The 72089-nt window shown below is 47.2% G+C and overlaps 1 protein-coding gene across 1 annotated transcript; it reads left to right on the plus strand.

Moving 5' to 3' along the window:
• The first annotated feature begins 10532 nt into the window (after positions 1 to 10532).
• On the plus strand, positions 10533 to 36532 carry LOC119375690 (protein tiptop). Its single transcript, XM_037645899.2, has 2 exons — positions 10533 to 11163; positions 30395 to 36532. Exons 1-2 carry the CDS (start codon positions 10977 to 10979, stop codon positions 33274 to 33276), a joined length of 3069 nt encoding a protein of 1022 aa, XP_037501827.1. The 5' UTR covers positions 10533 to 10976; the 3' UTR covers positions 33277 to 36532.
• The last annotated feature ends 35557 nt before the right edge of the window (positions 36533 to 72089 follow it).

Here is a 72089-nt window from a genome sequence, read left to right on the forward strand (position 1 = left end):
TATCGTCATTATGATCCATTATACGCCCATATTTATGTCCCTTGCAGGAAGAAAGCATCTTCCAGCGATCCCATTTATTGCGCCATCTGACTCAATCTGATTCCAGTAAATTTCTTAACTTTATCGCATCGTGTACTTGCTTGGAGTTCATGCGCTCCGTTTCCCTTCTCTTGACGCCCATTTTGCAGCTCGAATAAGGGATCTGTTATCGATTGGCGGCGTGCCTCATTATCAGATCTTTGTTTTGGCACGTAAAATCGTAGAATTGAAACGCTGCCGCTGCGACTGCTCATAATACCCCGTGGCAAAGAAGTAAACAGGAAAACGTCTGCTGCCCCTTATGGCTCAGATTCCAAGTCCTCTGTTCTTTAGCGCCTGCGTGATGTTATTGCGTTTTTCTTTTATTCCAATGTGTATGCTAACCCGCAACTATATACCGCACCAGTTCTTAACAGGTGGCGTGTAAAAAATTATCCAATGCTGGCGAGCGGCGGTTGTGGCGAGACACCCCTGACTGTAGTTAAGTCATCGCGGTTCTCTCTTTTCCCTTCTTTCTTTTTCCTTTGTATTCTTGTAGTTGTTCCTACTTTTTATTTTACTGTAATTGGTAGGCAGTATAGTGCGTCTTGTTGGCTAGGGCGTGGTTTCCACTCCCACCCGATTCAAAGGGTTGGCCGCATCATCATCACCATCAACTGTGCGTTCCTATGTATGTGACGCAATGAAAATTATATTTGCAAGGGGGTGATACCGTCCTCCAATAGATAACATATATGATATCGTCCCTGTATCAATGAGGAAGGGCATATAATTTTAACTTCTTTTTAAATGGAGGTGCTGTGGTTTCGTACACCAAGAAAAAGACATCATTCGGAGGAGCGTTTTTTTTTTTTTTTTCGTAGCTTATCATAAACACACGTGGCCCCATGCGTATAGGCATGCGTTTTTATCTCTAATATCAGGAGACCAAAAGCTTAAGTGAAGGCATGAAGTGATGAAAAGCCAAACACGGCCATTAAAAGTCTCGTATAAAGACTGCTCAGGCAACTTGAAAGATAGAAAAGGACGAAGAAAGAAACACTCACAATCAGAAATGGGAGGCAGAAGCTATACAGAGACAATGGAAAATTGAGGAAGGGGCATCAGCCCCCCCCCCCCCCCCCCGGTGAAAGTTCGTGGGCGGGGGGGGGGGGGCTTGAGCTCCCGAGCATATACAACCCTCTCCACACATTGGTCGGCGCCTGTGGCTGCTTGAGCTGCGCACACTCGCCTTCGAATTTCGTGACTGCCTTTTCAACCAATTCTTCTGTTTTCATGGGCATGTAATTTGAACCCTAAAAGAATTGATTGATTGGGCTAGCTGGTCGTGCGTATAATATGGTTGAGATAGATTAGCGCAAGTAATAAAACGACAAAGAATACGAGAATGGAGACGAGGACAAGCGTATAATTTGAAGGCATTGTACATATGTATATATAGTCTAAATTGGTCACTGAGTTTTGAAAGGATTATTCTCCTATATACGCGACGCGATTCCCATTCCGTCATTTCTGAAATTTTCTTAGCGCGAACTAAGACACGGACAAGTATGGGAACGACACGTGCCTTAGTTATCCGTCTCTTAGTTTGCGCTAAAAAAATTCGGTGTTGTATATCCACGAGCTATATAGCTCGTCTTTCCGTCTTACTTCCGTCATCAGCTGTGTGCCAAGAGGCCCGGTGGCAGCGGCGGCGCAGTGCGATGCGCTCGCCTATCAGGAAGATCAAAATACGTTTCGAAGTCGAGTAGAAACGTTACAAAATGCGACCGCCGCCTTTTTGGAGAAAGCGATCGCCACTGTCGCTTTCCGTCGTAAAATTACCGTTTACGTAGTACAGTTGTATAAGGTGGAATTTGTGCGTGTGCGGGTGCGCGTGCATGTGCGTGCTCTATATCACAAATCTCGAAAGAAGTAACGTATAATCACATATTTAGAAAGAAGGCGACGGTGATCTCGTTTTTGAAAGTATAGCGCATGCAGTGCAATATGACCGATCATTTCATTGGTTGAGAAAATAACAAAAAAAAAACTATATTAACTGGTCAGACTTCCAGAAGCCTGCATCCCAAAAGCAAAAAAAAAAAAGAAAGTTAATATACAAAAGCGCAATTGCTAAGTGGAACAAACAGGCTTTTCAAATTACACGCAAAATAGTGTTTTCCATTCGACTGCGAAACTTGTCCGAGAAAGCGACCCTGTATACCGGTGACATGTCGTATGTCACCGATTAAACGCCCAAGGTGCCCCGCCGGCAGCGTATACAGATAAGACGCGCTTTTCCGTGGACGTGGAGTGGGCACGCCGTCAGTTCGAGCGTCGCTTTAGGCACCCACTAATTAGCGCATTCCGAATACAAGCTCCATTTAAGGCACGCGCGACTTGATTTTTGCTGCAGCGACCGCGCGCGGACAGAAATTGTGCTCGGCGCGCCGATTCAGCCCTCGTTGGGGCGCCAACGAGCTTGTGACAAGGTATATTACCACACGCGGAGCGCCCGCGGCAGGGAAACTCCCGACAACTGCTGCGCGGGGGGAATTACGCGAGGAGTGTGTGATGCGACGCGACCCCGATTCCGAGTCAAGTGCCGCGCGGAAAACATCTCTCTGCAGTAACGCGCTTGTCCGGCTCGCATGCCAGCTGCCCGCGTCCTCTGGATGTATGCGCGAGCCGCCCCCGGCGGCTGTCCACGGCCTTGCGAAGTCGCACGGGGGCTCGCGCCTGAGGGAGACAGGTGCTCTCCTCCGTGCTCAGACACTCAGTGCATTTTGCATCGCATGTGCGGCTGCCAGTAATCGCAACAGCGGCCTTTTTACAAGCGGTATGGCGCACGCTGACATGTAAGGGAAGCCGGGGAGGAGAGATGATATCTGGGTATCGGGGGCTTCCCCTTGTTGACTAAACTGACGTTCGGGAGAGGGATAACCAAGTTAAAGAAGTGCAACGGTGGCGCTATATTATAGAGAAAAAAAATTAAACGAATTTCGTTTTTTTTTCTTTGGCTGGTGGCTCTGGAGGCGTGAACGGCTATATGTTAAGAATTAGGCGCTATTTGAAAGGGGGTATAGATAAGTGACGACGCTGTGTGTCGGAATATTACTGCAAAGTATACCTTCCCCGGGTAAATTTCAATCGTTTGAAGATAACTGGGGGAACCTGCCCCGTGTCACATTGTTGCGTGCGTGGAAACGTAATCACAAAGCTATACCTTCAAAATATAAATGTGAACGAAAGTATCTCAGTGTATTCCTTCTCTATAGATTGTGGTGTAGACTGCAGTAAATCTGTCACTCTCTGTATCACTAGCACTTTATATGTGCTGCATATCTCACTTATGTGCTGTTATATACCATACTTCGGTGCTATATCCTGGGTGTGAGTCGGCCAATGAAAGTATAGGCCGAGGTGGGTTTCAAGCAACTTCTTCAAGCACAATAGTCGTTCGCGCTAAGTGACATTTGACGTCCTGCGCACAACCGTGAATATCGATTACTCATTTTTGTAACCTTGCAAAATTTGCTTATTCCACTGCCGCTCGCATGCAGAAAGTTTTACGACGAACCTTTGTTAGTCCTAATGGGAAAACAAGGCCGATCATGTGACCCACCCACTACGCCCATGACATCATGGGCTGCGCTTGCAATGCAATATATGCGAAATGGCGCGCTGCGCTGTCGTTGACAGAGGCGACGCTCACATACTGTTTCTTCTGTTACCCATTTTTGTTAACTCAATGTATATATACGGCAGCGGAATCTCCTTTGGTTTATCTAACTAGCTTTCCTCCCCTGGCTTTCTACGCCGACGGGTCGTGGTATAAGATGCCTTTTAAGGGTGCCTTTCAGTTTAGCCAAGTTGGAGGCATGTTATTAGAGAGCCGTGTGTGTATATACCTTTCGTCTGCGCGTTTTTCCACTGTGGGTGCTCCAATCAACCATGCAATAAATGAATGCATGCAATTCACCCAACGTCGCTGTATACTATATACTGCAGCTCGTTCTGCATGCTTCATCATTTCCCGATCGTATACATATACAGGTGATTTGAAATCCTCTTTGTAGGTTGAAAGTCCGTGGCGATGCAGGCGGTGGCACTTGCTTAGCGTTCGTATCGCCGGAACGATGGAGACTTTATGGCTGCAAACGTCTAGTACATGCACGGAATAGGAGCCGCGCACGCCTGCGAAGGAGCCGCGCACGCCGAAGTGAACGTTGTGCGCGCAGAACGCTGTTGTATGCAGAACACCACTGTATGCAGAATGCAGCTACGCTTCTATAATGTCGTTGCCGAAACCGTATATAAACGCAAGCATCTCTTTATAGTACACAGTTCGTTGGTCAGTGGCATCATGGTATATCTGTCGTCTTGCGTATAGCGTATACAGGTCAGAGATGTCAAAGAAGTTCAGCCCCGAAGGCTCCCTATGGATCCCGCGCAGAAAGTTAACGCAAGCAAGACAGTATCATAATTGCTCACCGCTCACTTGAAATTGAAATGTGGGCGTTCGAATTTAACGGGTTAAGGAAAATGAAACAATGATAACGCAGTCAGTCGTTCTTCTCGGCGCATTTGTTATTCGTATATCAAGCCACGCATGGCTATATGTTGTCAGCGAGGTGGCCTAATTTTTTATCTCTATGTTAATTAATAGTTATCGAACAAAGCAACGTGATGAGGCCTGCGCTATTTCACTTACAGGCTTTGTCCGTGGCAACACCATTCGTTGACAAGCCGTGAAGCCACTTGGTCCGTCACCTTCAAACATCTGTGCGCACGATATGGTGCATCTGCGTGCACTATATTTGATAGACATTGTCTCCCACTTATATCAGCTTATATCACTTATATTACGGGTTGACACGTAATATAAGTATATATATCCATATATACAACGTGGAAACCAAGAGCGCTGTGAAGATATCTCTTGGCAGCGATATTTTGCTGACAACATCAATCGCATAACTCATGGCTCGCAGCTTGATCTGTATATAGTTCTGGAATTCGCTCACACAGATCTATGTAACTATCGGGTATTCTGTGGCGCAGTCGTTGTGCGTGCCTGTGGCGAGTCTCACATTCCTGATTATAGGCGCCTTCGTGCAAGTCTTTGCGTACCGCTTTCTCTAATTGCTGGATGGCGTAGTAGGTTAAATCGACATGTAATCGTATTTAATAACAGTAATTTCTGGGGTTTTACGTGCCAAAACCACGATATGATTACGAGGCACGCCGTAGTGGATGGCTCCTGGCAATTCCGACCAACAGCTGGGTTCTTTAACGTGTACTCACATCGCGTGCACAGTATACACGGACCTCTATATAGCATTTCGCCTCCATCGAAATGCGACAGCCGCGGCCGGGATCGAGCCCGTGTCTTTCGGGTCAGTAGCCGAGCAACGTAACCAATGCACCTGCGGCGGCTAGCTAATCGTCTTTATGTCGCGATGTAAGTGCTTCCTGTTGATTTACCAGAGGCGCACGTGGACGAAAGACCATATATATACATTCATATTCCTAAAGTAGGCTTCTCTGTAGCGCAGTGTGCCTTGACCAGGAGGACTTGTGCACTCCTGGAGAATATCGAAACGTATAACTTTTTCATGACCTTATATTGAACGGAGAAGCTTCGTCGAGACATGTTAAGAGCCGCCGCGGTGGTACACAGTGGTTTTACGCTGCTTGGCTGCTGGCCCGAAAGACCCGTGTGCTTATGTTTAGAGACCGCTGTGCTCAGATCTAGGCGCACGTTAAAAAATTCCAGGTGGTCTAAATTCTCCGGAGCCCTCCACTATCGCGTGCCCCATAATCATATTGTGGGTTTGGCACATAAAACCTCAGAGATATATTGAGATCCCATATCACGACACAGGTCTAAAGTACGAGGCATTGTATCCAGTCTTGATCTAACTTATCGCACATAATCATGCGATCAGAAAGCATTTCTTTAGAAAGTATTACTCACTTGTGTATGAACGCAGGTGAGTTCTATTGGGCAGCCAATCGCAGCTAAAGGAAAAAAAGAAAGAAAGAAAACTTTTCAATAAATATATGTCTATACACACTTGTTATCCCGGCCGCGGCGGCTGCATTTTCGATGGAGGCGAAAATGTTTGAGGCCCGTGTACTTAGATTTAGGTGCACGTTAAAGAACCCCAGGTGGTCGAAATTTCCGGAGCCCTCCACTACGGCGTCTCTCATAATCATATGGTGGTTTTGGGACGTTAAAGCCCACATATTATTATTATTATTATTATATTATTATTACACTTGTTAATGAAGCTTAGGTATACAAGCGAGAGGGTTCCGTGCGACAAAGATATGCTACAGTTGTTTGCGTGTGTGCCGACAGCATTACGCTACGCTCGAGTGATACAATTCAATAGGCGTTTCACAAGGACTCTTGCATGCACGCCAAAAGGAAATGGTGACATCTCTCCAGGCTTCCACTGTGTGGTGAACGCAAAGCGTCTCTGACGCAATCAAACATATATATATGTATATATATATATATAAGCTAAACGAATCAGGATGGAAAGTTAGTAGCCATTAAAGCATTTCGAAGCATATATATCTATACCGATCGGAGTTTGAGTATGGCGGGGCCTGTCTTGCGTTGATTTGACGTTCCGCATTTTAATCGCGCTCGGTTGCGTGACAAAGCGGGGTTACATGACCATATAAAGCCTTGCTTCAGCATACCTTTACCGTTGTGTGACTCAAAGCAGCATCACGCACATTGACACCCTTTCAAATCATGCTCCGCTATGAAGCGTATATATTTTCCCGTATACGATTCCGCTGTTCGTTAAAACTGCCGTCAAGCCACTGACAAGAAAAAAAAAAAAGTTGTGTGATTCTATTCCTGTTGACGCCTTATAGAACGTTATGTAGCTAAAAGGACGCGATAGGCACGTGCCTTCATCAACAACAAAAAAGAAAAGCGTGGCGGCATGCATTGAGTATAGAGCACGTGTATACCATCAAACATAATAATAATATCTGGGGTTTAACGTCCCAAAACCACGATATGATTATGAGAGACGCCGTAGTGGAGGGCTCCGGAAATTTCGACCACCTGGGGTTCTTTAACGTGCACCTAAATCTAAGTACACGGGCCTCAAACATTTTCGCCTCCATCGAAAATGCAGCCGCCACAGCCGGGATTCGATCCCGCGAGCTTCGGGTCAGCAGTCGAGCGCCATAACCACTAGACCACCGTGGCGGGGCTACTATCAAACAGATGTGTGAGCGAAATGATGCAGATAAATGACGGATGGTTTTCAATTTGTAATTAACTTGTGGCGGACTGCAGTCCGCCACAAGTTACATACGTATTAAGAAAAGAATGCATGTCTGGCTTCGTGAAGAAGAGCGGTAATTATCACAGCAAGGTTATCGGAAGGCACACTTGAAGTGACAATAACTCGTGTATACAGTATAATATGGCAGATGTTTCTTATAGTATACAAGAGGGATGCTTATAATACGTGGCATTGTTCTTCCGTGCGCCATTGAACGTCCATTGAAGGCTTCTCGGTAAAAGACATCCACTATATATATATATATATATATATATATATATATATATATATATATATATATATATATATATATATATAAATACCATATCTGTAAGCAACGAAGCTAATTGCCGGAAAAGACGGGTCTGTCAACTTCCTGGAAGTGGGCTCGATCTGGGCCTTGTGCGCAAAATCCCCCGCCAGGACATTACAGATATACACAATTGTTTCAATCGCGGAACATGTGCACACTGCACTGTCCCGCACACGTTGTGTGTCGCTGGGGTTCCCAGCAACACTGGCTTTTCGGGGAACGACATTGCGGACGGGAGAGAGAGAAGCGTATACACTGGAAAAAAAAAGGGGGGGGGGGACTTTCTATGGAATTATCATTGCATCATGGATGGATGAAGATGCGAAACGGTCGATTTAGATATACTCTCCCCGACGTATACCGATACTTCGCATCACTTATTTATTATTATTGTCTTTTTACTTGAGACGCTCAAAGGTATACGCATAAGTTTTAAATTAAATCTCCTTTTGCTTCCTCTTTATCATTTAGTGCTTTATTGCGTCATCCGCTATTTGTTTCTTCTTTTTTTATTTTCATGTTCATCGACACTTCAGCTTGCGTACAGTTGAAACTCGACCTAACAAAGCCCGATTTTACCCATTTCCCGATCTAACCAAGAAATTTCCAATCCCCGGCAGGTACCCTGCTGTCATCAACTCGAACTTAACGAAGCTATCATAACACTAAACCCGATTTAACGAAATTTTTCCAGAAATAAATGAGTGAAAATGCAGCGATTTCTAATGTTCAGACAGATCGGTTTTTCTTCGGGCGTGCGCTGTAACGCTATACGTCTGGCATATGCCCTCACGGCCCTATATAGTTTCATTTTGACGAGGCTACACGGAACAACGGACTTACCAGTCGGTAGCGCTTTTATACCAAATGGCGTTGTACGCGGTAGTTGTCCCTGTAAATTATTCCACAGGAACACGATGGTTGCTTTCGTTGTTGAATGGTTTATGCAACATATGACATGTATCGTCTCCTCGCAACTTTCTTCCTCTGCCTGCTCCACAATAACTGCATTACTTCTCTCCGTCTTTACATATCTTGGCGTCACGTGACTGTGTATACTTTGCCCTGTATCGCCCCGACATGGGAGGTTGTGTCCGGGCTGCCCTCACGGACTTTTCGCCATTTGCACGCAGGCGCGTGTTAGTGGCAAATAAAATGCCGCGGTGGTTTTCGGGTGTCGATACGTTAATTTCAGATTTCGAAGGACCGAAAAACCCCTTCCTCGATTTTACGAACTTCCCGATTCAACGAAATAATTCGAGCGCGATAATTACTTCGTTAAATCGAGCTTCAACTGTACATTGTTTTTAGTTTATTAAAAAAAAGTTTCATAGCTCCTGGCACCTTAAATAATTCATGGAAATGAAATCGAGTGGCATATCGTGTATATAGAAAGTGTTTCCAATCTCTGCACTTGTACGATACCGTATAGATGACCCTGAAATATCAGTGATTGAATGCGATATATACGTGTCTACCGAATGGCCGTCGTCCCCCCTTTTTTTCCGGCAATAGTTTTGCTCCGTCTGATTCACCCTTTCTTAAGCCGTATAATAAACATTAAAAAAAATCACTTTTCTGTCGGAAATCCGTACCGCATTACTGTATAGGCTGACCGTCTTTAGGATCTCGTTTAACTTTACCCACTCAACGAATCACTCTTTAGGCAATTTGTTCACTCTATGAAATATTTCGCCGCTTCTTATATTTTTCTTATGCGACAGCACACACATGCATGCACTGTGCAGCCTCTGTTTAAGTTGCATCGCACGCCTTTTCCTGGTTTGTATTATAGCCGCCATGTTTGACTTCAGGTTTCCATGCTGACGAAATTACGAGCCATAATACCTGATATTTATCGCAGAAAAAACACAAGATATATATATATATATATATATACACACACACTACAAAAGCGCTCGCGATTATAATGTTACGCAGTCATACGGCGTCCAGTCGCGAGTACTTTGGGTCAAGTCTTCCAATTAATAATATCGCATGAAAATACGGTAAAATGAATTACAGAGAGGCGATGGCAACGTCGTAAAGCTAAGTCACTGCACTGAAAGTTCGCCGGAGTAAGGCGCGTGAACAAACTATTGAATAATTGCTTGGCATGCTAGTAACATAATGAGCTAGGTTAGCGTTTCTAACAGTATATAATTAGTCTTACAAGCTTCATTAACTCGGTCAACAAGCCAACGCTCTATGTCAGTATATTTGCATTTGATATGTTCTCTAACACATGTTTCAACACTATTTAAAATACAAGGGCATTGACATAAAAAAAATGAAAAGTATGCGCAATGGAATGATACATAGTGATCAACTCGCGAAATCAATGAGCGGAGATGAACATTCGCAGCTAATGACTTGTAGCAAAACAAATAAGTAAAACGATCGCGGATGGCACGCTGGGCTACGCATGCTACGAGGAGTCACTTTTATTTTTGAGGTAGCGTAGACATGGAAGTACACAATGTATACTTCCATGTCTAGAGGCGTGGTGGTCTGCAAGCAAGGGGTGTTTACCTTCCGGAGTCTGCGTGGGACTTTTTTTTTTTTCGTCCCATGGAAAAGTGCGATGAAGGGTGGGGGGGGGGGGACGTTTCGGCCAGCGCGCCCCCCCTCCTCTCCAGCAGCAGTGCACAGCAGCGGCGTGCGCGGCAGCGTCGCACCTGACGGCGGCGCGTCGACGGGAGGAGGAGCTAGCCGCAGCCATTCAGGGCGTCGCGAGCGCGGCGGCCATGCGGGCCAGACGACAGCGGCGAGGGGCGCCCGCGCTTGCCGCTGCGGCGGTGAGGCACAAAAGAGGCGCAAAACGAGATTGATTTGCGAGCGCTGGAGGCCACTCCTCCCGCGGCCTCCTCTCCAGCGCTTTTCTTTGTGGAGCTTTGGGGCGAGGAGGAGCGCGCGACTGTACATCATCATTTGATGAATGCGTGTCTGTCACGCAGAGAGGCTTTTTGGATGGACTCCAATATGGCGATTGTTGTTGGCGGAGAAGGGGAGAACCTCCTCTCTCTCACTGGCTGCCGACACGCTCCCTCGCTCTCCGCGCGCGGGTGAGGGAGAGCCGGGGGCGAGGAGGCGACTGCGTGCTGTCGGCGCTGACGATCAACTCTCCCTTCAGTGACTTCGGAGCAACGGACAGTAGCGCCTGGGCGCCGTAGTCGTGCCGAGTTGCGTGCTCCCGAAATAGCGGCCGGTCGGACTGATGCGCTCTGCGTACCTGCTCTCTTCACGTGGCGTCGTGCTGCTAGCCGAGTGAGGGACCGTCGATTCCTTGGCGCTTGGATTACCGGTCGAGAAAGCTGGATGGGATGGTCATCCGGTCGGCGTCCGCCGAAGCGGTGGCCGTGATCGCGCCCGCGGTCACGGCAGCGACGGCCTCCGTCACGACTACGCGGCGCCGGCCGCGCAAGGCGCCGCCGCGGCCCAGCTGCCGGTTGTCGCTCGTCGACGCCGTCGTGGCCGGCCTAGCCGCTGCAGCCGCCAAGAAGCACCAATGTACGTACCACTTTCGGCCACCACGCGCGCGCCCCTGTCCTGCGCGCGACACGGGCGCGCTCGCGGTTGTCACGCCGTATTCGCTGCTTGCCGGGCTCGCGCGCCCACGGCCTGTCACATATCCCCGTGCCACGTGGTTTGCACATCGGTGGCTAGTTGCTTGATCCCATTTTCGGTGCTCGTGTTTTGATCAGCGTGTCTCGCCCTCTTTCGGGAGCGCGTGCGCCTTTCGCTCGAGACGCGCCTCTCCATTGATTCGTGGCGGCATCGCGCGGCGAGTACGCGAACTAACGTTGCAGGAAAGCACGAGGTTTCTCTGCCGTGACCGTGCCTGAGTGTTGTCGTTGGTGATCTCTCCGTGTCATTGCTTTGCTTAGCGTTTGGTGCTCAGCAGTCCTAGAACCAGAGTGCCGGAGAAAAACATCAGCATGACGATTGCCTATGAAGTATCGTGGCGTCTAGCAGGTGTCGTGTTTCTTGTGGTTTGGTTACGTTAATGGTCATATTCTCAAGATTTGCTCTGTTTCCGGTGTGTACTACAACGGAGAGCAACATTGTTTAGCTATTTAGGGTTCCTTGATTGTGAATGTCATTCCGATTATACATGCACGCTTCGTGAAATATTGTGTAGCGTCGAACACAGCTCGAGTACAATTCGAAATGCATCTGTTGGCAGGTAAAGCAAAAAAAAAAAGTGGTCTGATTCATACATATTCCTTGGGGAGCAAATGGCGTGCTCAAAGTGGTATGACCTCACCACTTGCTCTCTAACGCCATTTACCTCCCACTGACGTACTGTCCGTAGGTTATCGTTTTGCTTCTGTCGCATAGTCTTTAAATAGCATCCACATGAGCGAATATCTAAGAGCAACAGAAATCCTTATCGAATTGCACAATGCACCTTTCATTTGTGGTTATTGGGTAGCTGTTATCCGCTAATGCTTCTGCTTGTCATATATGTGCAACTACATAGGTATGCCAGGCAGACCGCATTGGCTTCTAAGTTCGTAAACACGAACACCGCGTGGCGCAGGATCAACGTCCTTCTTTGTATGCATTACAACTTCGTTCGAAAATACTTTTTCACCATGTTCTGTTATTAGCCGGAACATGTCACAATGACAAAAAATCAGTCAGTAGTTGAAGTCCCGCTGTTACCTGCAGATGGATTTAAGCACAGCTCTAGCGCTTTGCTCAGCATTTCCTCCATTGGTCGTATCACTAATGCAAGACAACCTTGCCGTACAAGTCGCACTTCGATCAGCTATATACTGTCCCTCGGAAACACCGAGTATTTTGTATCATGTGTGTAAGAGATGTGCCTTTTCAACATCAATGTTGAGGTTCCCCTCAAGGCGGTCTTTATACTCATCAGCCGAAGCAGAGAAGGCTGGTTAATTTGGTTTAGAATTTTCTAAGTGGGTTTGTCGGCAATTTTTACGGCACGGAATAACGTGCCGCGGTCGTATCCGCGTATCTAATGTATTCAACGCCTACAAGAGCTATTAAATGAATGCCGTTCGTAGTCTGCTACCCTGCACGAATATTTTTCACATATGGGGACCTGGTTATCGGTTTTGGAGGTCTCAGGCCTCATGCTTGGCAGCGTGCGAAGAGTATGGGCTGCCCGTGCTCCCTGGAAGCGCGGCACTTGACAACCCTCTGACAAGGAGTAGTTCCAATCCTGATCGAAGTCGATGTGCAGTGGGCCTATTGATTGTAACAGGATGGAGGTCACATGTGTTTGACTACGCAGCGCCCAATTCACGCTCAGAAGCAAATCGGTGACAAGTGTATCAGGAGAAAACAATTCTGCTCTTTCCATCTCATGTTCGTGTGTTGTTCCTGGTTGTCTTCGGTTTCGTGGTCAAATGCCCAACGGAATTTACTCTTAATATTTTTTTCGTGGCACTAAAGCACACTGCTTTCAAGTGTTTCCGATACGCGGGGCAAATACGCATCTATATGCGCGTATATACGCGAATTGCATTAAGAGCGCACTGCGGTGGTGCACTGAGGTGTTGCAGACACGGATATTGTTCAAGCCAGTTTAGGGATCATCCATTTACGGCACATACGCCGATGCGGCGAAGGTTATTGTCCCATGATGGAACGCTCGCACTGTATGAAGTTCGCCGCCCGCTGATCGTTTTCAGGCAAACACCAGTGAACAGGGCCGTTCTAAGAGAGGCGGCTCAATGTACAGCGGGTAAGAGAGAAGGAAGAACTCTTCAGGAATGCTTGATGGAGCCTTCTGATTGTCTTTAGCGGCACTTTGTAATCCTTTATTCTCGAGAAAGGAATGCATGTGTGCAAATTATGCTTAGCCTCTAATCTTTTTTTTTTTTTAGAAATGACAGCGTGGGTGCTGGGGTGTATTTGCCAACATTTGACGTTCGCACAAGGCCGATGATACTGTCAGACTACGGTGACGAAGAGCTTTGACACTGCAAGATATGCTCCCATGTCGACACTTGAGAGGGAGCACTTATCCTTTTGTTCTGTGCACTGTGGACCATACGCTAATCTCACAGGCTCGAAACGTGCATGTGCGTGTCACCTCTGTTACATTTATGCATGACGCTGCGCCGTGCTCCCTGATGGGCTGCGGAAATAAGCGTCATTCCCTCTCCCGAACCACTCTATATGTGCTGAATGCATTCAGCAGCCCGCATAGTAGAATCGCGTGAAACGCATGTTGCACCGTGTGCCTCAAGTGTGTTGTCACCTTATAATGCATGCGTGTCTCAAAGTGTCGTAAGTTGTTTGTTGCCCGAATTACCGTAGACTTGCTGCGGGCACCCTGCATGTTGCACAAATGCCGTATGAGTCAGGTGTAGAAATTGACACTCACAATCTCACCGCCGGGGGGTTTTGTTCTCCCCTCCATATATAGTCCTGACGGGGACCGCGTTCATAAAACGTTATTAGAATATAAATAGTTGAAGAAAGAAAGGTCTCAGAACATTTGGTGCGTAAACACTTCGACCAGGACCGTCACTTTTGTGACGTTTAGAAACTGCGGTAGACAATTTACGGTGGTTCTTCAGAACTCTGCAGGCTACCATACGTCAGGTAGAGCAGTGGAGCAGGTAGACACTAAAGGAGCCTCCGTGATTCGCGCATGTCCGTTACATCACTTCGTTTGGTGTGACATCGCTTTAATTAATGCTATTCACGAGACATGCGTATGTAGTGGAAATATTGAGCTGGTGCAATGTGCTGTAGGGTGCTACGTGGTCGTGAAAGACAGCTCTGAAGTCGCATTAACCAAATAAGTGGGTCTGGTTGGCGATAATCTGGCTTCATTAACGCCACTGGTGCCCTCTTATGCTCGCAGCAACGCTCGGCAGCTGTCTTACGCGACCTTCGTAGCATTGCCGAAGCGCTTTGAAACTAACAAGCTTGAATGGGACACGCGGAGCGCGTCTCTTTAGGTATATATACTGTGTCACGTTCGCTCGGGCAATGGAGGACGCTGTCATTATTCTTTGTGGGACGCTCGGCTGTCATTCGCTGGCCCCGTGTATAAGCTCGTTGAATCCACCTATAGAAAACCTACAGCTCTACCAGGAACGACGTCAAGGGTCCGCCGTCAATCTGTCACGTCAGGTTGTACAGAGTCAGTAGTAGTGCGCATGCATTCGCGAGAAAAAGCATTAAATACTGCTCGTTGTTTCGCGACAGAGTTTATGGCAGAACTGCTGCAGTGCGTTTATATCTATCTGTTAGCGAGAAGCGAACGCGGTTATTTGTGGCCTTTATGTGCGCAGCGGGAACAGCTGTTACCTATGCAGGCTGACTGTAGTGAAACATGTGGGGAGTCGTAGCAAAAAAAAAAAAAGAAAAGAAAAAAAAAACCGGCAGAGCGAACTACCCCAGGCACTGCAAGCTTGCCTAATTTTTTCTTTTTATTCCTCTTTGCAACTGCCAGAACGACGAGACGGGGCCTCCCTTTCAATGTGTTTTACTTTTTAAAAACTCTAACAGCTTACCCTGCGGCATATGTGAACATTTAAATGAAAACTTGAAAACCTTCACCGTGTAAAAAAAATAATAATAATAATAAGCACTGGCTCGGAGTACTTGCTGGCTGCGAGCCAACCATTCTATCTGCTGGATGTGCGTATGATAACGTTATGCGCACTAGGCTGCGGTGTACCCACTACACAAACCAAACTGCAACCCTTTATGGGCTTTGCACAAGTGGGTCCATTATCAGAAGGAAGGCCTCTTTGATACCCTTTGATTTCTCCTGTTGGAACTTTTCGAATAGTTCAGCTACATTTACTGGAGAACCTGCCAGTACGTGGTACGTTTTTTATATTATCGCAAAAACTAATAATAATAATAATAATATCTGGGGTTTAACGTCCCAAAACCACGATATGATTATGAGAGACGCCGTAGTGGAGGGCTCCGGAAATTTCGACCACCTGGGGTTCTTTAACGTGCACCTAAATCTAAGTACACGGGCCTCAAACATTTCCGCCTCCATCGGAAATGCAGCCGCCGCGGCCGGGATTCGATCCCGCGACCTTCGGGTCAGCAGTCGAGCGCCATAACCACTAGACCACCGTGGCGGGGCAATCGCAAAAACAACACCATGCACCCACAAAAGGCGAACGTGGTGTTCCGTTGCTTATTGTTTCCGTGAACAAGGCCATTTCGACTATTTTCTCAAGCTCCATCGTTAGTGTATTGCATAGCTTTTTGTTTGTAAAGTAATCTTGAATTATCCGATCGTTTTGGGATGGGATTGGAAAAAAAAAAAAAAAAGCAGAGAACTCCACTTCACTTTTCCGTGCCTGCGCTAACGCAAAGGGGAGACTTGTACGTCATAAAGTAATGTGGCCACTGCGCTTGGAGTTCGATCGTGTCGAACAAAGTCAACGTGCATGGTTCATCAGCCGGCAGGCACCACGCCCTCTTCGAGGGCGCGGATATTTCTCTGGAGCTGCGTAAATCTTCACTCTGCGCGTGTCAGTATTAAGGCGGCCACCATGCGTCACTACTTGTGGCAGTGCCGTCGACTCCGAGTTCTCGCGTACATTGTTAGGATTGTCTCGGATGACGAACGTGGCTTTACCTGCACCTCAGAGACTCCGTGTGTAAATGCCGGCGTGCAGCTCGAGCAGGAAATGCGAAACAAAGTTGTCGAAAATAGAAAGAGAATCGGAATGTTAACGAACCCGTGGTCGGAACTCAGCCTCCGCCTTGTAACCCGAATGGAGCCACCTGAGGCACTTATCATTCGATGCAGTTTGGCAGCTTAAAACGCCACAAAATAAGACTAGGCTTCTCATAGTTCTGATTTTACCCGGGTCGCAAAGACCCGAAACAAAATAAGAGATGTCGCGAGGTCAGAAGAAATTTATGCTTCCGTTTTCTTTAATGTAACAATGATGTAGCACATAAAAAAAACGAAAGTCAGGTCTCCTGACACGAATACTTCGACTGGTGTTCACGTTTTCTAACTGCGAGGGAATTTGTTCGTGGGGACAAATGCGGCTTGCGGTTTCAAATGATTACTCTCTCCGTGGACATCGTTGTGAAAGAAGCCAGTGTAATTATCCTCTTAATATAACTGCTTAGCGTGGGTTTCCCGACAAAGAGGGTTTATATTACCTATAAGCCGACCTAACTTCGCCAGTTTCTATCGGCAATTCGATGTCGTTTCTTTTTAGAAATGATAGCCGCCTAACGTTATAAATTCTGTGTTTTAATTTACCGCACTGTACATTATTTTATTTGTTCCTCTCTTTGCAAACGGCATGCGAGGTTGCAAAAATGACTTATGGCGACGTCCACACTTTTATTTACAGTTCGTAGGTTTGAGCGTCACCACTAATTGAGGACTGTGAGGGACGCTATAATGGAAGGGATCCGCGTTCGTTCATGCCCCGAAGGACCTCACTAAAGTTTTTCCATTCCATTCTATTCTGACCATTTGGGTTGGTTCACCATGTGAACTTTAATCGAAGGCTGCCTTTCTTTTCCTTTTTTTTTTTTTTTTTTGATTCAGCCCCTCAGCTTAACGCCCATGTGACCAGCGAACACTGCTATGAAGATCGCTTGAGTGCCGCGATGTACTCTCCCCGTCTGCCTTCAAGGGTTGCGCACGTTCAACCCTCACGCGACGGGGTATTCTCGTCGCTTGCGCACATAGAAGGTCACTTGGCTGTTTAGCGTTCTTATCAGTTGTCCGCAGAACTTGTTAACGTTGCCACACTTGGTTTAGCAGGTGATTACACATGCGCGAATACAGGAGTTGAACAGCGGTGAAACAGTCAAGAGAGCTTCGGTTCAACTCTCTCAGCTGCATTCGAGTGGCCTGGAATATAAGAACTATTTATAGAAGGTGGTATGCTCCCGCCGTGCGTCAATCGACCATGCGTTGGCTTTCATAGGTGACTGCGATGTTTTCAAACGGTTACTTTGAAGCGACTGTTCAATGCCATTGACTGTGGTATTCCTCGGCATCTAGCAAGGAGGCAGAGTAACGCGAAATCGCAGTGAACGGAATTCGACGTACTTGCTTAGTGAAAATAAACCGAATATGTGTGACGTTTGGCGATGACGTTGTACTTTGAAGGCTCGTCAAAATATCAAGCGACAGAGGGAGCTTCACACAGGCAGTTCACTAAAAGTGTTTAGAAGCTGTGAGAAACGCGCAAGTTTGATCGGAATAGGTGGCTGTCAGGTAGCTTCTCTAACGCTACAGAATTATTCCAAAATATGCTCCGCGAAGACAGCATGCTGAAGTATACGTAATCAGTTGAAATATAAAGTACAAACACACTAACATGAAAAGTGCGTTTAGGTATGTTATGAAAGTTTAGGCACTCACCTCCAACATCGTTCTACTGCTAATGTCTTAGAGCATTAGCTCAAAAAGTTGGATAAAAAAATAGCCAAATGACGGTCGAGAGGGTTCAGAATAAGCTTGGGCAGTAGCCGTAGTCAACAGTCATACGCGCTTATCACAGTGTCTATATTAAAGAAAGCCCAAAGTCTTAAAAGAAAGCGAAGGCCAACGTACTTAGGCGATGTGCACAGGAGGTGACGCTGCATTTTTCCACGCCGCTCTTCAGCTCAGTTATTCTTTCCATCACTGGCGGTGACACAGTCGCAGTGCTAGACGTCTTCGCTCAATGCGGCATGCTGATGGAATTCGCGAGTAAGCCATCATAATTTGGGTGCCACGCTGCGTTTGCTGTTTCAGGCCGGCAGTTGGTGACCCACCTTCAACGTGCGCTCACTAAGTTGTGCATGGGATCGATCCTCTACTCTGTCAGCGTTTTGTTGACGTCGCGTTTCACAAGATGGCGGTCGGAACATTTGTTGCACCTTCCTTGGCATGGGATTTATCGTAGTGTTCAGAAACCGCGAAGCCATCAATCAGGTTACGTAACTTTAAGTTACAGTTATACACGTATACAGACAAGCAAGCGGGTCATTGTTGAGCTGAACGGGAAAACCACAGCATCAATAGTAAACACTCTGATTTAGATGAGGGAAGGGAAGGAAGTAGCTCAAGCCTTCAAGATATTAAATTTCTTGTGCTTCCACATCTCGACGCCTGTATTCTCGCAACCCAGCATCTGCTAGGAGCGTAAGACGCAGGTCACGACCAAACTACTCCGAACGTTACTGCATTTACCTTGTTGTAATGGTACATGTCTGTCAAGTATAGACATTGCGGCACTGACTAGATAATCTGGGGCAGCTTGCGTGGCTGCAGCTGTGAAATGGGATTCACTGTGCAGATCATGAGGGATACTGGCGCTACTTATTTTTGCAGAATGAATCAACTCTTGAGAGTTAGCAAAGTCCCCTTTGAGATAATACAGTGAGCTGCAAATGCTACACTGCAAAGCAACTATACTATTTTTTGAAGGAAACAGCTGAAAAGCCTGGACAGGCAAGCTGCACACACGCAGAGCAGCCACTTGTCGCGTCCATAAGCTTGTCTTACCAGCAAACTCGGACCCATGTCTTATTGCAGCCATCGCTTATTTGCATAGTGACGATAGTAACTTCATGGGCTTAAGAATTTCAACGAAACAGAATACTGTTTCGGCGGCAGCTCCAGTGGAAGTTCACAGGGACCTGTGAACTTCCTTATATGCACTAACATTCCACTAACTTTCATTGAAGGTATTCATGTAAGCTACCGTGCGTACGTTCCCTGCCCTCTACATCTCGCAACCCCCCCCCCCCCCACCCACCCACCCACCCACACATACACTAAGCACGCGCATAAACACAGACAGAGCTAAAATAGTACTGACGTGTGCTTGAATGCGTTGATAGTCACTGTCGATTCTCGACTACTTCGATTACTGTATCGTACATGTGGTAAAGTTTGGGGGCATCTTGGTTAACGTTGTCGCTTGAAAACGAGGCTAGCGACGCACAACACAGAAAATTGAGGACATTTTTTTGAAATCATGCAGCACTCGTTAGTTTGAATACTATGAAAAGCAACGCACACCGCTGCTGGCAGTTTATTTGAAGCAGTTGCCCTTGTACTTAAATTCAAAAGAGGCAACCCTGATGCTTAGAAGGATGCAACCGTGCCCAAGAAAGATCGAATTAAAAGTTTCTTGAATTGACCATTGCAGATAGCTACTAAGACATTTAGTTTGAAAAATTATGATTGTATGCACATGCATGCACTAGGTTATAAAATTTCGGTAAATGTAATCTGACAGACGCGTTATCATACAATGGAGCATAAACGGCGTTCTTGCGAATGACAGTGACAAAGCCAGGTTAAGGTAAAACTGGTGTGATCACATTCATCAAGAAAAGCAAGAACAAGTTTAAAACTCCCGGTAACCATCCATGATTTCTATCGACCTTCCATTTTCCTAAATACCTAAGCTAACTTCGATTCAATGCAGTAGTGCCCGATTCCAAGTTCTTCCGACAGCCTCGTGCACTTTTTTTCAGACTCGCATGTTTTTAAGCCTTCTACCACAGCGTTGGTTGTCTGTAATCACGTATAGGCTTACTATGTAACGTCTGTTGAGAGAGATTTCTTGCTTCGTGACCTGCTTATAGAAGAAATCGCATAGTCATTATGACCCACATGTCAGGCGCATCACGTGCATGTTTCGTTAGTTACGAAGTTTAGCGCAAGTCTGCGCTGGGCGGTTAGTTGTAGTACTTTACGGGGTTCGGTGCGTTCCTGATGTCACCGCCGCATATATATGCCCATCGCCTTGTCGTCTTCTTTTCTGTTGCTAAATAAGATCACTTTTGTCAATAGCAGTGCGCGGTGCGTACTCTCGTGACTGGCATGTAGCGATGATCGATAGAACACAGTGTTATATTCTCATCCTTTTTTCTTAATGTATTTGTCCGGACGGGCATTCTTTTAAGAAATGGTCCAATAATTCGACCCGATAATGGATTCATCACGTACCTTCAGCTTCAGTTGTCAAGCTAAATATGAACTTTGAGCTTTAATACGCCAATGTTTGGCGGGGATTAGCTTTCCGCACCGGCTCTCCATAAAGCCGCAATCTGACAGTTCGCTTGGCAGTGTTTAATTACATTATTTCCGGAAGTATGCAAGCGCCGAACTTGATAACATCTATTAACTTGTGCTCAGCGACCTAAGTGCACTAAGAAATCGCTCGTTAACTACTTGACGCCACACTGACGTCATGGGCACGTGGTTGCATTCCCGAAATTCAAGTGTGTTATGGTTCTGTATCTTAAGGCATAGCAGGGCCTGCGGAAGGAAACTGACAACATGCCACGAGCTCCGACGCTCCATTCGTATATCCGTTGTTGAAAACCCGCTAACCAACCTAGTTTACCCATCCGTGTTAAGGTAAAGCTTTGTCTTCATGGAATCCTTCAAACTCCATATTTCTGCGTCAGAGAAGCGCAGAAGGAATTTGCAAAGAACAGTCGACGTATGTGTATGTGTTCGGTCCTTAGCTGACCGGTTTTGTGTACTTTCAGTCAGCAGCGTCGCTCAACACCGTAACTATATAGCCTCAAATATGGCGGTTCTCGTCGCCGGTGTTACCGCGACGAAGCTTGAGCTCGATGAGTCCGGAGTGCTTCCCTGAGGCGTTCTTCGGAGGCGCTATACACCTGCAGCCTTGCGTTCTGCATGCAATGGGGCTTAGCCACGTGCTGGCAGCAGCCGCGGATGAGGGCCGGCGGTGAGCGTGAGGCTGCTTCCCTGCCCTCGGGTCGGCAGCTGCTCCTGGCAGCCCTGTTTCGAAGGCCGACCTTTGCAAGTATGAGACGGACATGAATGCGGGCCATGCATGCTGCTACTGCTGCTAATAGGCGTCCCAGTATAGTTTCGACTGCGTTTTGATTCGTTCCGCACGAGCCGTTGTTATACAAGATCGAAGAGGGCTAGCAGTGTATACATGTGGCGTACGCGTCCCCCACGAGCCTATCGGCGTCCTTCGGGCTCGTCCCGCTCCCCGTACATGTGTGTGACGCAGTGGTGAGCGCGTGTTCAGCATTTCCGTTTTACAGAGCATTCTGCAGGGCGTGAGCGTCGGCCAGCATTTTTTCGCCTCTTCGGTTTCGCGAACGACCTCTTCTGATATCGTTTATTTGGTCTCATCATCATCTCGAAGGAAATTGATTCTTTCAGTTTGAATGAAAGTATGGTAATTGTTGTTTCTTTTGTCAGAATTAGCTCCTGTCTACCATTGTGCCTAAACTCATTACGTTCAGCTTTAATGACATTCTTTTGATATCGATAGTTCGAAGTCATGTCGAGAAAACAAGCGTCACTAACACAGTGAGGCTTGTGGAATAACGCAGTGGGCTCTGCCCTGCAGTAACGCTGAGCACGAAGCAAGTTCTGTCGAGTGATGTTGAACAGAAATGTGATCCACTAATCTCGTCAAAATAAGTATTTCGACGTTTCGGGTTCCATGCGCAACCACTCTTTACAGTGCGACCGCGGCTTCCCCTAATAGAAATAATGTACGCTTCAGCGTCTGGCGAAGTAATAATAATATCTGGGGTTTAACGTCCCAAAACCACGATATGATTATGAGGGAGGCCGTAGTGGAGGGCTCCAGAAATTTCGACCACCTGGGGTTCTTTAACGTGCACCTAAATCTAGGTACACGGGCCTCAAACACGGGGCCGTCTGGCGAAGTGCATGTGCGTGGCTGCAGTTTAAATTCCTCGATAGAAAACATGGTAAGGCGCTGGATGTTCGACACGATACTGAACTACGTTCTCTCTCTCTCTCTCTCTCTTTTGGAGAACTTGAGCGACGTTTCCAACACGTAGCGAGTGGATACTCTATGTATGCGAAGAAACACTGTTGCTGTTCGAGATCGCTTATACCAGACACGATTACGCCCCGTTCTTGTGAATATTTCGGTAGCCTGTAAATTTCGGGCTCTGGCCCACGTCTGCATAATCGAGACTATCTATCTCCTGTAGACGTCCCGGTACCGTCTGAATCTTCGTCCACATTTTTGCTACGTCGAGATGTTTTCCGAGTGCTGGGAGTTTTGAATCGATGCAGCTCACCCCGCACAAGCGGGCAGTCGCTACGCCGCTTATCAAATGAACGAGCCTATTTAAAGGGGTCAGTAGAGCCCACAGAGACTTGCGGATATATAGGTTTCTTAAACTTGATACGAGCGGAATAACACAGAAGCTTAAGCTCACGAACCTACTTCCAAGCAACACAGGGCAAGGACAGAGTGGTAGAGCACTCAGGGCAGGTTATACTGTCCAATACATTTCATGTATAACAGGCGGTTGCCCGTATTTTCGAAAAGCATGGTGTTCGGCAAGCAAACGCCGAGCCGTCCTTGTGAACGGGCAGGACACTCTGCCGCGGGGTGTGTATGATACACACCTCGCCAGTGCCAACTGCGACTCTTCATTGAATCGTCTAGGCCGGTTGCCATAGCATCAAAACGATCTTACGAAAGGCTGTGCGCTCAGTGAAACACCGTTGCTGACGTGTTCAAAGCGAGCCACCAAAAGTAATTCATCTGCAAAGTTTACTTTGTAATCGCCGATTCAGTCAGACCACCGTAAGCAGTCTTGTCCGAAAAAAAAAGAAGAAAATAGATATTGAAGCAACCACAGTGCAGGTTCGCTTAGTGACACGCTAAAGCGTAGTTTCCCTATGGAGAGGGTTCGTGCAGTGAGGTGAACAAGGGTTTCGTACGCAAATCGAAATGTTGCAGACTTGTAGTTTGTTCAGTGGTCCTCTGTGGTGCTTGTGTACAAGTTACTTGAAGGCGGAAGGAATCGGCACATTCGACCGTCGTTGTATCTCGCCAGATCTCTCACCTTTTAATTTTAATTTTTATTTTTTTTGCAGGATTCAGAAAGCTTGCGACCGAAGCTGTAATTGGCTTGTGGGTGGTCATGTCCTGAGAAGTCGCATGTCCGATAAAATAGGTTTTTGATGTGTGTGTGTGTGTGTGTGTGTGTGTGTGTGTGTGTGTTTAGACAGGTGTATGTCTCCATTTAAGGATGTTGGCCACAATTTCGTCGTAATAATAATAATAATAATAATAATAATAATAATAATAATAATAATAATAATAATAATAATAATAATATGCTTTTGCATGACGCTCGAACGTGTTCAATACCCTGTATTATGGTGCCAGCGTGTGTCGTTTCTGAAAGCACTGCCCTCTGAGGCAGGTGGTATTGAGTACACCTATTTAACCTATAGCTGCTGGGGATCTCGCATTCAACAAGAAACAAAATTTTATTTCAAACGCGATGACGCGGGTTTCGTGAAACTTTCGGCAGAATGAATTCAGTGCACTTGCAGAGAAATAAATTAAATGCAGCACTGAAGAACGGAAGGAAGGAATGGGAGAGAGAGAAGAAAGGCAGGGATGTTAACCACTCTGGATAAACTGGGCTAGGGTAGTTTTAAACTTAGCGGTAGAGAGAACGAGAGAGATAAAGAGGGAGATGGGGAGCGCACACGTGGACAATGCTCGCTCTACTCGTGGAACGTCACAAGGGGCCTCGATCTACGTCATACCTGTGGCCATGTTGCGAGGTGCTGCCAACTCAGATGAGCACTCGCGCTTACTTTAAAACCAAATTAAAATATCTTAAAGCTAACGTCCGCCACCAATAGTCGGTCAGAAGTGCCCCCGTATACAGGGCAATCAAACAACACGAACATCCTGAGGTTTCAGTTTTAGTTTCAATAGTCTAGAAAAACTGGTACGCCACCCTACACGGGAAAAAGGGATAGGGCAGTTTGAAAGTTAGGGGTAGAGAGCTAGAGGGGGAGCACACACACATACAGTCACACTCCTGAATGTCACAATATCGCTATTGGTCTATAACCGCTGGTGCAAGTCTGTTGTGTTCAAGAACTTTAGCAGTGCCTTCGTCGCCTTCATCCGCGACGACTTCTCAGGACGAAAGTCTAATATGACTGCCGCCGATATCGGTCTGTGGTCAAGGCGAGCTGAATAACGGAAAAGAGAAGTCGGCTTATGGTGCCGAAGTGGATGCTTGCGCGATTCGGCACGACAAACTAGGGATTTTAAAACGGCGTTAATGGCGGGAACCCAGACGATGAAAGGCACAGCGCTGCGTCCTTATTCATATGGTACCGCGTCGTTCGAGCTATTTTAAAATACGTAATCCGTTTATTGAGTAAAAACAGAGCGTGAGCCTATCGAGTGCGTGCACGACGGTATTCAACAATAATGAGCGAATACACTGGGCTGAGGGGAGAGGTGTTGCCGAAAAGGTGATGAAGTTTTGAGCACTCAAAGGGCACGATTTTATGTGCCCTATAGCATAAAAGTGAAAGAAAAAAAGAACAAAGAGTCGCGGGAGAGATAGCTTTAAAGGTACTGACAACAACCAGGCTGTGACTCGTTGGGCTACTTCGTGTGCATTCAAAGATGGCACAAACGGTATAGCTTTACAGCATAGGGTTCGTGAGGATAAATGGATAGACCTTGTTTCTAGGTTATGGTATTTCATGTGGCAGCTAGGGGAACGGTAATCAAACTCGTAATTTCTTTGCGCAGCCCGTTGAAACGAAGAGGCGTTAAAACTGGGGTGCCGGGAATTACGTAGAGCCGTGGCCGGGACTACATGATTGTAAGGTTTTGCTGCTTAGTGCGTAGCAGCAGTGCCACTGCGTTCATATCGCTTCACAGGTGTAATCCGAAACCGCGTGTGTAATGAGATTTTGGCACGTGTCAAATTGTAGGCGACACCAAAGAGAAGGAAATATTCGAGCTTCATGTGTACAGTTCCCTATGAGAAAAAACAAAAAAACAAAACATAAACAACGTTCTTACCTCCAAAAGAGGATTGGCAAGCCAGACAAAGCGTAAAGAAGGAAGTAGCGGTGGCCGACGTCGCCCTGAAGTTAACGCACCAGCTAGACGTGACGTCTTTGATTTTGTGTGCGTGTGAACGCGCATAGTCAACTTTTGAGCACTGCGTGACAGCCTACGTAGCTGAGCCTCCCTTATCCCTCACACCTTTGATGAATAAAGTTGTTACTCACTCGGTAGAGATCGAACACCAGTCTCCCGCAGAGCGCAAGACTAAACTTAATGATTTTAAAATACTTACCATTGACCACGAATTATTGCAAAACTGCATACCTTGAAATTCGGTGATCTACCGACCTACCGGGCCTGAGCCTTCGGCAAGGAATTTCTAAAAAAAGAAGTTATTTGACCTTTTGTCTCGTAATTAGCAACCTATTAATCCGAGATTAACGATAGCGTTGTGAAAAAATAAACCGTTAATGCTGACGACTTAAGTTGCTCTGTACAGTGTCCATTTAAATAAGCTTTCGCTGTTTAAATATAAGTACGTACAGTCTTCCGGAAATGGCCTCGCTACTAGGCGTTGCCCAAATAAAGCCGTTAAACGCTGTAATATGTCAACAACAACTCGACCCTTTTCTATTCACAGTGCGTCGTTTGTCTGACTGACGGTTTCCGTACGCTTGTCGCGCTGGTGTGTACGTTCTTGGGTTTCCTCAATATGTATAGTATAGGTCACGCAGTTCCTGCGTACGGGCTGTAAATGATAGCTAACGTCTTCGACTCCCACTGAGTCATCGTCTGTTTTCCAGGCCAATACGTCATGATGTTCTACAATGCAGCAAATAGCTTTATTCATCTTTTATTTATTTTTTATTTTTTTTCATGACGCGTTTCTCATGTACAGCATTACATCTGACTTCTCGGAGCGTGCGTATGGCTTACATTCGATACTCGTGCGAATCGCGGGAAGATCACTTGCCCCTGGCGATTCGTATGCTCAACTTTCCCGGAAGGTGCTCGTTTAAGCAGTAATATAATAATATCTGGGGTAAAGCGTCCCAAAACCACGATATGATTTTGAGAGACGCCGTAGTGGAGGGCTCCGAAATTTTCGACCATCTGGGTTTCTTTAACGTGCACTTAAATCTAGGTACACGGGCCTCAGACATTTTCGCCTCCATCGAAAATGCAGCCGCCGCGGCCGGGATTCGATCCCGCGACCTTCGAGTCAGCAGTCGAGCGCCATAACCACTAGACCACCGTCGCGGGGCTCGTTTAAGCAGTACTCTGAGGTGCATGTTCAGAGATGGGCATCTGTCTCTGACGACACGTAGTGATAGAACGCGAACAAAAAAAAAAAAAAAGAATTTGCTCGATGGACGACCATTTGCGAACACCTCTCTCACCGTATTTAGCTGTATTTAGAGAGCGAGAGTGATAATCGAAATGGCAGGGAGGTTAAACAGGGCTGAGCTTGGTTGGCTACACTCCAATGGCGAAGGGGAATAAGAGTTAAGCTATGCTGTAAGGGATAAGGACAGAAACTGATGAGGGACATTCAGTTCAGAATTCTAAACTTTAGAATTTTTGGTCTTATTGGTCATGCGCTTCATGTGGAAAACGCCAGTAGCTTCCCAATGTCTGTGGCAAGATGCGAAAAGACAGCTTGAAAAGAAAATATGTGATCTTAATGTCCACAGACAAATCGACAGCTTGTGAAACTGTTCGTTCAATTAGCTTTTATTATAGACTAATTTATCTGAGTTCTATCCGCCTCTATAACCCAGTGGCCATGGCGTGTGTGTATTAGTGATGCAGAACTATCGATGGTACTATCGATACTATCGATAGCTGAGTCACTATCGAACTATCGATGGTAAAAAATACTATCGATAATGCTATCCATAGTAAAAAATTCGATGGTATTATCGATAGTATAAAATCAACAGCACGAACTCACTGCTGAATAAACTAGGTTCCCCGCGCGCGTGGTACATAGTGGAGCCGAAGGAGCAGGCTGAAGGGCAAGAAAGTTGACATGCTTGCGTTCTTCACCTGAGTGCTTTGTTGACACATGATCATAAAGTCAAACTGTTCAGCCGTAGCGGAAAGAAAGGCGTTACATGTGGTGGAACTGCGCGGCTTCAAATTTATATTGCATCTTATATGATTTCAAAATAAATAAATAAATAAATAAATAAATAAATAAATATATATATATATATATATATATATATATATATATATATATATATCGTGAACTAAGTTTGTTCATTGTAAGGTGTAACTCGTTGTTTTTAGTTGCATATTTAGTGATGGACATGTTGCGACATTTTCGCTACGGAAATAACTTCTTTCGCCAAAAAATCCTCATATATTAAGCGAAGCTGATAATAGGCTATCGCAAATACTTTGGCAATATGGTCGGCCAACAACAGCATCATTATTCACATTACTATCGATAGTATTGTCACGTGGTTGCGACGGTGAAGAATGCTGCAGAAAGACTGGGAAATACGGAGCTCTTTATTTGGGCGAACTTGTGCCCAGAAATCAACCGATACACACTGCGCACTGATAGCAGCGACAACAGTCGTTGGCCGTCGAGTAATCTGATCATCGGTGGAACGCGTCATCTGTTATACATCAATAATCGAACCTTCCAGCGTTATCGCTGGTGCTCGCGTAAGCTCTCGAATAAACTGGACTATTCGCATGCGGCGCGTAATCTTAACAGAATGATCTGAAACAATCGTGAAGCTTCTCAAACATTACGGCGTGGTCTGCGCCAAACGTTGATAACAGTATTTGTGGGTGAAACCGGAATATACCAAAACAAAGCAATAAACACGCGTGGTAGTAATAGAATGGAATGGAAAAACTTTATTCAGGGCCGTTGGGGCGTGAACCAGCACGTGGCGGGCCAATCGCTAGTAATGTTACCCATGGTACTACCGATTGGACTATCGATAGTTTGTCTACACTATCGATAGTTTCAAATAAACTATCGATGCTATCGATAGTCAATTTACCGATAGTTCTGCATCACTAGCGTGTATAGCTCAGCTCGAGGTCGCAGGCTCAGCACCGTCCGCGTCGATCACATTTCGATGGGTGCTATAGCGCTCGCGTACCACGCTCGTTAGAGAACCCTAGGGTGTCGAAATCAGTCCCCAACTTAGGCGTGCCTCATAATCGCATCGCGGTTCTGGTACCTCTAACCCCATGAACTTAAGTCAACTAAGTTCTTAATGAAACTCGGAGAACACCCGTGAACGCCAGTCGCTCTTGCTTATGGCAACTACGCAACTAACGAACCTGCACGCTTATTCATAAAGCGATAATCGTTAGGAAGATAAATGAAAACTGACGCTGCTAAACCTTAGTACTGAACATAATCGAGAATGCGGGTGGTCAAAGACTGATAAGTTTTACTGGCCAAATCTTTTGCGAACATCGCACAATGGCCGTGATTGGACAGCGCTCATTTTCTATCCGATCACCGTAAACACGGCACCGTGTAACCATGCGCAGGTCTCGCGTTATAAATGATTTGTGAATGAATATTCGGGTGGCCAGCTTGAGGTTTTTGCTTTTGTATTCCAGCCGATGTATTGGCCTCTTATTTTGCTGTGGGTCCGCGACATTCTGTTCGGGTTGTCTGCTTTTTTCGTCAGATGCTCGATCACTTTCTGCGGTGAACTGCATGAACTGTCGTGCTGCAGTTGGCGGGAGTTCATTCCACGCACTGTGGTTTTGCAATAGTTCCTTGGGCACTGAGAACAGCTGGCGAGAAGTTGTAAGCAGGCGCTCGGGAACGTCAGTGTGAAGCATTTAATAAAGGTAGGACGGGGAAACGGATCGCGTAACGTGTTCAGCGTGTTAGCAGGGCAATAATCGGTTGAAGTTGCGGTACAGCTCTGCCTGGTGTGCCGCTTGACTGTGAAGCTAGACGCGTCATCGGCGCGTGTGGCATACATCATGCGCGTCCTCGCGAGGCGCAAAACGGTCGACGGCGGAGCAGGTACGCTCAGCGGTGAACAACAGCCACACTCGCTCGCAGCCAACAGCAGCACCTGGCTTCCGCAAGCGCGGGCCATCTATCATGGCAGCCTCTGCGTCGGCTGATACTTGACGGAGACAGGAGCGAAGAACGACGCCAGCGCGCGCCTGCTCGGCACGCTCGTCGCGTTGGCGGGAGAGACACTTTTGATTTTTTTTTTTCGTGTGTGCGGAGAGATCTATGTACGGCTTACGGTTGACGTCGACTGGAAAGCAAAAAGGGGACTCACTGATGTTTTCCTTTCACTGCTGGCGGTGTAGCAGTTGTTAAGTAGCACGAGTAACCTTCCGCCTCGCAATAACCGAACACAGTGACCACATGTATTTACAGAGAGAGTAAAAAGTGTCTGATTTTACTCTCTGACATGCCAGAAGTAATGTGCGAGGGGACCAAGCAGTGAGAAGGACTAGTTACTTCTGCACCATGCGGGTACGCCTAAACTTTACTTGGAGCTTGATTTTCTGGCAGACCTGCAAGGCCAACAATAACAATGACAAACAGTGGTTCTAGAGTATGTGGCTGAAATTTATTGTTATGTGGCGTGTGGATATTTTCCCCGTCGCTTCGGCTGCTCGCAACCACTTTGCACAATCCATAGAGTAACATTAAAAGTGTGCTTTCGACCCGTGAGGAGTGTTCTATTTATACTGTAGTGCGATGTTTAGTGGGTTGGTAACCAGAAGAGCGCACGAAACAGTGGGTCGTGCTTCATGCATTTACGTTGGTGATAACTATTCTTTCACCGTTCTTGCCTGCTTATATTACCCTTGCATCCTTTCTATAACTGTGGAGCTGCGCGCTCAGGCGAACGTTCCCCAGTTGCACGTCGTCTGACTCCGCTTTTCCTTTTCTTTATTTTACTCATTCGCAGGGGAGGAAGGAGAGGCGAAGGCAGACGCTCCTGCCGACGAGGCCAAGGAGGACGGCTCGGTGACAAGCGACACGCGAAGCACTTCGCCACCACTGCCGGCCGAGACGCCTCCTGCGGAGCCGCGGTCTTCGCCGGTGGACAGCGAGCGTGCTTCGGCGGCGACGCCCAAGGCTCCCTCCTCGCCCATGCAAGATGAAGAGGTGGCCGCCGAGCCGGCGGTGCTCAAAGAAGAGCCAGAGGACCGAGAGGCGCCGCCGCGCAAGACCAGCACCCCTGCTCGGGATGAAGCGCCCCCGGTCCTTGCGCCCATGGTCGTCGTCAAGAAGGAGGAAGAAGAGGAGGAAGATGATGACATGAACGAAGAGCTCGGCGGCGAAGTCGACGCCCCGCTCGATTTTAGTCTCAAGAAGCCATCGGGAAGCGATGTAGCGGAATCTGGAGATGAAGACATGCCGATCGCAGAAGGCCCTTCATCTAACGGGGCCACCGATTCACCGCTAGACTTGTCGGTGTCCCGGCGAAGAGCGCGAACGGTGCCGCACGATCACAAGCCTGCAAAACTGGGACGACTAGAACCGACTCCCGGAGGGCCCTGGCTTGGGGCTCGAATGCCGTCAGCTCCGGCGCCAGTGAGCATGGCTGCCAGGGCGATTGGCCCCGAGCCACATCACCAGCACCACTCTTGGAACGGGAAGGTGAAACGAGAACGAAGCGCCTCATCCGAACTAGGCCATCCAACGGGCTCTGCGATGAAAGTTGCCTTTCCTGAAAAGACATCTAGTAAGGGAGATGCGTTCCGGCCAGCCTCGAACAGGCAGAACCCGTGGCAAAGTCAGTGGATCAGTCGGAGCGGTGAGCAGACCAAGGATGTGTTCACGTGTGTCTGGTGCAAGGAATCGTTTCAGTCGCTGGCAGACATGACGCTGCACATGAAGCAGTCTCCGCGCTGTGGCATGGCTGGAATGCACGCAGCCGCACCGCCACCGCCGCCCGTTTCAGCAGGCCATACCACTCCTCCCCCGCCAAAGCTTACGGCTACGCCGCCAGGTGCCTCTGGAGCAACCACGAAAGACGGCGTGCCCCTTCCCCGAAAACTGGTTCGCGGCCAAGACGTCTGGCTGGGGAAAGGCGCTGAACAGACAAGGCAGATCCTCAAGTGCATGTGGTGCGGACAGTCGTTCAAGTCGCTTGCCGACATGACAACGCACATGAGGGTCACGCAGCACTACACAAACATAATCAGCCAGGAACAGATAATTTCATGGCGGACTCCGGAGGACAAGCTCGCTAATCAGTCGCAAGTCAACGCGGTACTCACGTGTAAGGTCTGCGACCAGGCGTTCGGCTCGTTGAAAGAACTCAGTTACCACATGGTCAAGAATTCTCACTACAAGGAACATATTCTTCGCTCTATTACTGAAGGTGGCGGGCGACGCCGACAGACGCGTGAGCGGCGCAAGAAGTCGCTGCCTGTTCGCAAGCTACTTGAATTGGAACGTATGGAGATGACGGCACGTTCTGGAGCACCGAGCAACCAGACGTCGCCGAGTCCGCTTGGCGCTGCTGAGTCCGACGGCAAGATTGCCTGCGAAGAGTGCGCCGAGAAGGTGGACGCCAAAGACTTTGTCCAGCACATCAAAAGCTGCAGCCGCTCGCAGCAGTTGCTCAAGACCGCGTTGCAGCAGCAGGCTCGACCCGAGCCCTGCTCTTCCAACGAGTCGCGCAAAAGCGCTGAGGACGATACGCCTCCGCCTCCACCGCCACCGCTGGAGTCGCCGCGTCCGCAGTCTGCCGAGCCCGATCGCGCGGCCTCCGCCGAGTCGGAGAAGAGGCCCAATTCTACGTCATCGTCTTCAACGTCGGTCCTCAACGCAATCGAAAGGCTCATCGAGAAGAGTTTCGACAGCAAAGGCAAGCGCGGAGGACCCACGTCGGCTGGGATACTGCAGCGACTCGGCATCGACGAGGAAGTCTACCCTCCATGGCATCCCGCGGGCTCGCCTCGCTACGGTGCCATCAAGTCAGCTGGCCACTCGCCACGGCTGACGGGAGGCCTCGCGTCGCCGTGCCCCTCCGAAGAGACACCGGCCAACCACGCTTCGCCCCGCAGCGGCGTGTCTTCGCCTGACAAGGACGCGGAGCCGCCCGTGCTCGACCCGGAGCGCCTCAGCCAACCTCGGTCGCCCGCGGAGTCCGTGTCGACGAGAGCCAGCTCGCCGGGCGCAGACGACCTGGTGATCGCTGACGGCCTGCCTTCCCGGAGGTCGTCTGAGCGCGGTGGGCCGGACACGGACGATCTGTCGTCGTCCTCGTCTTGCGACACGCCGCTGGCCGAGATGAAGACGGTATCTCCCAAGGCCAAGCAGAGCCCGCGAGCCGCAACCTCGTCGCGCTCCAGGCGCGGCCAGCACAACGGTGAAGGCGACGCGGTTTCGGACCATCCGCTCAAGGAGCTGCAGAAACTGCTGGACAAGACAGACGCGCACCTGTCGCGCGCCAACGCGCCGCAGGCGGCAAGCCCTGGCTCCATCCTGGCTTTTAGCTGGGCCTGCAACGACGCAGCCACCTCGGACTCGCTCATGAAATGCGCCTTCTGCGACACGCACTTCGTGTCCAAGGGCGCCTACCGGCACCACCTCTCCAAGATGCACTTCATCAAGGATGGCTCTGTGGCGGCGCCGGGTGATTCGCCTACCTGGAAGACCAAGGAGACGGCGCCCAAGGAGGCGTCGCAGGGCGCCGCCGGTAGCCACGGGCCGGCTGGGTCGCCAGCTGCCTCGCCGCCGGCCAGCTCGCCAGCGGCTCCTGCCGACGAGAGCCCGCACTCTAAGTTTCTCAAGTACACGGAACTGGCCAAGCAGTTGTCCAGTAAGTACGTGTGACCCCCAGGGACTCGGCAGGACAGTTGTGTGGCTCGCCAAGCTGGGACGCGGAGCAATCTTTCCATGTGATTCTCATTCTTTCGACACCTCGTTCTTCGAACCCCGTTTGTGATGATGACAGTCTGTGGACTAAAGACTCTTTGAGTGATTTGTGTGAGCATGGCCAGCCTATGCCCAACTGCGCCGCCTCCGGCGATCGGGTCTTCACTTAAAGATCTTTGCGACCGTTACTTAACTGACCTTAATGCGGCTGCCCGCAACCAAGTGTTCAGGCTGGGGACGCTAGTCGCCTGGCAATCCACAGAGTGGCAATGCTCAAGCAAAAGAGAATTCCACGCGCCGGTAGCAGTCACGAGGTGGCGGCTGGAAGGCATTGGCTGGCTACCTTAATGTGCGCGCCAGAACCAACATTCCTTAATTTATGAACGTGATGTACGCCCTCTCGTCTTCTTTCCAAATGTTTTTCTTTCTCCTTTTTTTGAGCTCACTCTTGTCATTGATTACATATCGATGGGAAGTGGAAAATTTTCAGTGTTTGCAATAAGGCATTTGAAGCACGGGCGATAGAGTTGAATGGCTGCGCTGGTTCTTTCCCAAAACACCGCGTCCTGTCCGTGTGTTCGGAAAAGGGTGGTAGAAGGGCGGGACAGCGGTAGCTCAGAGGTTGTTCTCTATGTTGCGCGTCTTGTCCGGTGTTTCACAGGAGTAGTGACCGCAAGAAACGTTTCTGCAACTATTCCGAGCGACAACCCTTGTTTGTGACCACATACCTTCTGCAGTGCACCTCGGTGTTCCATATCAAACCTTGTGATGCTGTGTTTGTTTTTTGAGTTCTTCAAAAGAACAGCGCGAGTTAGCGATGTGTCGATGTTGTAGTGCTTGCGCGGGATACCGTGCTGGGAAATGCCTTTATACGTGTACATAGAAACGACCTTTTCTTTCCTTTTTTTTCTTCGTGGGGTCTCAAGTCCTACATGCATATATTGTACTATAGTTGAGTGTGATTACCAAGAATGAATTACGCATGGATCGTCAGGTTCAGGCATTTGCTTTTATCCTCATGCACGCTGATGCTCACGTTTGTATTGAAAACGCAAAGCGTTCGCAAATATATTCATTAGGACGGCTTCAGTTGGTTGCTCACAGATGGCAAAAGCCGGCCCTCTGCGACTGGTTGCTGTTCCACGGCCGTCTGAACAACCAAAGATGCGCACGTCGAGATAGGCCTGTGCGCAGTCTGAACACATCATCACTCGGCAAGAGCGCGAGAATCTCGGCCGCCCAGCTCGCGCCAGCAGGGCGGCCTTTTCTCCTCTTGCCGCTCTTTCTGTTCGTCTTTCACTGTCGCCAGGTCGCCGCTAAAGTTCGCCACACGCCAGCAGGGGCCGTCGCTGCAGAGGATCAGCGAGCCTGCTTTGTTGCCTGTTTCGCCGCTTGCGGGTCATTCACGGGGGGCACGAACAAGAAAAAGAAACACAGCCGTTTTGTTCGCTGGCTGCGCCTAAGCACTGGGCCGATTGCTCTGCGGGGACCGCGAGGTGCGCGCGCACAGAAGGCCGTCATCTAGGTCCTGCCAGGCAAAAAAAAAAAAAGAACAGGATACAGCGAATAAGGGCCGAGATCGTAATTTGAAAACTGCAATGCGGCACGCGAGAAGCCGAGCCGGCGAGATTGAAACGACGCAATAACCGGTGAGAGCTGCTGTCGCGTGCAAGATTCCGGGAATGGTGCTGTGCAGCCATGTATTTTCACTTGGGGTGTCAGTTTTGGTAGGTGAAAACTCGTCCAGGAGACCGCAGCCGAGCTGCTTGTTGGCAGGGCGGCATCTTTTCTATTATGTATCCGGCACGTAGATTTGCGCACAGACCTAGCGCGAGTTTTGCGCCACAAACGGCAAGAGACTCCCCTCGCCTGATACGTTTACGCGGATAATAAGGAAATTTCGCCGCTGGGGCTTGCCGCATTCTGCGCGCTCCTAGTGCGCGCGCATTAGCAGGGCCGCTATTCCCGAGTTTCTTTGTGACAACTTCGGAGGCGCCACCTTTGTCGGTGGGCGCCGCGTAATTTATAGAAGTACTTGTCTGACGCCCTCTTCGCGCTGGTCGCAATCGCGTTCTCTCCGCGGTGCGACTCTGCGGACCGTGGCGCGCCACTTCGGGGAGGCACTAAACGCGCCCCGCTGGTGCCCCGGAATGAGCGCTTTAGCTGCGCGCCGAAATGATGTTGCATATCATGCCGATGACGCTGCGTGGCGCGGAGGAATCCCCCATCCCTGGAAGTGGCGTGCGCATTGGGCGCGGCTGCCACGTCGTACTCGGCCGCGGCCCTGCGTCGTCAGCCCTCGGGCTCGGCTCCCTGTCCGAGCCCGTGATTTCTGTAAAGACTAAGAAAAAAAAAGTGCTAAGCTGGCGAACGTTGTTGTAGCCTGTATCTCGTTATATAAAGGAACCTGCGCACTCGTCTCCTTGCAATCAGGCACGCCTGCCTCCCGCGATTCCCCGACGTCTCTCGAACCTGCGCCCCGTATGTCTATCTAGCATGTCGATCTCTCTTTCTCACAAACACACACACACGCTCTCACGCCTCCTTCCCCGTTCTCGCGATTCTTTGCGGCGCTTCGGCGTTTCAACCACGAGAAGCCCGCGCGGGCAAGCGCGCCTCATCTCCCGAAGGCGCGCGCTGGCGACGGCCCACGTCTCAATCAATCCCAGTAGAAGAGTGGACAAAAAAGAAGAAAAAAGAAAGCTGTCGTCGTTCCTCTTCTTTTTCTGTCTCGCAAAAAACTCCTTTTTTTTGCTTATTTGATTAGCTTGGTTCTGTCGAGACCGTTGCGTTTCGCCGCATGTCCGGGGTCCCCTCTTAGCACAGCTGCTGTGCGTGTGAGTGGCTTTTTCAGTGTGTCTGCGCGTGTGTCTGTGTCCCGGCGAGCATCGCTCTCGCTGGGCTGCGAAACAAAACAAAAACAAAAAAAGAAGCACGAGGGCGGGAAGGGAAGGAGCACCGTACGACGACCTGTGTGGCCACTTGTCCCGGGAAAAAAGTGACAAAAGAAAAAAAAAGGGAGAAGAAGAAAATAACACGCGATTTTGTTTGTTGTGGTTCCCTGGAGAACGCATTTGTTTCTGTTTTTGAGTTGGCAAGTGCTTCCACTTTTCCCGCATTGTACATATGACCATTGAGACGAAAAACTTGAAATTGTATATGTCTATATTCCTATTATTTATTACTAATAAACTCTATATCGCGACTGCGGAAATGTGTTGCCTCTGTGTCGTTCTTATTCGGCTTGCATACCAACGAACAGATGCGGTGCTTCAACGTTGGACATCGCATAGCATCCAACGTCGTTGAAGTCGCTGTCTCCAATAGTTCAAGAAATGGAGCTGTTTCTTTGACGAAATACCCTTTGAGACGCAGTGGAGTCTGTGATAATTAAGGACAAACGGAAAGAACTAAGTATTGTGAAGGCAGCTTTTTGTAATTGAACGGAGGGGAGAGCATGTGCTATGACCTATCGCGGGAGTGTGGTTAACTACATGGGCAAGTTGGCATGAATTCATTGTGGGTACAGCGCAAAAATTACGGACGAAACACAGGAAAAGTATAAAGAACACAAACAAGCGCCGTTTCTGTTCTTCACTATTCCTGTGTTTCGTCCGTTTCTTTGCACTATACCCACAATGATGGCCTATCAACTGTCCAACTGTAATCGTGAATTTGCATGCGTAAGGCGAACTAGCTCCCAGGCATTACTACTGGTTATACTATGCAACTTCTCTATTGCAAAATGATGTCATGCTGACGGTTTCGGTACGTTTAAATCATTTGCCACTATGCGCATAAGTCGTACGCAACCTCAGCGAACTAAGAGCTCATGTACCGCACAACCTTTAGTGAAACGCTGCAGACGACAGGAGATGGTGAGATATTCGTGAGAGTTAAGGCTGCAGAAAGTGCGGCCCCTATTAGGCACTACATAGGCCGTTACAACAAGGCTATATGATGTCAGTGTGCGCTCTATTGGTTACAATAAGAAAGAAAGACAAAAATGCGGGAGTCTTGCTTAGAAAGCGAAGCTCACTCAGCAAGGCTCCCGCAAAGAGTAATAACTAATAACACATACCGAAGGAATGAAAGTATGGTCCCGCGTTGGCGGTCAATAGATGGTGTGTACTCGGTGACAATTCCTACGCATTCGGTATTAATGCCGTTTACAAAATTGGCCTTCGTCTGCTCTCTGTGCCTCCGCTCTCCAAAACGATGTTCCCGAGGGACGCCAATGTAGAAAGCGCCTCGCCGTGACGTTATGGAAATAAGCTGATGTGATTGGTGGAACTATAGAATCATCCCGATTTGGACAGCGTACGTATGACTCCTAGGTTTAAATCAACATATATACCCCAGAAAGTGGACGGGAGGATGACCGCCGCCGTAGCTCAGTGGTAGAGCATCGGACGCGTTATTCGAAGGTCGCAGGTTCGGTCCCTGCCGGCGGCAAGTCATCTTTTCGTCCACTTTACTTTCTTCACATTTATATTCTAAATACTACAAATAACACCCCCTGTACTTTCCTTGGCGTTATTGTCTGTTAGTTCTCAGTAATAACTGTGGGTCGAATAATGCAGGAGAACAGTATTTACAAATACTTGACAGACAGCTCTCACTTACAATGCGCCAATTGATCATACTGGTGGGGCACGACGAGCCAGACGATTTGCTTTCGCGAAAAGTCAAACGCAAGTTTAGTTACTTAGAGAAAATTTTAGCTCATCTTTAGCCGCCTTAAGCGCTTGGCAGCTTGACGTCATCAAGATGAGGCCATATGTCATGTTTACTAGACTTGAATAACTTCTTTGAGGAACAAAACACAAAGGACGGAACGACGGTGAGACGCACGAACTGTACTTGTTTGTACTGCTGCATACAAGCGTATATAAATAAAAATCATTGAACCCAAGAAACTCAATGGCTGAGGAAGTATGAAAGTATTACATTATGTAGAGGAACCGTTAACGAAAGTGCAGTTGGAGCACAGAGCGAGTTATAGAATTTTATCACCAGCTAGCCCTGACAGCAGGCTAACTTGGGTCTTGTGTAAGTCCGCCACAGGACGTCTGTCTAGTGTTACGGTGGTTACCGCAATCACAGATAGCGGTGTTATACCCGCACTGGTCTACAACGTGCGAAGAATGGGTAAGTGAAGTAGCATCAATGTGAGAAATTCGTGTTTCATTCCTATTAGATGTATTTTTCTAGGGCACGTAGTCGGCATACGCAGGAGTCCTGCTTCCCATTGGAGTCTCGCTCCATAATTTGCCGAAGTGTAACAGTTCTTGATCTTGGCTCCCAATGTGACACTGGCTTCGCTTCAAAACCATGCGCTTCAAGGCCTGTCTTCCTAGTCACGACTTGCACTGGTTTACGCGCAAGGCGGAATAGTAAGCGTAAAAAGGTGTATTTTCTTAGTTATATTTCGCATCGCCGCACTGCGGCGATGTGAATATAAGGGCAACGTTAAAGCAAGGTGCAGGGTACAACAACACCAGTGGCGCACTGCTGAACTGCATAAGCGACTACTCATCTCGTTTATTGGCCTGGCGTATGTCGCTTTTGCTATCCCGTACAAATCGTTGTATACAGGCTTAATTAATATTACGCGTGTGCGCAGTAATGCATGTTTGCGCATGCGTGTGTTGGAGATTAAGGCTATCATATGCGGAAGAGAAGTTACTGTATAATTACTCTGCATCAGAGCTGAACATTGAGATAACATGAGATAGGCAGTACTGCGGTCCCAAGATGGACAGCAGTGCTCACGGCACTGCTGTATATATGGAACCGAGTGGAAAACTGAAGCACAGCACTGATGTGAAGGTTTCAGGATTTCGTTCCCATACACTTTCTGCAGTCAACGAGGATACCGTGCCGCTTAGGTGAAACGGTGAGCGCGACACAAGATGTGTTCGAACGATCAAATTCCTAAACTGAATGATGTGGTTATTCGAAACACACATGAATCGAAGATAGTAGGCAATAAAGATTCGAATACGATGCATACTTTCTGCGTATCACAATAGAAAACACGTTAAAGCATGCTTGACAAAGAAAAGAAATACGAGGGATGTATGCATCACCTCGCGATGACTGAAATCTATAAAACTGAACCTGAGTTGTAGCAGCTATTTACAGGCGCGGCGCCAGGATTTTTTTACTGGGGGGGCACCCACGACAAGTGGGTTCGGTGGGTTCCTTCAGGGGGGCAGAGAGGCTGGGAACATATGCATTGTATTTTGACTATGCTTGCTCTTGGGGGGGCAAAGGGGGGGCAGGCGGAAATTTTGGGGGGGGCTGGAGCCCCCCCCCCCAAACCCCCCACTGGCGCCGCCCCTGGCTATTTATCTGAATGGGTCAACCTTTCGGTCACATTCGCTCAACGTGGACGCTCCTCCTGAGCCATCTTCTTTCCCACAGCTTCTTTCTCTGTCATCTGCTGCATCGCCGATGACGCAGCTCCGATCTTGGTGTGCTCTGTGAGTATGTCACCCATTATTGAGCCCGAAATATACGCACTTAAAAAAAGTGTCTCTTCTGTGTCCCGTTTGTTTGCGCTGCCAATTTTCAGTATGAACCTATACCAACTTGCCCGCCTTTCAACACTTCTGCATGAAACAAAGTACACAACATTTGTAGAAAAACAAAGCGCGAGGTGAAGTAACACACAGAGGAAAATGTGGGCATAGAAGTGTGTAGTTATAATATTTACATTCGTACAAAATCAGGAAATGAACTTTGAAATATGTCATATTCAGCGAACTTCATTGCATGTCCTCCCCCCCTTTTTTAAGTCAAGCCACATAATAATAATAATAATAATAATAATAATAATAATAATAATAATAATAATAATAATAATAATAATAATAATAATAATAATAATATCTAGGGTTTAACGTCCCAAAACCATGATATGATTATGAGAAACGCCGTAGTGGAGCGCTCCGGAAATTTCGACCACCTGGAGTTCTTTAACGGGCTCCTGAATCTAAGTACACGGGCCTCAAACATTTCCGCCTCCACCGAAAATGCAAGTCAAGCCACGGGATTATGCCCACAGGAACAGGGCGTGGCAGAAATGAGAAACGCGAAATGATACGTGGTACCTGGTATTGTAGTCCTAAAAATGGCACGTGATCAATAAATAAGCTTTGGGAAGTGGCGCTATAAAACGCCATGAGCTTCGTCGTAAGTAACAGAAGGTCCGATTCAGTACGTCTTAATTTTAGAATAATATAGCAACAATAAAAACACTGAAACCAAAAGCAATACCAAGTCATGATTTTATAACGGTTTAAAATGCAATGCCCTGCTAAAATGAGAGCGGCCAAGACGCATCTGCCCGTATATGTCGCAGAAAGTACCGTCCTCTTGGTTTCATTTCACCAACATAAGCGGCGCAAGTTACTCGTGCTTTTTAAATGAACGTGGCAGAAGACGTCAGCGCATGTGCAGTGTTGTGCCAAGCGCAAAATACCTCTGGGTTTATTTTCTTTAACCTACTTTCTCCTTCATAAATGGTTTAAGAAATTGTATCAAACCAAGCGTTTCAAAGGGTATTAGATGCATTAAGCATGTTGCTGTCTTCCAAAAATTCCCCGAACACGTTCACTGTTTCTCGTAGCTACTCAGTGGACTTGTCCAGCAGAAGGACGAGACATTGTAAACGGCTGCAGATGCCATTTAACACGGAGATACTGTACCACCGCTGATTGTAACTTCGATTAGAGCTGCCAACTGGCAGCTCTAAACTTGCGCGCAATGTCGACCAAACGTTTCGCATGGGCCATTTTTCTCCAAGAAAACCGCTGAAGTTACATTTTATTCACGAGATTACATTCTATTTCTTCCAAAATTACTTCTCTTCTTCAGACTCCCACGGTCTAATTTCGGCCTCTACACCATATTGCGTGAAAAAGGACAACAAAGGCCAATGCTTCATATCTGGGACTTTGTCTCCAAGGGGTCCTCTTCTCCAGCATTTAAACAGATTTAAGATATCTCGATGCGTACGAAAGCATTACACATACATTCAAAGTAATTTATTTAACAGCGAAGATGTTAAGTACGGCATGAAAACGGCCCTGCCCCGCAAAAAACTATGATCATCATGAACGGGTATGTGCCACAGTATTTGGACAAATCCCACTACGCACCGTGCCGACGTGGCCTGTAATAGCCCTGATGGGTGAGAGAACGAATACAGAAAGAGAGAGGAAAAAAAAAAAAGAGGCGGGATTCGAACCCGCGTACCCTCGATTCGAAGGCGAGCGTCCTCACCACGCGGCTATCCAGGCACGCTAGCAGGGCGTAGCATAGCCTTGTATAGTATAGTGTAGCAAGGGGGGTGGCAAAGGGAAGTGAGCTTGATGAGGAGGAGGGAAAGGATGAGGGGAGAGAGTAAAGCGTAGCACAGAAAGAACAAGATAGAAATAGAGAGAAAGAAATGCAGAAAGAGAGAAAGATAAAAGATCAACGAAGGAGAGAGAAAAAGTAAGATAGAAAGAAAGAGGAAGCAAGCATCGCGTCGTCTAGCGACCAGATATCGCACCACCTGGCCAAGCCGCGCATGCGTACTAGCTAAGCCGCGCCCACCGACGTAGACATCGCGCGCAACCTCCGCTCCACAGTGCATAGCCTGGCTGCGCCCGATCGTGCCGGGAATGTCATGGGGCGTCCTAAGAAAATGCGTACTCCCGAGGAGGAAGCCGCGCATCTCGAAGCTAGACGTGTCAGTCGACGGGGAGTACGAGCGGCGACGGGCCCGTGCTTCACTGTGCCAAGCTTTGCGCGACTTAGTGCAAACTTCCCGCATTTTTTTGTCCACAAGAAAATCGTGTCTGCTGCGCCCAGCTACAGCAGCGCCAACGATTACTGTTAGGCCTCACGGGAACCTCACCGTAGCCGCACATGGCCTCCACCCCGACAGTTCCGATTGATAAGCAGTCAAAGTAATTATTTTTAGGCAGGATCGGATATATTTGTCATTAATGAAGGTAAGGGGTGCAGACACGGGCGCAAGAGAAGAGAACGAGAGAACACAAACGCTGGAGATATTTACCAGCCTCCTAGAGGGCAGAGTGGAAGCTCGGTACAACAAATACGGATATCACGATATAGTGGACAGAACAAAGTAGATTAACTTGCATAACTTTTCACGCTTATGCCAACGTGTAAATATCACATGCTTAATGTCACATGTAACGAAGATGCTGTCATGTACCAGAGGATACTACCCTGCACCAGAAAGAGGAGAGAATAAAGAGAAAGAAAGTATAGTGGATTTGCCTATACGTTCTATAGAAGTCTTCCCACTGTTCAGGGATAATTTCACAAAGGAAAGGTATCGTAAATCAGGAAAATTTCAACCTACAACAACATATATCATTGTTACTTTTTAAGCGGTGCCTTCGTCACTCCCCTGTTACTAACTCAGATCAGTACTACAATGTGCAACCTCAGCTACGTTTCCAGTGACTATCAAATTAATTATTCATTACCGTGAAAGTGCGAGTGTAAAACAAAGTGATTAGATATGTGAAGTCTACACCAGAATCCTGCCCTGTGTCTCACAGCTGCTTGGTCTCCCCATAATAAAAGATAGGACGTTCGCTTGGAGCATTTAGTTTGTCTTAATAGCACACCTAATTGGAGAGATGCAGACATATAGGGTCTACCAACTGGTCACTACACTATATACTGTTCTCAGATGAAGTCTGCATGCGGTCTTCTGGCTCATGTGTACGTCAGGTAAAGAAGACTTTGCAGGAAGGCCTAGATGCTATGGACAATATCATAAAAGACAGGTATACGGGACGTTTTTACGGTAGAACAGCTGTTCTGCATTTCACTAGGCGGATACTGAAGAATTTCCCATTTGTTTTCGAAGAAAACAAACCGATGTTGATGAAACAGCAAACATTTCAGGTGGTCACTCTTGATCGGCAATTGTTATGAGCTTCACGCATCAGTACACTAAAAGCTAGTCAATTCTGTTACGAACGCGCTTCGCAGGCTTGCCCTAACAACATGAGGCAGATCAGCCGCATCACAATCGCAGTTTAACAACGCATTGATAAAGCAAAAACTGGCAGTCCCTTTAGCTAACGCTAAGGAGAGCACAAGCGAAAGCGTATGCTCGTACGAGACACTCATTAAATTACCTTGACGCGATCAGTCGATTGAATCGATTGACGTGCTCAGTCGATTGAAAGGCGTCCTGACCTAGCATTTGCCTTGCCCAACGTTGCCCGTCTTTATTGCCCGGCAGCCGACGCTGTGGTTTCTGCTCTGAAGGGCACATTACACAACATTACATGGACATGACATTTTGTAGAAGTTTCCGTTAGAGCGACTTTCATGAGCTGGCTAGGCGCACGCAGCAGTACGCGGTAACGAAACTACCACTGAGACGCGACCGCGGGAGCTTAGCGCAGCCATGCGAAAACGGAACTATTGCCCAACCTGCGCCGTCCTCCACTGTAACGTCAAGCTCTTTTTTCCATGAATCAAACATAAACGCACAAGCAGCATTTTATTACGTCTTGCGATGCTCGAGATGTTCGTTTTTTTTTCTATTATAAGTAGCTTGAATACTAGTGATAGTCTGTACTCGGGACTCTTGACGTCATCGGGCTCGTTCCAAAACTTCCCACGGGTGGCACATATGCTGTCCTACATTTATCTTAATTTCTCGATTACTAGAGCACTGCTATTGATAATATTGACGTTTTAGACGTTCTCAAACATTGACCTTTCACTCGGACAGAAATTTTTATTTGCCTTTAGTGTCCCTTTAAAGAGATCGTTTCGCTGAAATTACGGTGTCGCGGCGGCGTCGTTGGTTATGAGCGAAAAATCGGCGTTGTCCGTGAGCGAAAATTCGACATAGATGCAAAAAAACGCCAGGCCTTCGCGGAAAGCGCAGCACAGTCACAGCGAAAGCTGGAAGAGCGGCATTTCTAGAGCCGGTTGTGAAACTCTCTTGGGGCTACTAATACAAGCGCACTATCAAGGCACCCACTACGTATAAATAATAATTTTTGTGAAGTTTGCCATTCAGCGGAGAAGGCAGGTACCAGCTACACATCTGCTCCCACGCAGAGGGCCCAGGTTCGAACCCCGTTCCGTCCTAGTTCCGTTCTTATTTCGCTCGATAGCGGTTACGGACACCGGCGGCGGACAACTGCTGCGCAGAAACGGCCGTTGTTGTGATCTCATCACAGCTTTCGCTGTGATAAAGAATAATCGGTGCGAGTGAGAATCGAACCCAGGCCTTCTGCGTGGCAAGCCGGCGTTCTACCGCGCAGCCACGCCAGTGCTTGAAATCGCTTCGTAAAAAAAACGTTATAAGAATGTCGTGTAGTGGGAGGACTCTCCATAGCGCCTGTAATATTGCGTGGAAGAATGGTTGCATCGTACCAGGCTTCAAAACATACGTGAATATTTCAACGAGCGGGTGGTTTAAAGCTGCCAACCATTACAAAGTGTGCAGCTGCGCAGGTGCACGTTACACCTTACGGATCCGTAGTGGATACGTAGTGGCACCTTACGAATGCGCCAATTTGCAAAAAAGAGAATTATGGCGCAGTGAGCGTTTGGCAACTGTACTTGCAGTAGGCATTCTATGATAGTTTGAAAGAGCCACTGCTACGCGCACGAACGTTCCTTTCCTTGCGGCATGGTTGATGGCGATGTGCACGGGACCCGATGACGCTATCGCATTCTACTCTTGAAGGCGAAGCTCAAGCGTCCTCCAAGTTTTTAGATGTCTTCTGATGACGTCGACACTCATGATGACGTCATTATGAGGCCATCATCACACGTCGTCATATGACGCCATCACTTGGTCACATTACTTTCGGTACCACTGGTGTTCCCGCCGGACGGACGGCGGATCTTTTTTACTCGTGAAACATCTTAGGCTTTCGCCCCAAAAAAGGATGTTTATTTTGGTGCTCGGTCTTCATGGTCAACGACGAAAATCAGACGACAGAATCCAACGTTTTGCTGCCAAGATGACAAAGAGTGCTTCATGGTGTTCCTCAAGCAGTCTTGAGTCACTTCTTTATCGCTGAGTCCCGTCATCCGCATTTTCCAGTTACAGAAACAGTCGAAACTTGTAAACGCTCGTACCGAATCTTAATACAATAAAAAGACACAATTTCACCGCAAGGGCGAAGCAATGAATGCGATAGCAAGAAATTGGAATGTCGCACGAAGAACGAGAAGAAGCTCGATACTTGCAGCGCCTGTCACAGTAGTTACGTCGTTGTGCTTGAGCAACGCGCTGCAAGTGTCGACAATGGAGAATCAGATGCTCTTTGATATTTCTTTTTCTTTTAAACTGCGGCGCGTGGAGTGACCCCCTGCGTTTCTTGCCACACGGGGGCGTCTGATGCAAGGTGTGCCCGGTGTTCTTTGTTTATTGCTTCTTCGACATCACGAGTGTGTACAGAAAAGGGCCACTTTGTCGTGCGCGTCTCAAGGGCAGTTTTCAAATTGAAAGACAATTAGGAGCGTTGCGTGATAGAAAACACGCTCAAGCTCCTCCGAGATTTGCTTACCACCAGCGATAGGTGGTGTATATAAATAGCTCGCCGTTATCTCACCGGCGCATGCATGGGGCATGGTTGAGTTGTCTAGTGCAGCGAGTTGGGGAGCGAGGGGTCCATGGTTCGAATCCCCGGTTGGGCGCTTCGGAATTTTTTCTTCTGCTTTATTTTGCCTTGTGCCTTTTTTATATATATATATACATACATACATATACATATCCGGGGCATGACGTTGATGGCGACGGCGACGGCAAAAATCAGCCGAGAGTGTCCATATAACTGCTATCCCAATAAAAACTGTTGGGGTTTTACAACCCAAAACAACGATGTGATTATGAGGAACGCCGTAGTAGAGGGGTGCAGAAACTTTGACCACCTTGGGTTATTTTAGGCACACCTATATCGAAGCACGGGCCTGTAGCATTTCGCCTACATCGAAATGCGGCCGCCGCGGCCGGTATTCTATCCCGCTACCTTCAGGTCAGCAGTAGAGCACCATAACCACTACACCACCGCGGCGGCCGCGCGTACCGAAGCTGAACGCAATACGTAGAACGAAGGAAGTACTTTTTAACAAACAAAATCAAAATTCAGAAGGCTCTTCATGATAAATATAACGCTATTAACGAGATTTGAAATATTGTGCATGGAATCACTTTATCTGTACCTTAAATACTGACAACTCACTATATAGAATTGTCTGTCAACGGAACCATACGCGAGAGAGATATGCTTATGACAGCTGAGCAGCGAATCGCACTGTACTAGATTTACTCCATAAATTCACGACATATTCATGTTTATACAGACGGTTCATCTCAAAATAATTTGACGGCATCCGTACTTATGGTAACACATCTGAAAGGTAGAACAAACGTTTAAATTACCCAGAGTGACATCTTCTACCCCGACCAAATTAAAGGAAATGTGTTAGAAACATGCGAAAATTATTTGTTATCCTATCTACTCTGCGCTTGATAGTGTCGTTCGAGGTTGCACAGCAATGGGTCATTGAAGCCATTGCAGCGCGCAGAAGCATGGAAAAATAGAGGACGGGACACTATGGACGTCGTTCGTGTGATCCACAAGCCGCCGTCACGTCAGTAAGGAGACCAGAGAGGAATGCTTTGAATGCACACATAATATACGAAGCCTGTCAAGGAACACACAAAATAAAGCACAATAAATCATGTTCTAGAGCATCAGATGGACACCGCGACATGGCAATATTACTGGAAATGCTGCAGCGCACTCTGCTTCAAAGAACGGGCGCGCTAAAATGATTACGTTTTAAATCGCCCTATTATACGTTGCGACCTCAGTCAGTTGTTCACGCAGATATCCTGTACACTAAACACGGACGTCCGGTTTGATCACAAATCAAAGTGCTCAGGCCTATATGTTTACAGACCAAATCACAAAACTATCCGATCCGGCGAAGCTAACCGACAGTAGAAGTTTTGTGAGCTTATTGTAGCATCTGCGCCTTGACGCAGCATAGAAGCTTCCCTTTTTGCACTGAATACAATGTGTTGCTAGCCGAGAGTGTCCTTGTAGTCACGCTGGGGAAGATGTAAGACACTTCCTCCTTGAATTCTGTAGTTTGACACAGCAAGACAGAGCTTAATATCTGATTTAAGGCTCTTGGACTTTCGACAGTTCACTCTGAGGAAAAAAAAAAAAAAAAACGCTTGGCTCATGGCTAACAGTGCAGCCAAAGAAAAACAAAAAGCATTGGTTGCTTTTAAAATCTCTGTGGGAAATACAAAAATATTAGACACATACTAAACACGCGTGCTTGAGGCAATTATTTGACTTAGTAGCATATAGATTGCGCATGTGTGTCACTTCATGTGTAGCTCACGTCTGATTTTATTATCTCTTATCCATTTACTTTGTTTGTGGATATGTGTAGATGCGTCAGCCACATATTTTGAACAGAACTTTTTGTTGTACTAGCACTTGTTTACGGAACAGTTTGTGGCTTCTAGTGTCGCTTTATACTCTTCGGTACCTAATTCCTTTCACTTGTGTGCGATGCTTTACTGCTTCACGTGTTTTTCAATCTTTCCCAGGGTTTGTTTTTCGTCTTTTTCTTGTAATACTAAGAGGCGTACTCGGCGCCGATAAAGGCGGCAACCTCCATTATAAAACATATCAATTAAATCAATATGGCCATCTCACAATGCGCTTTAGTGCCGTTTTGTGAAGAGGAAAATCGCAGCTCAGAAACCCGCCACAATAATCCTTATTGAAATGGCATATCAACAAGCGCCAGTGCTCACCGCTATTCACTGTCACACTACACGAATCCGTCAAAACAGCAATAAAGCCCTGCGTGCGTGACCTTTGAAAGCAGCTCGAAAACTTGCATATCATTATAGATCACGTCATCATTCTCCCGGCCAAATCCAGCACAGCATCAGTGGAGAAATCTCTGCAGCTCTCGAAAAGCAAGGAGAAATGGCTTGCTGCGAAAAAAAAATTAATAAAAGAAAAGGCCATCTGCGTAAGCTCCAACATTGCGGGCGGCTTTCAACAGGTCACGCATTTCAGAGCTTAGTCATATGCAAACGCTTAAGCTTGAAATGTAAACGCTGCGCTATTATTCCGTCATCAGGTGGCAATATGGTTTTCACGTCGAATACTCAGTGACGATCATAAACAGGACGCGGGAAGCTTGGCACATTGGACTGAAATCAATGTATCGGCGCAAGCTACAGCTAATGTTCGTTTTTCAAACGCCATTGCGTGCCGAATAGCGCTATACTAAATTCAGATTTCTAAGAAGCCAACGAAGAACAAGAGAATTGCGAACTTCGTTCACTGACTCGAAACAAGTGCCAAATCTTGATCGACGATCGATGGAGTAGGGACAGATTTTATTGTCGACGGGAACCGCTGCATAAGGACAGCGTGATTGATTTCTCGCCTCCTACGAGCATTGATGACGGTAAACGGGTAGGAGAACTTACTTTAGCACCGACGTTCGCAAATACCATCAGGGTCAGAAGCACCCATGGGTATTTCACAGAACTGCCATGGCGACATCGTGTCGTGCGCATTTGTGAGCTGTGCGTTTGTAGGCACGCAGGATGAGCTGACGAAGGGTTTATTACAGATCATCTGATTTCGCAGAACCGATTTGCAGATCTTCTATCGACCACGTAGCCTGCTCTCCAGGTGGTTATTAGTACCCTCATGATTTCAAAATCCTGAAAGAGCATGGCTCTACAAGAAAAAAAAAGTGGGATGGTTTATTATATCGGCGTGCAAGGCTGTTTGCATGACAACGCCTGCGTTACTCTGGGGTCTACAAACATTTTGAGCCAGGGAAATCTGGCTTTTGCAGGCAGAATGATAATAATATCTGGAGTTATGATAATAATATCTGGAGTTTTGCGTGCCAAAATCACCATATGAGGCACGCGGTAGTGGAGGGTTTCGGAAATTTCGACCATCTGGTGTTCTTTAACGCGCACTACATCGCGCAGTATACACGGGCCTCTACCATTTCACCTTCACCGAAATGCTCCCGCCGCGGCCGGGATAGAACCCGCGACCTTCGGGTCAGCAGCCGAGCACCGTAACCACTGATCCACTGCGACGGACTTGCAGGCAGAACCAACCATCGGATTTATGGGGCATGGCGTAATGGGGCACTTTATTCTTCAACGCGCGCCTAAATCAAAGTGCACAATTGCTTTTGCATTTCTCCCCTATCGAGCACGTTCCGGCGCAGCCAGGATCGAGCCCACGACCTCGAGCTAGAAGGGCGAGGCCACAGCTATAGGTCTACCACATGGTATGCGTTTTGCCTGAAAAGAACAAAATAAATAAAAAAAGAATGTCACATAAAAGGAATAAGAAATCGTTATCATTCAAGGGACAAAATTTAGAGGCCTGTGGAATATTATCGCAACTAATAATTATTCGCTCATCACACATTTGTAAGCTCTACTTGTGGCGATCAATCGTTGGCCAATAAAGAAGACAAGCAGCATAGCAAGTGACGTCTTTAATCATGTCTTTTGCACACTCCGCGCACGTGTCATGGGCCTCGTGACACCATCTACGACGACATGCATGGATGGCTCTGTTCGTTTTCTTCTTTTTGCTTATAGCCGATAACCACTATAAGAGATCGGCTGAGGGTTTCCGTGCTCCGATCAGGCTGTTTTCTTTCGCGAAGAACATTAGGACGTTGTTCGTTTCTTCGCCACGCTTTCGTTCGCGCATGGTAAGTGAAACAGATGCAATAGTTTAGGAAACCCCGTAATAGTGCGATGACCCCAACAGCACTTCGCTATGTCGGGGCCGGTCAGCTGGCGATTGTTTGACATTGCACCTCTTGATATGAGGGGTCAGGAAAAATTTTGGCGCTGTTCCCTGAACCGCAATGGTTTTATGATAACGGAGATCACAAAAACGTGCGGCATAGTGAACGAATACACACGACAATGAAGACAGCCGAATGAACGACAGCTATCACATTGGATTCTCAAGGTCACGTGGGGTCCCTAAATGTATTACGATTTCGGGAGCATTCACCTAGTCGCCTGGGCAACAAAGTAAAGCGCGAAAATCACGGAAAAATACGTAAGACCGTCATATATCACGAACAGTTCCCAATTTCCGCACAATCATTTTACCAGAAGAGGCTATAACAGGACACTAAGAAGCAATCACAATTCTGTAAGCAAACGAATACATACACTAAAGGGCACCGACCACATATGCACAAGTTGACCAAAAAAATATTCATTGGGCAAGTGGTTTACTTAGTTCCAATGCTCTGGCACCGACAGCAACAGCATCCAGGGTTTTATGGCAAAGCATATAGCTTGTAAGAATGAAACTCCGGTGTTTAAACGGGTAAGAACAGTTGACGTAGAGTTATTGTCTGATGCTGACGTGGACGTGCAAGTTGTCGAAGCGCTGCTCTTGAAATACCCTCTAGCTCTCTCATAAGTTTTTTTTTTATGCGTTTCCCTCATGACTTCTCTATGCCTCTATGTTTTTCTTCTTGAGCTGTTGTCGCAAATAAAGATGTAACGACCTGTTGATCATTGTACCGGATGATTAAGGACGAAATTGAGCGAAAGAAGACACCAATATGATTTCTAACAATGATGAGTTAAGGCGGCTGCATGCATCTCGATGCTTGGCCTCCCGGGATGCCTTATTGACTACATAACGTGTTCCAATAAGCAGAAGCGAGCGCCATTTTCTCGGTACCATGCGAAGAAAAAGAAAAAGCAGGTCTCTTACGTGGACAAAAAATTCACAGGGTCCCTTATGCATTCCCCTAAGACGACTGGAAGGCAAAATCCATGTTTTTTTTTTAATTCTCAGTCGATGTATTGATCACCCACCCCCGCCCCTCACCCCGCTCCCATAGCTTTCTGCACCTAACGTGGTTTTCCATGGCCTCCAGGATTGGAGACATGGCAAGCTTTCTGCACTTCACCTGGTTTCGCACTGCCTCCGTTATCGGCCCACCTTTCAAGCGACGATGTCATGTGATGACGTCATCACGTGGCGTCACGTTATCCGACGTCATAATGACGTCGTGATGTAGCCACCATGGTAGCCACAACTTCTGTCCACCTGTGACGTCGTGATGATGTCATCATATGACGTCATAACGAGGTGATTTTTTTGCATCACTCATGTTGACGCCGCCGATGCTGACGGTCACATTTCGAGTTTGTTTAAGGCTCTCGCCTTAAAAAAAAAAAAAAAAATATGTGCGCTGTAGCGTCATGCCGCGGGAGATAACGATGCGCTTGCGCTCGTCATAATCTCGAAGTCGGCGCGCGCTGTCAGACGAGTAAATAAGTCTGTTTTCCACATGCCCACTCGAATGATCTGTTTCAGCCGGCCGATTTAGCGCACGTAGGAATTACTACACGATTAACATTGTCCCGCTGAAGTTGTTTCCCGCCCTTCGCACGACAGGTCGGCGACGCATCGCTCTTTTCTCGTCCTGCCGAACGATTTCAAGCCGGGTCCGACGGCGGACAAGCGCCGCAAAAGCAAATTATGCAAAAGCAAATTATTCGGCGCTTTTCGCGCCTGCACCCAACGCCTAAGGAGGGGCAAAATAATTGTGACGTCGTCGATGGCAGACGTGACAATGATAGGGAAGCATACACGCCCTTCCCAACTGCGAACACGGTCGCTGTTGAAACCGCATGAATAGACATGCGGAAGATGTAAACAGCAGATGGCGGTGACGTGCGCTCGCTCGCTGATTGAAGAGTGACGCGTGGCCGCGAGTTATGTATGCGCACTCAGACTTCTTTTCGCGCTTCTGCGTTTCTCTTGCGCCAGCTCGCGTCACGGTGACCAAGAATAAAGCTGGCGATGGTTCGACATAGAGCGCGTCTACCTGCATGTAGTATCAGGGGGGACTTTGGAGCAATTCCCTGAAACGAAATGGTTTTATGATCACGGAGGTCACACAAACATGCGGCATAGAGAACGAAGACACCCAGAGATCATATATAAGGGGCAGTGCTTGTTTCTCAAGGCACAACCACTACTACATTGTGAATCTTAAGCTCTAGCAACAAGGTGGAAAGTTGGGCTAGCGGGTGCATCGCTGAAACCGACTAAGGAGTTTAAACGCAACGTACGCAGAAATATAATACTCGTGACGCTGCTGGACGAAACAACAACTCAGTGTGAATTCCAACATGATTTGAAGCTTTACGCTGCCCAAAAACTCGAAATTTTCTTTAAGACTTCCGCTCTCAAAAAAAAAAAAAAGAAAACGTTTTCTAATCCGGGACGCATATTTTTTGAGATAACGCGTAATGCTAGATTTTGTACCGGAACGCTTTCACGGATGTGCCATTTCCCATTATTAACGCAATAGCGTTAAAGAGTTCGTTCTGCAGAAATTCCGTTGTCGGCGCCGTTGGTGGTGAGCGAAAAATCTTCTCGTCCGTGACCGAAAAATCCAGAAAGATGCAAATAAAATAAATAATAAGAAAGGCTTAGATTCGTGTGAGAATCGAACCCAGGCCGTCTGCGTGGCAAGCAGGTGTTCTACCACAGAGCCACTCCATTTTTTTTTTCTTTATTGCCTGGTAAAGAGCCACTGCATTGCTTGCAACTGCACTGAAATTAACTTTAATGCTTCACAAACATAACGCGTCCTGTGTACAGGCGTCACAGTGCGAGATGTAATGTCGCAGTAAAACGAGGCCCGAGCGTATATTGCCATCGGGCGTCACACCATGTGAACTACATGACGAGTTGGTGGTTTGAAGCCGGCCACCCATTACAAAATGCACACACATTACTGCGCGTATTCCCTTACGAACACGTAGTGGGTGCATGGCAACTTCGACAAGGTATCACGCGCGTAATTGCTGCTTGTTTAAAGCATGCCACCAATTACAAAGGGCATACACATTAGTGCGCTCATTCTCTTACACACACGCTGTGGGTACATTGTAGTGATGAAAGTGCTGTTGAAGAGGGCGGAAACCTTAACCTTTACCATAGGTATGTTGTGTGTGGGTGACTGGGCGACTGAATATGATGACAAGCGAAACAGAGTGCGATGAGGATGGGGCCGGATATCGCTATCGCGTTCAACTCTTAAAGGCAAAGCTTAAGCGTCACAATTTTTTTCTCTCTTTCTTTATTTCTATCTTTCTCTCTCTCTTAGTGAACCAGTGGGGAGTAGCGGGATTTCCTCCTCTTCACCATCACATCTCTCCTCCTCACGCTCACTCCCTTTCCCACCCCTTTGCTACACTATACTATACAAGGCTATGCTATGCTACGCTCTGCTAGCGTGCCTGGATAGCCGATTGGTTAGGACGCTCGCCTTCGGACATACCCGTTCATGATGATGATAGCTTTCTGCCATCGACTCGCAAGGAACGATTTGCCAAACAGCTCCGCTTTTAAAAAACAAGGAGATAGGAGAAGAAGCGTTTCGCAACCACCTCTCTCGCACTTGTAGCTCGCTGCCAGGCCAGAAGAGTGCGCATGCCTTTGGGAGCATGATCGCTGCCGCCAAGACAGCGTTTAGTCGACAGCATGTGAGGCCCATCGATTATTTTCCCCACATTGTTCGTCTGATTGTCGAGTTCATGCGCACGGAAGGTTGTTTCTTACATCGGCTGTCATCTCCCCTGTGTTATTGGCCTTTTTTTTTGTCACACTTTGACACTTTACGCGAACATCGAAAATAGACGTGGATAGTTGTCGACCCTGCATGTGTCGAAGCTCAGCGAGGTGGCATAGTGGTCCATTGCGCTGGTGTATTCACAGTGCATAAATTCTTTTTTGATTAATTAATCTTATTAATCTTAATTTTTCAAGAACTCGAGACCTGGTGGTGAGAGTGAGGAGACAATTACGATGACAACGTCCTACGTTCGAAACACTCTCGAAAGCGCCGCGGTGGGCAAGTGGTAGAGAGCGACCGCATCAGATGCGGGAGGTACTGGGTTCGATTCCCAGCGCCGCCAAGCACCCGCCTTAAACTTTGCCTTACCGGAACCTTGCAGCACATTGTGGTTTTCCTGCCGCAAGCGGCCGCCGCACTTTTTGACGGCTTCTGTTCCGCACAAGTTAGCAGACGACCCTATGCTGACAAGTAGAGTAGAGTAGAGTAGACCCTAGAAGCTGTGGCTCATACCCACACTGGGGGATTGGCCAAGAACCGGTTAGTTTTTAAAGGAAAAATTTAAATTGAAGTTCAAACTTTATTTAATTAATACGGAAGAAGTACAAATTAATTAGGACTAAGATTCTAATAATAATAATATAGAATAGAATTGAAGCAATAAAACCGAGAATTTGAAAAAAAAAGAAAATAGAAATAAAAATTTGGAAAAGTAGATTTTATAACCTATGCTGACAAACGAGAGGTCAGAACGGGACAGAAATGATGATTACAGGGAAATTCCGTGTTTTATACAAGTATGAATGGTTTCGCCTTGATGCAAAAATGTAAAGTGCAACGCATTGCAAGCTGCGCTTTTGTGTAGACTAGAGTCACTGTATATGCTACCTTTAGGTAGCATATACAGTAACTCTAGTGTAGACCATTCGATAGCGCCACCTGTGTCGGTCACACACAAATTGAAATTGTGATGCACAAATTGATGTCTTTTTCGCAGCTCTAACAAATATTAAACACACTGCAATTTGCAAATTTATCACAACGAGTATATCGCAAGCCTTCGCAGTGTTTTATCTATTTCCCGCCAAACAAAACGCTGCGCGTTTTGTTTGGCTGGAAATAGATACCTCTCTTGCGGCAGCAGAAATTGTTGGTGTACGACGATGAACAAAAAATTAATATCAAACGCTTCGCTCTCAGCGTTTTCACTGGTGCCACAGCAGTCGTCAAATCAAGACCCATAACAAACGAACGGCCGATAAAAACGACATGCGTAATTTGGGGCGCAGGGCCCTTTTAAAATCCGGCAAGGCATTGAGACTGACGCTTTCAGAGAGCAACGGACGGTGTACTGAGACAATGAACAATACGCTTGTTTATCATTTCAGTCTCTACGATTTCGCAAGTCTGCTGCGTCTCACCCTTTGCTAACAAGTGGATGTGCCAGACCAGAAGGTATACACGTGTGCACTTGGAGATGTGGCAGCAATGTGATTCATATAGTGTTATTTTCTCTTTGTACTTCATAATGAGAGTTTATTACGCAACAAATATGATTAGGCCAGTGCTCTTTCTTTCTTTTGCTACGCCTCCGTCTTATTTTGCTAAAATCGTTCGTGTACCGTAAATACGACTGCGCTGCATGCCGTGCCTCGCACGAAGCGATCAACACAACCATGCAACACTTGTGGTTAGGAAAGAGCCCGTCTACTCTTGCTGAAGGTAAACATGCATGCACAGCAGGCTCTTGCGAGTCCTGTTCCATCGCTCTTTTGCGGTTTTTCTTATTGGATAGTCATCTCGTCGTGAAAATTGACGGGCACGAAAGAAAAATTCTGGAGATTTAGGTTGAACTTGCGAGTTCCGACATCACTTGTTGCAAAGCGACCTTGATTTAAAAACTATAAAAATGCTCGCGTCAAAACATATAGCGACACGTTATACTGCGTTAATTGATAAAATTAGCGTAGCTTCCACTGGGGGCGCTATAGGCTAAAGAGAGAGCGGAGCTGATGGGATGCTTCGCACTAAGGGTGCCAAGCCTGAAGGAAGTGCGGAGCTGGGCAGCCTTCTTTGTTTCACTTTAGTTTTCTTATTCTTTATTCCTCTCTTCTTTTCTCTCTTCTGTTTTTTTCTGTCTTTTTTGCGTGTTTATTTTTATTTCTCTCTCTCTCTCTTTATTTCTCTTTCTGTCCTTTGTCTCACTCTCTCTCTATTCCTCGCTCGCTTCCACTTTCTTTCCATCTTTTTTTCTCTCCCTCTATTTCTTTCTCTTCCTGCATTTCCTTCTTATTCTTTATATGCTATGCTTTACTCTCTCCCCTCCTCCTCCTCACCCTCACTTCCATTTTATACCCCCTTGCTATACGATACTATACAAGGCTATGATATGTTCTGTCAGCGTGTCTGGAACAGAGTTGCACGTAACGCGGTACGAGTAATCGATTACTTGTAATCAATTAGACTTTCTTGTGATTTTGTAATATGATCGATTACACTTTCGAAACTGTAACGTTCTGGGTAATTCAATTACATTTTCCTGTAATTTCATTACAGGCAATAAATTACTGTTTTTCTTTTTTTTTTGAAAATCAAGTTATAACCAGTCTTCTACGGCAGTTCTCGTCCCGAAAAATATGCGACCGCTCTGTTGGGACCCCCGGTACCAGGCTCGTAGCCAGGAATTTTATTTATTTATTTTTTTGGGAGGGGGGGGTCCACTTGCTGAAAACCTTGTCTATTTGAGAAAAACACCTATTTTCATTATGTATTTTAACGCGATAGCGTTAAAGAGCTCGTTCCGCAGAAATTCCGGTGTCGGCGTCGGCATCGTTGGTTGTGAGCGAAAAATCATCTTGTATAAAATAAAATAATAAAAAAAACCTTTCGAGTGAGAATCGAACCCAGGGCGTCTGCGTGGCAAGTAAGTGTTCTACCACAGAGCCACTCCATTGCTTGGAAATGCACTGAAATTAACTTTAATGCTTCACAAACATACGCGTCTACGCGGCTACAAGGCGCATCCTTTAGTGTGCTTGCATCTTCGCGTGATCTACAGCTAATGAAAAACGCGCCGTTTGGGCTACATCGTCATATTATCGTGTACTTGGTGACTAACACATACGAGTAGCCTCTCACTATGTAGATAAGTATTATGGCTGTTAGTGAGTCCTCGTGTTTGTCATCTCCTGTTCAAAAACACTCCTTCTTCCATAAACATTTTCATACTTGTGCAATGTCAGGCACGCGTTTCTCGCGCCTACATGGATGACGCGTATCGAATGCGATTGTTGTTTCCCAACGTTCGCATTCGATAAGCGTCACAAGCGTAGCAGCTGGGAATTTCGGTATTAGCCCCGAGAAGTTGGGGTGGCGCCGCCTGGCGGGAGGCCTGGATGACGTCACGGCACGGACTCTTCGACGCCCGCCCTGGTACGCCTACATAACGCGCGCTTGCTTCGTATGATGTTTGCGTTCGCTTTTTACTTGTGCCAAGCTTCAGATGAATTACGGAAACGGCATCGGTAGAGTTCCTAGTAAAGCCATAAAACACTATACTTTTTTTTTTTCTGCACAATCGCCAACGGTGCCCGCGCTCCGTCGTATACACACATTGAAAAGGGAGATCAAGTTTGTTGTGTCGCGCTGCTAACTCCGAGGATGGGTTCGATTCGGGGCCCCTGCAGCCGCATTCCGACGGGGGTGAGAAGAAAGAACATGATAGCGCTTGGATACAGGAGTACGGTCAAGAATCCCAAGCGGTCAAGATTATTCTACAGCGTGTTTCATAACCATGTTGTGGTTTTGTGTTATTCGCATCGGATCCGCGACAGTGTTTTTGCCGGTGATACTAAGCCCCGCGCACAGTTACAAAAACGCATGCAGTATCGAGTCTCGCAAAATACCTCGAAAGCGCTCGCCCGAGAATACCGCCGCAGCTGATGTGCTGGTTTTTTCTTGTGTACTTGCTCACTCCTCATGTTGTTTAGTTTCACGCTCTTCTCGAAATATCTTCGGTGCTTCACTTCGCTACAAAAACAAATTGAGGTTAATGGTGGAAACTTCTTATTGCTGTCAGATTGTGTCTTCATGCAGCATCGTAGCAATGGTGCCGTCACGCTCGTAAGTACCAGTTAAGATAGCCACCTCGTAAATTAATTTTCCTTTTGGTTGATTGCACTGAGAAGCATCAAGTGCGAGAGCAGTCGTTCACTCATCGAGGCGAAAGACGCTTAATTATTACGTGGGTCACGTCGTTGAGTGCGCCATCGAAATAGTTCACATCGACTTTCTGGCGTTCGTTTTGGAAACGACTGCTATCATCAGTGATCCCACGAGAAGTGAACATCACCGCTTGTGACATGGCGGTTGATCGGACCAGCGGTTCACGCAAATCAGGGTATACGACTACATAATCCCTGACGAATGTTGAGAAGAAATCTGTACACAAGATCCGAGTAAATAGCGACACCTCAGCATTTCGGAAGCCGTTGTGTGTGTGGTAGTATTATTGTGCTTCATTTTCCGAATGTGTTAAGCAGGCCCGTAGCCAGGATTTTTTTTCGGGAGCGGGGGGGGGGGGGGGGGCACTTGCTGAAAACCTTGACTTTTTGAGAAAAACACCTGTTTTTATTATTTATTTTTGGTAAAAACACATACTTCACCAAAATTTCGAAGGGGAGGGGGGCCCCTGGCTACGGGCCTGATGTTAAGAGATTCTTTATGATAGAAAGATTAACGTCTCCTGTAACAAAAAGCGCAATTCTGTCAAATCACCTATAGATTATTTTAAGAGACATACATAACTTGCACGATAAACCGCAATGTAGTTAGTGAATTGAAAACATCCTAATTTCATTTGTAATTCTTCGGCACACATCGGACTAGGGGAGGGGGCCGCCCTCCCCCTAGTCCAGGGGCGTAGCCAGGGGGGGGGGGGCACACCGGGCCTGTGCCCCCCCCCCCTCCGAAATTTTTTTTTGCCATGGCATACAGAGCTCAAAATGACACTCGATTACATCTGCCTGCCCGACCCCCACTTCAGATCAAGGAGGGGCCCCCCCACCCCGAAAAAAATTTGTGGCTACGCCCCTGCATTAGTCACCTAAGCGAGGGGGGCGCAAAGTCCGCCCCGTAGGAGTGCTTTTGGCTGGGCAAGTTGGTGCGACATTTGCGAAGTTAACCAGCGCTAAAGACGACACGAAAGGCACATGTACAAAGCACTGGTCCTGTTTGTACACGTGTCTTTGGTCTCGTCTTACGTGCTGGTAAATCTGCCCCGTACTTTGATTTAGTAGAAGGGGGGGGGGGGTGCACCCACATGTTTTTACCGCAGAGTAGGCAGTACGCGGTGGAAACAATAAATGTCTTGCTGTAATGCATCACCATTCTCACAGTGAATCTTCCGTTCGAACGGGAGTTCGCCCATCCTAAGCTATATTATCCGAACTTTCTACAGCTTAGTTAACTTTCGCTAGTAATGAAAGCTTCAGCACCGACTCTACATCAGCCATGAAGGAGCTCCGCAAGGTATATAACGCGCGCACTTTCGCAGGCGACATACAGCGCATAACTGCACAGATGCCTGGCCAGATAAGGATACAGTGGATGATACCACGGGACACAATTTCTGCTCACATACAAGCTGACACCGCCACCCACAGTGAGCTCCCACGTATTCTAGCAGCGCCATTCCCGAGTGATTCCCGGGGTGATTTCCTCCACCGCAAGGAGATTCTCCGCCGCAACACACGAGATTTTATTCCACCGTGTGGTTCAAACCTCCCAGGCGAGCTTACCCGCCAGGAGGAGGTGGTGCTGCGGAGACTTCGTGTGGGGGCGGCGCTTACTCCATCGGTCACATATGCCTGGCCACAACATCTGCATGGCCCATTTGGGGATACTTGCCCATTCTGTGCCACTGAAGCGTCCGCGGCTACAATCAAGCACCTGTTGTGGACATGCCCTGGCCTGAACTAGATACGGCGGCGCTACCTGAGAACAGTGGGCCTTCATCCGACGAGACCACCGGTTTATGATTTGTGGCTCTATGGGCCCCACCATAGAGCACTGTTGATGTATATAGCGGGAACTGGCCTCTATCTGTATATTTAACTATGTATGCCGTTGGGTAAACTATCGAAACAAAAAAAAGACAGCCTTCTTCCTTGCGAGATTCGCATCGCAAAAAGGAGGAGTAAGCACCACCGTATCGCGAAAGAGCGGGTACATGGCGGGCGCAGAAAAAGCTCGGCGGCGGGGCAGGCGAGTCCTTGCCGTGAAGTCACATCGTCGTGACCGAATAATAATGCTGAAAGATGATCTTGAAATCTCTGAGCAGGTGCTATGCACTTCATCACGACGTCGTGAAGCACAGCGAAATTTGTTTACGTGACGTAGCAATAAGGTTTGATATGGAAACGTTGCTTATAAATAAGTGCAGCGTGCGTTACATCTGACTGCGCTCGCGTCTAACGACGCCAGTGATTGAAGGGACAGATAGCGGAAGGTACCATGACGTAATAACGTATCCACCTCCATCGGTACCTATATACGTAAAGCATTCAGCATAAAAAAAACCAGTAGTTAATTATACAGGGTGCTTCAACGCTCGCCGGTGTTTCTTTCCAGGCCTTAGAACGTTCGGGCTTACATTTAATACAAAGTTTAATACAAAGTATCGCAGCTGAATGCGTTACAGTGCTACAGTCGACTCAGTCAACACCTCCGGACACACCCAATGGAGCCCGTAGGCCATAATATGTAAACCCATATAAAACATCAAAAGCCTGTGTAAAACTGCCTTTCGTACTTTGTGGCCGCATGCCCAATACATCAAGAGATGCATTGTGAACACCTATATAAGGTTACTGAATCTAATGACACCCCTGTGATATACTTCTTTCACTCAGAATAAGACCTGTGAAAAGTTTTAACGGTACTCACTTTTTGCGAACAGACAAGAAATTTCTCAGAAGCTGGCTGCACATACCCTAGAAACGTCTTTTCCGCACTTAGCGCCGACATCAGACGAATCTATACGCTGAATTTTTCTTTCAGCACATACAACAGCGAGAGCGTTGTCGTATGGAAAGGCTGGGGGGAGGTTAACCAGATGGATGCGGTCCTTGCTGGCAGTCCTTGCTCCCCATACCACCCACCTTCCTCGTACGCAGTGGACACGAAATGCTATGACTGCTGCTTGTACGAAAACAGGGTGACGTAATGGACGCGTGCAGGTATGCTTGCGTGCCCAGTGATTGCACTGTGCCCGATATACATTTATTGCGTGTGTCGCTGAATGTTTACGTAGGCGTTGTGCCTACGTAAGCATTACTGTGCATCAGTAATGCTTACGTAAAGCCCTTACGTAAGCATTACTGTGTATCAACAGTGGAAGAGCCAAGGCGACAATATCCCAGTCATGTGGTCGCACTGAGGAAATTGGCATGCTTTCACATTCTACTCAGACTTGTACGTAACGAAATACTCTCAGTTGATTACTTTTGATTACGCTGTCTGGCAGTTGCGTAATTCAACATTCATTTTTTCTCGGTATTGCTCACTGTAATTTAATTATTTACTAAAGTAATGTAATCAATGACGCGTAGCTAGCTACTTCATTCATGGGACAAGCTGTAGAAGGTGACACAGGGTTCAGCAATTGAATCCGGCGGGAACTGCGGCAGTAACGCCGATGCGTCTGTTCAGACAACCGAAGCATAGAACCAGGGGGCTCAGTACTTGCTTCTTCATCGTTAGGGCTACACGAAATGTTGGCCCTCGAACTGAAATGGCGCCCCAATATGCTCGATAGTTGCGGCCTCATATTGATGTCCGGAAATCAGATGCGGACAATTTTCTCAACTTTGCAGATGGCCTACCAAGAGCGCCTTTTCTCAGCATGCAGCAATTAAGCCCTGTACTTCACAGAGGACCTCGCCGCGAGCGTCGTTGCATTGATCAACTAAACACGTGGAGACGAAAATGCTTGAGGCCCGCGTGCTTAGATTTAGATGCAGGTTAAAGAACCCCAGGTGGTCGAAATTTCCGGAGCCGTCCCCTACGGCGTCTCTCATAATCATATCGTGGTTTTGGGACGTTCAACCCCAACAATTATTATTATTATTATTATTATTATTATTATTATTATTATTATTATTATTATTATTATTATTATTATTATTATTAACTAAACACTATCTTGTGCGCAAGGTGTGTGTACATACATTACAACACTGCATTTCTTGCCAGTCAGCATATTGAGCAAGATATCTGTGGCGCTTATCTACGTCTCGACCATTCGGACTGACCGACCGACTGATGTGTTACCTAATTGTTAGTGACGTCACACCGCACACACTGACACACCCACCCACACAGATACGCACACATACACACACGAATGACGTCAGCACAGCGCATAGTATGTAAACAAGACGAACATAAATAAAAAGGTTCCATGAGTGGCATTTGTGTGCTGGGTCTGCAAGGGGTCTGTAGACCCGATGCCTCATGCTCCAACTACGCCACAGGGGCTTCCTCCAGCAGGCAGAGTAAAACAACTTTAAGAATGTCCCACGCACAAGCGCGCGCGTTCGGACACTTGAAATAGGGCACTTTTCCGCGGGTTGGGACACTTTTCCAAACAGCTGATGGTTTAAGAGCGTCCTTTGTTCAACCAAGCGCTGTGATACGTTTGGCAGGTTTTCAGAATGCTGATGGAGAGTGGTCCAGTTGCGCTCAATGGAATGTGTGTGCAGGTAAGTACCTACTCAACGATACGGATTGGCTGTGACAATTATCATTGATGGTTTACGCTGAACAAAGGCTTTGCAAGATGTATCGGGTAATCTAGTAGAGAGTTGTTCATAGAAATAGTTACTTTCTTAATAAAGATTTTGCACTTTCATCGGTCGCAAGAAAAGCCTAGGCCAGTTCAAATTTTTTTGTTGCAGCGCTTCACTTTCTTCTCTTCTCTACGCCCCTTTTTCACGCAATGTATTTTGCGCCACAGTCAAGTGTACCTAACCAATTTTTGTAGCAGCTTTTCACCTGAGAGACTTAACACGTCTATCTATCTATCTATCTATCTATCTATCTATCTATCTATCTATCTATCTATCTATCTATCTATCTATCTATCTATCTATCTATCTATCTATCTATCTATCTATCTATCTATCTATCTATCTATCTATCTATCTGTCTGTCTGTCTGTCTGTCTGTCTGTCTGTCTGTCTGTGCCGTTTTCAGGATGTGGTCACAAGATAATGCATGGTAAGTTCCCTTATTTTACTGCTGAAGATTCACTGTTAAATCATATCGGCAAACAAGGTGACAAATGAAGAGTTGAAATAAAGTATTTTTTGTTATTACGTGTTTTTAGTTTCTACTGTGTCTGATGGTGAAGTTTGACGCACTCGATTTTCAAGGATCTCGGGGTAGGCATATTAATGTGATTATCACTATACAATCATGCGCTATGACCGTTCGGCTTACAGCTTTAAAGCCGCGACCTTCTCTTCCCTTTATATGTTTAACGAGTCGCAATTTTTTTTTCCATGACTTTCTCTAAGGTATTGCAAGGACACATGATATGCAAGAGTGGTAGTTCTAGAAATCAGGCATGTGTCTTGATGTCGACGCGAAGGAACTTGATAGAAAGCCTTTTTGCAAGTGAAGGACGAATATATATATATATATATATATATATATATATATATATATATTGTGGTCAAATAGTGAAGAAGACGAGGACAGCAGCGAGGAATGCGACACGTTGCGGACAAAAATGGAGCGCGTGGTGGTGGCGGCGAAGAAAGAAAAGGAAGAAGAAGCAAGGAGCTGGGGTAGTGGCCACGGAGGCACAGCGTTCGAGAGGCCACGTTCGCGAGGGCTACCCGGGACAGCCGCTGGGCAGCCTCCTGACGGGTCGCGCTCCTGCGGGCGCTGGTGACCAAGGTGTCCGTGTCCTGCCCGGTACCTGGCCGGTTCCTGCCTGCTTCTTTCCTGCGCTTGCTGGTTCCGGTCTGCCTGCCTGAACGCGTGGTCCACCACCACTCACCCTGCTGCTCACCTAGCCGCGCCGCTACGTCTCGTCTATCTGCTGAGACGGTCGACCGTCGGCCTGCTGTGCTGCAGACGTTTACCCGGGACGTGAGCAGGATGTCAACGAATGTGAGCGCATCACTCTAGGACATTCCACGCGTATTGACATTTTCGTTTGAAGTGTATTTGGGGATATCTCTTATGCGTGTATTGTCTTCAAAGGTTGCTTCTGCTTGATAATATATGTTGCTTGTATACCAGCCTTATCGTGCACGGCTCCTTCTTTCATTGCACCGTACATGAATCAAAGTGACGGTCCGCACCTCACTCTTTATATATATATATATATATATATATATATATATATATATATATATATATATATATATATATATATATATATATATACATATATACCATGACAACAAAGGGTTTCTAGGTCCGGTGAAATATTCACAGAAACAGCAAACAGACGCGCGCGCGAAGCAATTTTTTATTTTTTTATTTAATAAAAAATTCCTTCGCACGCGCGTCTGTTTGCTGTTTCTGTATATATATATATATATATATATATATATATATATATATATATATATATATATATATATATATATATATATATATATATATATATATCCTTTGAGCTTTGATACACAATGAAACGACGTCATTAGCCAGTCGAACAAGAGAGAGCCTTTTCTAACTCTCATGTTCCTAAGTGATGATGTCACCGAGGTGGATGACGTCAACGTCTACCAAAAATGGGGACATGTGAAAGGAGGTATGAAAGCTTCAGCACGAGTAGTGACATTGTTGTATTTGTGTTCGCGCCAAGAAAAGATTCAGCGATTTAGAATGTACCTTCTGCACTGTTTGCTACGAGGGCAGTAGTCGTGAAGAGATGACTCGGATAGCTGACTGCTATCCGGGTGACCTTGGGGAGTCGACTTGTCTCGTAAGCTGAGCCCTCTTAGCTAGGCGACTATGAACGCGCAGGGTTACTATGTATATTGACGAATACGTTTTGTTATCGCCACCACCGCAGGCACAACTTGCTCGTGATGTAAATGCCATCGTCTTCGTCCACAACACTATGACTTCTCGTTTGCTCTGAGATGAATGCGCTGACGCTACCACTCTCAGTAGTGCCTGTGGGTCGCGCGACACCTTGCATATACCAGTAAGTGCGAATGTTGCTCCACGTCGCCTGCTGAAATATGGCCTCAAGAAAACGGAATAATTGTGTCTTGTACTCTTAAAAAACAAAAACGAACAAACAGGATATACGGTTAACGTTCAGCTGTATAGCATTCTTTCATTATTTGCCAGCAGGCGTTTTTTTTTTTTTTCTTGCGGGTATTTCACAGCGAACAACTACAAAAAGAACACTACGGGGCTTCTAAGCGGTTTTTATGACGTTTAAATGGGAGAAAATTGCTTGTCGCTCAGTGCATCGCTTAGTCGTGTCGCTAAGTTTAGTGTTGCGGTGAAACGCTGCTGAATTTGGTGCGGCAGCGTTACGCTTTCGAGTGCAATGTTGCTGGTTGTGAGGTTGCAGCAACCTAAGACTGCAAGCCGGTCCTGTTGCGGTCTCTCAGATGAACTTTATTTCTGTAGTTCCGATTATAATGTTCAGTGCGCTTTTCGCCGCGTTGCGATGATCTCGTACTTCCGCGTTAATACTGCTCTTAAGAACTTCGCGACCAGAATAATACGTATAAGGACCTGATAGCGCGAGGGCTACAAAGATGAGCAAGGTACTCCAACCATACTTTCGGGAGTTCAGGTTTGTGGATACCTGCTGGCATTACACCGGCCTAACAACACAACGGGCTGATTATCCACAAGCTGTTTTATTGCGCAATAAATAACCGGAATGATGGCGATGTAAAAGCGTCAAAAGAATCGGCATAAGCATTTTTACAGAGAACCGTGCAGCTTAGACTGACTGAAATTGAGTATCAATAGAAAAATGAAATAAAATAAAAAGATAAACATGAAATTTAAAATCATAGATACTGGGGTGTAAAAAATATTGTACGGAAACCAGACTTGTACACGTTACAGAAAATAAGTAACCGATTACAATTACAATTACTTCCTTTAAAATGTAATTCATTACAGTAGTCGATTACAGCCCCAGGAAAGTAAATGAGCAATTACAGAAATGCAATCGATTACTTTTACTTTACTTTCCTTCAAAACTTTATTGCCTTAACACAATAACACAAGTTCACTCAAACTACAACGAACTACTGTGGCTCGCTCGCATGGTAGAGAGAAGGCTGGAGGCTCGTGTGAAGGCTGGGAGGCTTACTGTGGCTTCTGTGATATAGTGTTACAAGTTGTTAACTTTCAACAGGAGTTGTTTTTCAAGGTTGTCATAAACTCGTAACTGATTCTTCCACGTTTCCTCTTTAAGAGGTCAGCTGCTACCCTGACCACTCTCTCACTGCATGCGCTGGAGCGAAGGGTGGTATTATAATGTAGGAACTCCTTGCGCACCGGCTCGTAGTTGCGCAGTGCTTCGATGATAGTGTCCACGTCCTCTATGCAACGTCGCGCTACGCTGTTGCTGGCGGTCAGACAAGGCGTGAAACTCGGGTAAGGGCGCTGAGATGAAACTTTGCCGCCCCCCACCCCCAATCTAAGGGTGCAAAGTTTCATCTCAGCGCGGCCCCCTCCCCCCGTTGGTCGAGACTCGAGATCAAAAGACAACATGAAAAAATAAAAATGAAGTGATGACGTGCTTCTTACAATGGTCTGCTTTTGGTCCTTGGATTTCGGTCTAGTACACTTTACTTTCGGGGAGTAAAGATGAGAATTAAACAGCTCTTGAAGTGCAACAGTAGGGGCCCGGCCTTCGGCCACCATTATCGTCAAAACCTGCGTGGCCATAACCTTGTGCTTTAAACAATGACGGTACGGGTCCGGCTGAGTAAAAGTGTGGTGCCGACCTTGCACCCCCCGTGCCCCTCTCGTGCGCACGCCTTTAGGTCGCATATTTTTCTGGGACGAGAAATGCGTAGAAGACTGATTACAACTTTATTTTGAAAAAAAAAAAATTAACTGATTACCGGTAATCAATTACAAGAAAATGTAATTGAATTACCCAGAACGTTACAGTTTCGAAAAAGTAATCGATTAAGTTAGAAAATTAAAAGAAGATATAATGGATTACAAGTAATCGATTACTTGTAACGCGTTACGTACACCTCTGACGGAAACCTACGACGATTATTCTCAATGTAAGCGAATAGCCGAATCTTAATAAAAACCTGTCCGCTTTATTACATAGCTTGGTTGTGTCAAAGCATGCACCTTTTGTGTTTATCTAGGTCTTTGTATCGGCCTTGGCAGGCCGTCCACCAACCGCAACGAAAGGCACTCTCTTTTAAAAAAAAACCTGTCGATATGCACTCAAGGTACGACATGTCTTCTCTTTATTTCACAAAAGCCATGCATGCAACAGCCTATGCGTCAGATATTTGCGTCAAATGCCAAAGTGGGTTTGTGTTAAGTAAAATAGGCGCAGGCATAAAAAACACCCCCAAAATCGCCGATGTAAAATGCTTACGTTATCCAAGAATTTGTGTAAGGCGCCACCTGCTCAAAGCGAACAGGTAGAGCCTTAGAAGAATTCCTGGAAATATTCAGCATTTCGGAGGATCACATCAGCGATTTTGGGGGAGTTCCGTATGAACAAGTTTGCTGCGTGTGTGCGTGTTGCTGCATCTTAATTGTAGTGTTCCGAAAATGTTCTCGGACAATTGTTGAACAAGAGTGCGGTGTACCTTGCAAGAACCTCCCGCAAATTTAGTAACATCGTGCGAGCGCCAACCGTGCTGCATGTGAGCGCAGTGGAGTGCGAACGTCGTCTGTAGCGGCGTTTACACTAACACGACGAGAGCGGTTCGAGTCAATAGTCGGGCTGACACAGCCCAACCCGATCGCGTTTTGACATATGTACTTCGTTTTGATGGGCGAAGACGGCAGCGGGGCCCACCGTTTGTGCGAGGCAACTAATTAAGAGGAGCAAAGCTTCGTAGCAGAGTTCCTGTGCACTGACTGCTCGACCCGACAGCGCTTACTTGTGCCCTGCCTTCCAAGTCGGGCTGGGTCAACCTATGTATATGTTCCGCCATCGGGTTGATGGCGCCCCGGTGCTTCACCGCAACGGGAAAATTTCAGTCCGACAAGTCGATCGTATACGCGCTATTGTTGGGTTCATGCGAGCACCGTTACGCTGCTCAGTTACGGAGGACGCACCTTGGCAGGGTTATCTACACGATCCTGATTTAAGGATAAGAATAATAACAAAAAAAAAAGAACACCCTGATTCAAAACACGTGCACGAATAAGATGTGTCAGCTGCGATTCGTTTTTACAGCTGAGCTCTTAAGGTTTTCGCTATGCCGTTTCGCGTGGACAAATAATTATTGTCACCATGAACCGGCACGCGCTATCTTTGTCATCTTCTTCCTCTACCTTCTCTTCTTCATCTTCTGCTTCTCTCCCGGAACACGTGCGACGATTTTTCCGGCATGAGATGTAATAACTCCGATGGTTGAGAGAGCGAGTACAGAGAGAGAAAGAGATAGAAAGAAAGGGGAAGAGATTAATTCTTGGCGTAAAAAATTCTTCACGAGGTGGGATTCGAACCCGCGTACCCACGATCCGAAGACGAGCATCGTAACCCTTCGGCTATCCAGGCACGCTATCAGAGTAAAACATAGCTTTGTACATAGTATAGTATAGCAAGGGGGTGCGAAAGGGAAGTGGGGATGAGGAAGAGAGATGTCAGGCTGAGGAGGAGGGAAAGGAGGAGGTGAGAGAGTAAAACATGCACATAAAGAAAGAGAATGAGAGAAATAGAAAGAAAGGCAAGAAAAACAGACATAGAAAGAAAGCCAGAAAGATAAATATATAGACAGAAAGAGACCGAATCAAGAGGAAGCCAAAAATAGAGCGAGAGAGAGAAAGAAAGGGAAGAAAGAGAAAGAAAGATAGAAAGTGTGCGCTTGCACGTGATATTGTCGACCTCGCATGGCGCTCGCATGCCGAGTGGTCGACGCTATCGCGATGTTGTTGAAAATGATGTAGGCTGTCTATATGTGTGATACTATGTTCTCTCGACCTGGATGTCAGCTCCCAGGGAACTGTGCTTCAGTTTTTTTTATTGTATTTCACCTATGAAAGCTTGTGCGTTGTAATGTACAATGTACCTGAACTCTTTATGAACTATGAGTGAGCGTGATCCTAATGGTGTTTGTTACTTATTATTCTTTCTTTTATAAACTCGTTTGAGCCGGCGTAATTTTACACGCATGTATTGTTCGACTAAGCGAGGTGTGTCTGGGATTACTTGTGGTGCCTACCTTCCTCACAAAGAACAACAATAGCAAGAGCTATTACGATACTACGGTGACAGTAATATAACAAAGGTGACCGAAATGTTGGCATTCAACTGCTGCCTTGACCAACTTTAATAAAACGTCAGGTTATATAATAATTGACGGAGTTTCACTCGCCAAAACCAAAACGGCACGTTAGATCGATAAAAAAAAAAGAGACTGAAGACGCTTATGTAATTGAAATTTTATTTAGACGCAAATATGTGGAAGGCTGCGCAATGTCAGGGGCGACTATCCCAAAATACCGTGTTCGTTACTGAAATGATAGAAGACGAACCTGCGCCACGGCCAAGTTCACATATTGCTTTCCTTATTTTCCTACCTTCGTTGTTTATGCGCTTACTGTTCCATCTTTTCCGCTTTGGCCTCCAATCATCTGGAGAAGCACATTACAAGATCTCGAATTTTGGTTGAACGATTTGTCGCTCTTTTTCTCTATCATCATCATCAGCCTGACTGCAGGGCAAAGGCCTCTGCCATGTTCCGCCAATCAACCCAGTCCTGTGCTTTGTGCTGACACGTTATGAGCGCAAACCTCTTACTCTCATCTGCCCACCTAACTTTCTCTATAGGTGTTGATAATTCATGCACTGCAATGCTAATCCCGAGGTAGCGGGTTGAATTCACAGCTGCGGTAGCCGAATTTCGATAGTCGAGAAAGGCAGAAGCGCCCTGTGTGCTTCAATTTCAGGTCAACCTTGAAGTATCCCGGGTGGTAAAAATTAATCCAGAGTCCCCCACTAGACGTCGTGCCTTATAATCATATCGTAGTTCTGGGACGTGAAACCACGGAACTTAACTGCGTTCTAATGTGGATTTCGGACGACCGCATCTGATTTCTTGAAGTTCAATAACGGTCATAGCTGTGACTTGCTTTCCCGATGGCAATCGCGTGCGTAAACTAAAGAAACGAAACGGTCCCGGCTACTTCCTCGACGCAACAACCCAGCCTGCTTGCTTTCAGCTAATGGCGCCTCGGCATTTCATGCAGAGTGTCAAACCTCTGCGGAGATTACAGGATCAGCGACGCCTAGAAGACGATTAATCAACTGGATTGGACATGCCACGAGAAGCTGCGCGACCGCAGAGGCACTAATCTGCGGCGAGCAAAGCCGTGTCCTGACCATTTGGTTTTGTAAAAAAAAAAAGTGCACCCGAGTCTGTTTTTGGCCCGAGTATACCAGGAGACAGAATGCACAGCGAAAAATTAAGACAGAAGTCCGCTGCAAAGTCAAAGCCTCGTATTTCGTGCTGAGTTCAGAGCGCGCCCTGCCTTCTTTCTCTCGCGGCGAATGTTGAGACAAACGAGAGCCCGCGGGGCTGGTCGGGCGTGCCGTGGCGGGGAACACTGCGATCTTAGCGCGAAACAAGGGGACAAGGAGGAAAGAAAACGAATATCCCGGAACGGCTCTATTATCTGGATCACACGCGTGTCCAGGTAAGTCCCTCGCGCGAACAGCGCGAGTTCTTCGAGGAGGAAATTCATTCTGCTCTGCGTCGCGCGGACGCATGCACTGAAACAAGGCTCACGAGTTTGCGTGTTGAACGCGCTCGCACGTAGCCCACCGAGCGCGGCGGTATAGGGGTAAGTAAGCGCGGGTCTTATTTCTCAGGCTATCTCTCTGCTCAAAAACGGCTTTACGCCCAGAATGCCTGTCGTCGCTTCTTTGTGTATTTCGGCCCAATGAGCAGGGCGGGGAAGGCACGTAGCTTGGCTGCAGCCCACATCGCGGCGTAGACTTATGCTCAATTTTTATTTTTCAAGCTCACTTTTCTTTTTGTGCGCCATTTGTTTTCTCGCGCTCGAGCCTCCACCAGGTCTCGAGATTTCGGAACCGGCGTGCTTGCCATGCTTGCACTGCCAAAGCCCTTTCGAGGCCCAGTTTTTCTTCTCGGCCGTCCGAGGAGAGCGCTCGTGCGTTGCGGACTTGGGTGTGCGAGGTCTACGACCAGCCGGCCCGGCGGCGGGGACAGGGGCCGCCAGTGAAGGGATTTCGCGCTCAGATCAACCACTCAGACCTGCCTGCGGCTCGCGCGGCGCGCACGGATTAGACGCCGCGTTAGCGACCAAAGCGGTCGCCTAAGCACCCTGACTCCGGCTTCCTAAATAATTCAGCCGGTTGCTGCTGCACTGTGACGCCAGCGCCGCGCCATACGTGATGCTAGTCAACGCTAAGGCTCGGCGCCGAGCTCCGTTTTTTTTTTCTCTCTTTCGGCCCGTACAAATTGCTGCCTCCCTGTTCTGTCGCGCATAGCGCGCGGTATGCCGATCTTACTTCCGCGGCACCCAAACGTATTGTGCCTTCCGCGCGCAAAAGAGTACATCCTCCTAGAGTTCCTGCGGAGCGGCAGTCGCCAGTTGCAGATAGCTTTTTTTTTTTTTTACGCTTCGCGTCGGCGTCGTAACTTGCGAAGGGGCGCGATTTGTTGGCTCGGTGACAAATGGCGGTCAGAGACGGCCCCACCTGCGCGCTCGCGCGACGCCGTTCGGTGCGCGCTCAGCCCGCGGGCTGTTGTACCCCATCAAACACGACGAGGTCGTCCGTATACGGCGCACATGTGACGCGGCAGTTGACAACGCGCGCGCCT

The sequence above is a fragment of the Rhipicephalus sanguineus genome, chromosome 1 (assembly GCF_013339695.2).
Source record: "Rhipicephalus sanguineus isolate Rsan-2018 chromosome 1, BIME_Rsan_1.4, whole genome shotgun sequence".
NCBI lineage: Eukaryota > Metazoa > Arthropoda > Arachnida > Ixodida > Ixodidae > Rhipicephalus > Rhipicephalus sanguineus.

Bases quoted from the DNA above. Each gene is read 5' to 3' on its own strand.
- LOC119375690 (XM_037645899.2), top strand. From the start codon at position 10,977: ATGGTCATCCGGTCGGCGTCCGCCGAAGCGGTGGCCGTGATCGCGCCC. The intron at 11,164-30,394 runs GTACGTACCACT...ACTCATTCGCAG, and splicing joins AGCCGCCAAGAAGCACCAAT to GGGAGGAAGGAGAGGCGAAG.